Consider the following 72,089-nt stretch of genomic DNA (forward strand, 5'->3'; position numbering starts at 1 on the left):
GGGCGCCGTCCTGGGCTTGGCATGTCCGCCTCGACAAAAGGCGCCCAATCGAAGAGCGGGCGGTCGCTTTAACCGTGCCGCTCCCTGCTGGCCACCTGTTGTCACCCCACGTCCAGCTATAATTAAAAATTCGCCAACCATTGACATTGACCCGGTTCCTTTCGGGTCCTTTCCAGTGCCCGGACACGCCCGAACACGCTTTTACGGTGCGTTCGTCGCTTACGCCAGCGGTCAAGTCTTTCCTCGCGGCTGGCTCGAGCTTAAAAAAAATGCGTTCCACTGCTTTGGGGCTCACACTCCACCCTATTTGAAACACATTTTTGGCAGCACAACTTGCACCAAATTGACGAATAGGAAAAGACTAAAGAGAAAATCGAAAAGCACTTCCACCAACCCTGGCGAGCGGAGGGAAAAGAAGAGGTCAAAAAGCGTGTTTTACATGTGTCACCTGAGTAAATATGATCGATAAATCGCAGTCGAGCAAATTGATCGTTCGGGCGAGTGTTCGATTTTTTCGAATCCATAAAACGTTATCTCGGAATGTCGATCCTACGCCCTTCCTTGTAGTAATGAAAAGAAATTAATTCACGTCTCTACTTTTCTGGCAAGCAATTTGCGTTTGCTTGGAGATTGGAACACGTGAGTGTGTGTGCGGCACGCATAATACTCAGACACGGTGTGTTCGGTAGGAAACACGAACGGCGTTGAACAGCAGGTACACGACGGGCCAAAACAGCCAAAACTGACCTCGTCAATCCTTCGGTCAACTGCTGATCCTAGATCTAACAATCCAGCTGATGTAATAACGACTTCGGATTGAGGTTTCAGGCAATGGAATTCGGTACCCATTTGGGCAGTCCGATTAATTCGACTCGCGGTATATAAACTGTAACAACTGGTTCAAAAGCCATCATTCAGCAGCCGTCCTCCGTAGCTAAGAGTAGCAACACATTCGTTCGAAACACACCACCAACCCTTAGAACCATGTTCCGTTTCGTGCTCGCCTCCGCCGCGCTGCTCGTGGCCGCCGTCGCCGCCGCCCCGCAGTACCAGCACCAACAGCAGCACCAGCAGAACCCGGAGGCGCACGCCCAGATCGTGCGCTACGAGAACGTGCTGCAGGACGACGGCCACTACAACTACCAGTACGAGACGAGCAACGGCATCGCCGCCCACGAGGAGGGCCTTGGCGCTCACAGCGCCAACGGAGCCTTCTCCTACACCGGCCCCGACGGCGTGCAGTACCGCGTCGTGTACGTCGCCGACGAGAACGGCTTCCGCCCGGAGGGTGCCCATCTGCCGACGCCGCCGCCCACGCCCGAGCACGTGTTCAAGACGCTCGAGCAGATCCGCGCCAACCCGCCCAAGGACCAGAAGGACTTCAGCCTGGAGGCCCTTGACGCCACCCTGGCCCGTCTCCGACAGCACTAACTCGGCGGCGACGGACACCGATCCTCGAACCGGCATCAGGAAGCAGCATGAAAACTCTGCTCAACTCACTCCATGTCATCTCACTCTCATCAACACCGTCCAGGACACTTCATTCATCGATCATCATCGTCATCTTGCGCAATAGGATTAAGTAGACAAATGAAATTCGTTGTTAAACTGTTTGTTACCGATTGAAATAAAACGAAAATTGTGAATAATTGCTTTAGTGTTTAAAATTTGTCTTAAATATCCCTTCAAGGAGTATTCAATAGACAGGATTTTCGATCATAAAAATTTGACATCTATATCCCGAGAAATCTGTTTCCGTATGACTGAAAAATAATGCAACAATCTATGTTTGTTCATCAATGATGTTGGCCATTTGATACTAATTAGATATTTTCTTCACCTAGTCTCAATTACTGAATTAATATTTAAATAATTACAGTACACCTCCAAAAATCTGCGGTAACGAGTGGCACGGCTAAAACGGATAGGCTGAGCTCGGAAAATAGTAATGGAAATCATTAAAACGAAACTATTAAAAGCATACTTTGATTTGTTTTGGTACAAGTACCACATTACATAGCTATCGATTGATTTTAATATTTGAAAACCAAATTGATCACTAGCTTTTGGGTTTTTTATTACAAATAATCCATAAAATTGACTAGAGCCAATAAACCGGTGCATTGCCTTGGGTATTCTAAATTGTAAAATATAAACGTAATTAGCAAGAAACCTTGCTCATGGTGCAACAATAAATTGTATTAACACGCCCCGTACGTTAGGTCAAAAGCTACTATAGTTAGCCATTAAAAGCCACCTTCACCCAATGACCGAATTATTCTCTCTTCGTTCGTTTTCCCTACTTTTCTGCCTTGCTTGGTTACAGTGGAGAATGCTGCAAATTTATCGTAAAAGTAAGACTAAAATACTTGCACCAAATACCTCCGCACCAGGTGACATAACTCATTCCGTGACCCAATTCTTTCCTTCCGCAGTCCCGGCGAGTTCATTTCACCGCCACTAACCGGTCGGTAATTGATCGGCTCAATTAAGCGAAACACACACGACACCAGTGTGTCCTCGTGCCACCCGCCGTGCGCGAATTCGGTGAGCAATTTCTTTTCTTTCATCTCTCCAGTTCATTTTTTTGTCTTTGCCAACTTCACACGGGATCTGAAGTGGTGGAGAAATTTTTGTTCATTTGTCCTCTGCACTTGCTCTGTAGGGCAGCATTCTAGCAAGATGCATACCAAGGGCAGGACGAAGCATTGAATTTTCTTTGTCTCCGAATGCACTATTAAATAAATTTGTTGCATTATAATCCCATTACTACAAAGAATATCATGGGGCAAAATGGTTTCATAACTCAACAAATTTTGTGCTAATTTTTCCCGTTTTTTATACTCGATGATTGAAGTGATGAAAATTTGCTATGTGAACGAGATTTAATAGTTCTTGCAATGACTCCATCAATACGGTAAGGTAATAAATAATAATGTATTCATCAAATTTGAGGGGTATTGATTAAATATATTTAACCGTAACCACAAAAAACAACAAATGCGGGTACACTCAGGCAAATAATTTGAAGGATTCAGTTTTGATAGAAAATGACACGACACATTTTATATAATATGCATCAGTGTACATTTTATTTATGGTTATATAAGGTACAGTTAAAATTTTAAAATTTTAAAACCCACATCCTATCCTAAACGTCTATGTGGATCCACCCTGTGCGTTGCATAAGCGAGAGCTTTAAAGCTCTTTGTGCGAGCTTCAAAGCTGCAGAAGCCCAATAAACGGAAAGGGTGCTCTACAAAACAAGACGAGGGGCACCTCAATGGTTTGTGAGAAAAATTAAAAAGAATAAGGACTTAAGGAGTTAAAATGTTTAATTTGCAGATTAAATTTAACTTTAACAACCTTATGAAGGTCAGATTGTTTTACATTGATATTTATTCCTAAGCCCCGTAAGCTCGAAGATGTAGTAAGGCTACTTTGGAAAAGGATGAAGCTATCATTTCAGGTACACATAACGTGGACCACCTTACAGTAACAGGACAGTTAAATATGTTTGAATTATTTTTAAATATTTCTAAAGAATGCCAACTCACTATTTGTCCAATTAAAAATAGCTACTGTCTCATACGTAATGCTACCATTCACCATTCCCTTGATTGGCCGAATGATTCACATTGCATGGGAAAAAGCAACCATCCCAAAAGATGAGCAAACATTCTGAAAGCTTGAAGGCAAATATTGGTACAATCTTCGACGGTTCACGTAGCGTACTGCCCCTCCCTATGTTGCCGATTCTTATCCGGCTTCAGCTCTCATCACCGGTGGGGGGTCGATATGCTTTCTATTAAATTATAACTCCGTATCCGGATCTGCCTTAATATTGACACATTGAATGAAATCAGACGATTATGGTCGAATCGGCATCCGTCCGACGAATGCAGAAGCGTCCTGCTGTGCTGGCGTCAAAATGGATGCATTCTTCAATGTATCGTGACATTGGACCGCTTCGGCGCCTTGATTTACCGCTTGTTTGACGTTTGGTGCACCCCTACCACCTTTTCGCCCCGGTTGGACAGGTGGACGCGGAAGACGAAATGTCACTGGGCGATGATTTATGCGAATCAGATAGTCGCATGGAGCAGGATGCGCCACCAGCTTGTTTGTCAACCGACTGTAAATATGGCAGAGAACGCAAATCGCCCTCACGGCGGAGCTGGCGATTCCGGTGGCGAACCTTGGGCGAACGAACCGGATTGTTGTTTTTTTTGCAAAAAACAAAAGCTCACTGCAGCGCGAAATGCAACACCCCCTTTGGTGTGCCGTCGCTTGGCGGGGTCTCTCGCCGCATGATCTAGTCTAAATTCATAATTGGACACAAAGTTTGCGGGTTGAGTTCGCAACAAAAGCGCACAAGGCCAGCGGGAAGACGAATCGAGGAAGACGTTCGGGAAAGGGGAAACCAACGTGGTGGAGGACGACGACTTAATTGGATCGTAAAGATATACTTTTTATAAACGTAACGATCGCGAATGGGAAGGGGCTAGCGGAACCTCTTGGAATTTGCGTTGGCAAATGGACTTAGGGTTCGGTTTGTTTAAGGTACGGATTTCCGAAAAGTATATCAATCTTCCACCGTTCAAGAAATTGATCGACTTCGATTTTGCTCGTCCCACATGAGACCTACTTGGAAGGTTTTCGGAAGTGCTTCGCTGCTGCTCGATCGATTGCTGATTATCTGTAACAGAGCATTTCGTGGGCAACAGCCAAAAAACGAAGCCGAAAAGATTATCCTACGTCCCTCGAAGCGATCGAATGCCGGATCGTTCGGTACCGGATGCTGAAAAAGTTCAAGGTTTCGACGAGGATGATCTGGCGGATCAATCTCCGTGCAGGTGGAAATGTGTGAAATAATTTCGAAAATAATCTACGCCGAATCCGTTGGACGAACGAGCAGAGTGTGTTCTTTTTATCACCAGCAGAAGACAACACTCTCGTTCCGGCCGTTTGTCGTCGGGTGAAAACCACCGATGCCTAAAATATTCGATGCCTAAAATGTTATCTTTATTACGGCTCGTAATCCGGTGGCTCACTAATAAGATGCAATTAGTGTCGCCTTAGTTTGCCATTAGTATTTCACAGATAATTTGATAAGCGATATGGGTTGCTGAAAACGATGCATTTCGAAAGGACAAAAGGACAACGAAGTGGAGAGTGTGTAATTTGTGTTAGTTTAAACTGATCTTCAAATTGCATAATCCTTCTTCGACTTCTTAAAAAAGAATGAAGATGCTTATTTGAGGAGAAAAAAGGAACATACTGAAACTTGATTACTTATACCATAGATAGGTAAACATTTCGAAAGAGAGAACAGATGATGAAAAAAGCCTGACGCCGCAAGCCAGATACCCTTTAAGATGATAAATCATGTAAAATAAAACCTCGCGAATATGATTTTCATCCTCCAATTATGTTACTTATTTTATTTTCATTATAATTTATACTTTTTTAACGTATAATTTTCTAGTCGCTTTACTTTAAAAGAATTTATTTATTTATTCATTTATTTATTCATTTATTAATTAATTTATTTATTTATTTGTTTATTTATTTATTTATTTATTTATTTATTTATTTATTTATTTATTTATTTATTTATTTATTTATTCATTTATTTATTCATTTATTAATTAATTTATTTATCACTCATTTGTGTCTTGCATCTATCATCATTGCAAATCTTTTTTTTGTCATTGCTTGCTAATTATACTTTTTTGCCGTACAAGTTTTAATGGGATAAACGATTTATACTGAAACAACGAGCGAAAAGGTTTAAGAAAAATATATAAGAACTACTGTTGACAAACACGTGCAACAGCTTCAACTTACAATTATTTTGTAAAATCGTGAGCAAGCCCTATAAACATTTAAAGGATTTTTTGTAAGCTACTCTGAAACTTTGCTTCAGGCGAGAAAAAATAATTGACCGGATGGATTTGGCTCGCTGGATGGATGTTGCCCACCTCTGGCTGGAACTATTATTAAAAAAAGAAAACCACACACGCAGTAACGTGAGTGATAAACATTCTTTTTTATTTACGTATCATACATTTAAAAAAATCCAAAATGTGATAAGCAATTTGTTAAAACACACTACGCCCGAATTGTCTTCTGTTAGAATTTAAAAAAATGATACTAAACATCTTGTTTTACGATCTAGATCGGGCTGTAATATTTTGGACTATAATAATAAATTTATTAGGTCATCAACGCAACCCAAAACCATCGCAAACCATCCCACTGAAAGCGGCCAGCGCTCGAGAGCCGTCGCCCTTGTGCGAAATGTTACTTTATTTATGAACTATTAAGACTTAATGAGTTCAAACGCAGGTCCCCGGGTAGCGTGATCCCTTCGATTCGATGGTCACCGAACGAATCTATCAAAGCGGTGTCCACCTTTTTTCGAATATGAGTCCCCCACAATACAATCGGGCGATAACTCAACCCCGCGGGTTCGGTAAATGGTTGCACGGTGGAAAATGCTTTAAACCAGATGATCACACGACGGTTTGTTTTATTTCACTATTTTTTTCCTTTTTTTTTTGTTACATCCACACCTTCTCCCGACGAAGATGGCCTGGCGTGAAAATGCGATCCGAACGGGGGATCGTTTTTCATGTCCCGCGCTAGCCCCGCATTGCCACCTTCAATAAAATAATGAGCCAATAAAGTCGAAGCTTTAATGACGAGCTGCTAATTTGCGACGCATTTATTCAAATGTAATGCTCGCGGCATTCGGCACGGGGTTTGGTTTTGGGTTTCGGGGTTGTGCTGTGGGATCAGAGAGATTGGAGCGGTTTGGGAAGCTTTTCGCTTTTTTTTGGTCTCACTGCCTTCAGTTGGTCCATCTTTTTCGTAACAAAATGACACATGGCGAGAAGAAACACGCGCAAAGCTGTGGTGATCGATCGCGAGAACGAGAGGGGGAAGGTAAAAAGCGCCCCACAGATAATCAAGAAGCACTCGTTTTGTTTGGTTGTAATCTGGGACCATAAATCAGGAGTGTCGTCAGGTGGTCGGGGTCCCGAAGTGGACGACGGGTCCACGCTCGGGACCACCCCGAGTATGTAAGTGTCCGAAGAAGCTGCGCGTTGCTTGATGGGTTGAACCTCGCACCCAGACAGTTTTGGTCCCCGAGGGGACAAACCACGATCTGTGAAGCTGCGTCCGTGTGATTTACCGCATCCGATGCTCGTTGACAAACAAGCAATTGAAAAACGGTGGAGTCCTCCACGTCCTGGCGAGAAAATATATCGACACTCGATTGATTAGGGTTCTGCGTGCCGAAACCAAAAATAGTTTTGAAATCTAAGAAAGCCGGTTTTAAACAGCTGGGATGCATCCATTTCACACCTTGTTTGGTGCGCTGGAACTCCTACACTCCACAGAAATGACCTTTGAAATCCAGCACCGACTTAAAACAACCGCCGCACACATCGTTCGGGGTGATTCTGAAATTAAATTTCATCGAGAGTGAAAACTTTTACGACCCCATCAGCTGAAGTGGCGGATCGCGTTGGCTTGATGCGTTTGCTTTAATTTGCCAACCCGTATTCCGAGATAGGCCGGTCGCTGGAGATGCTCGTGACCTTACGCGGGGCCGTTGGAAGTTTAAAATTCAAAACCCAACAAAACACACGGGCCCTCGTTTACGACCGAGCGAATGGCGGAAGGTCACCGGAATAAGGAGGTTTCCGATCGTGGAAAAGTTGCCCATTAACAGGCCCGCCCGAAGGGAGGGAGGAGGAGAAGAATGCACTGGGAAGACCGTCCGGGTCTTGAGATCCCCCTTGACGCAGGGGGCGTCAAAGGGGGCGGTCCGGGAAGAAGAAGGAAGTCAGACGCAATGAAAGGCACGAGGAGCTTTACGAGGGGAAGTGCAAAATGAAGCACAAATTGAACGGAAACGAGACGCAAAATCGATCGTTTGCCATTTTTTGTGTGTCATTGAATCATTAGCGCTGTATTGCCGGAAATATTTTATCCTGAATCGGGTAATTAATCCCACAACTGAGTAGAATGTGCAATCAGATGGCATCAGTTAGAATTTAACAATATTGAACTAAAATATTTGATTTTCGAAATGTAATAAAATGAAGGATGTTTGAATAACATAAAAAAATTATAAGCACAATATAAAAAATACATTGAATTGGCTCGAGGTTTGTAGAATATATTTTTCTTATAAGATGTTGTGAAGTATCGCTGATCATGAAAGATAAAAGTGCAAACCAATTCCGATCTGACCTTCTAAGAATCGATGAAAGGCCGCAATATGTCCTGAACTTTTAAAGATCATTCTTGTCTTCAAGTCCATAAAAAACAGTTATTTGAAAATAAAACAGTATGTTAAAGAGCTTTACAATATGTTCGATGCGAAAACACAGCCAACATTTTCATGACGAGAATGCAAAAAAAAAACAATCAGCATCCCGTGATTCATCAGCTTAGAAACAAGCTGGTTTAACCTTTTTGCATTTCGGTGGAACGAAAACGCAAAACAATCACACCCTCTTGTGAGCGATCACATTAACACCCACGAAGAAAACAGGAAGCTCCCGCGACGCAAGCCCACCCTTTCCGGTGAAAGGGGTAGCGGGATCCCAACGTCGGACGATGATAAAATGATGTCAGCTCAATATTTAACGTTTTCTCGGGGCAATAAAATTTTTAAGCGAACATTTCCCATCGCACGCATGGCATCCCTAGGCTCTGTCCATTCACGTACACATACACACACACATACACACACGCACTTACGCTAACGCTCATCCTACCAGATAGAGTGAAACATTATCATCAGCTCGAGCCTTTAATCGACCAATATCCGAACAACGATCTTTATGTCCGTCGTATCTCAGTTTTATGTCACACCTAATTCGATTAGGTTGTCGCCATAAAATAATATGCCGTAGCAAATCGAACGATGCCGACCGATCAGACAACTAGCCAGCCTACTTGGCGGGCGGTGGTTCGATTGGGTTTGGGAACACCTCAGTCGCTGGTGTTTATGTGTCGGAGTCGTCGGATAAATCATCTCTACGAAGCGCATGCTGTAAACGGTGCACTACTAAAGAGGCTTGAGGTTTGAAAGGGACTCTAAATGCTTTTAGCTGGAACGGTTGGGTTTTAGGATCAACCACTTAAACCCAATATATAACTCCTTCTTGCAATCCCATTTTCACAGGCATGTGTGCGTGTGTTTGGGTACATACAGATTTGAGTTGGTGGGGTTACACTCCAAAAGGGAAGTTGTGCAAGGCTCTGTTACGGCGACAGAAAACGGTTAACCTACTCCAGTCGGTGATATATATGAAACTCGGTGGGTCGTTAAAATAAAACCGAACAAAATAAATGCAGTATAAACTGAGCGTGGTGTTGTAAATCATCTTCTGTACATCAGCAAATGGGAAATCACCTTTTTTATTTATTCAAATATCAACCACAAAATATGCGAAGGAGCGAAGCAGAGGTTGGCAAACTGTTGTCAGTTTGGTTCGGGAGGGAATTGAATGAAACTAAACCATAGGGAACCTGAACCCAAGTATAGGAGAAAACCATGTGTTTATTAGAGTTAAGTAAAGAGAAAGTAATGCATTCGTTTTTATTTTCTCTGCAAACTGTTAAATTCAATTTTAAATTCAACCATTTAAATTATTTTTCTTGACTGATTCTGTTGTATGTTTCATACATTGGTGATGTTATTTAATCACATTTCATTTTAATTTAATGAATCAATCAATTAAGAAGGCTAATATTTAATATATTGTTTGATAAACGAAAATTTTCACCGTCAAAAATTTTAACAGTATTGTGTTGCCAAGCTCTGGAATATGGGAATGTGTTGTTACGACTTAACCTGTGTTCGTCTTGACTGGTTGGATCGAGATATCTGATTTTACGGATTTTAATAGCATCAACTTATGGTTGTTTAACCATGAGGTTTATGTTGAGGGATAGCGTCTTTTTCGATTTGAATTAAATGTGAAAAATACCTCAACATGAATGATCCTTTTACACAGGTTTTCATCGAGGATCTGCGCCCCGAAAAGGTAGAAGTAAAATACGTCTCATGATGTCATCGCCAACTGACTGTGGGTGTACGTTACGTGTGTTTGTGTGTGTGTGTGTGTGTGTGCTAGTGGGTTGTTTGTGTCCCCCAGCCCAGGGGGGGTTAATGAAAAATTATATTAGCCAACTTTATAAATCGAACGCGCACTGCCTTCTGACGTTTCTGCTGTCGAGGATTGGGGAAAGAAAAACTGCCCGGTCTCTTCGGTGGAGCTGGTGCTTTGGTTTTCGCCAACGGTGATCGATCGGGATTGCGTTGCGTTGATCAATTTGGGTTAATGAGAAGGATTCGCGCACACCGTGTGGGCCCCGCACACTAAAGGCCACCGACTAACTGTGTTTCTTCATGCGGTAGAGGACCTCCACTCCGTGCTAATTTTCGCCAATCAGTGCCGCCAATTTATTATCGACTCTTCGCTAGCCGTCACCATCTTCAGCCCTATGGAGAAAAGGAAGCATCTCGCAGGCAGAATCCTTTCCACGGTCAACTCCCACTACCCGACGCCCGCCACATCGCAACCGTGGCAAAGTTCAAGGCCAACGATTGCCAAACGGTTTCCCCCTTTCGGTCTCCTAAATGGCACATTTTTCACCGACTTTGGTGTGCGGTTGCGCACTTTGCGTTTTATCGAGTCACCCTAGGTCCCCCTCGCCGCCCCACCATCGCTCAGACATTCCTCAGAGGGTATTATGAGCAGCATATAAATATTTTTATAGCTCCCCGCAGGATCATAAAAGTTTTGAAGTTCAGAGGCGAGAAATTTGAATCATTATAAGTGATTGTAGGTCGACGAATTGGTTAATGATGATCCCCGATGGTCCTAGGTTTGTAGTTCCGTAACCGTAAATCAAACAAAATGGTGCCTTTTTAAGGCATTTCGATTTTAATCCTATCATTGGAACCTTATGAGAGATATTCAAAACCCATTTTTAAAAGGGCTAGAGCTATCATTTTGAAACATTTTCGTGTATTTTATTTTGAGACTTTAACCTTTACTTATTTTAAATATTTTTTCAGCTTTTTAGCTTTTCTTTTGAAAAAGGTTTTGAATTTTGTTTGTTCTATATTTTATGATGTTTTATTTTTCTGTTTGACAGATTGTTTAAACAGTCCAATATAGTAGTAAATTTTAAATATGAGCTTATTTTGATCCTATTTTATCATAACTTTTAGAAGTTTGTTTTTATCACATTTACAAAGGTGTCGAGAAGTTTTACAGCTGATAAAAAAAAAAGCGCCTATTAAAATCCTTTAAAAAGTTGAACCGTCTCTGAAAAGTGAGAATTTATTGTGAGAACCCAACGGTCGCCGTTGCGTACGTTTGCTGTCAACATTGTGTAGATATCTTATTGTTTACAAATACACCCTCCGAGCTGGCCCATTTGAACCCATTCCTAAGCTTCCCGTAGCAAAGATGCAAATACTTAATAGGTTGGGTGTTTTGCTTTTGGTGCTCGTAAACCGTTGGGATCTATCCAGTACCGAGTGACCGATGAAGGCGTGGGTTTAGAATGTTCTTCCTACGAGGAAGTGAAAACGGTTTCTCCAATATAGGATCCAGCGGAACGGAACCGATCGACCGCCCACCGACCTAATTAAGACCTTCTTAAGCTAGACTGGGGGTCGGAATGTTTCTCGAAGTGCACTTTAATTAAATCACCAGGAAGTAATTTTTCAAACTCTCATTGTTCGAGCCGGCCTGGCGTGGTTTATCATATTTCTTGCGTATGTTTTGTTGCCTCGCAAAGGGTCACTGGTGTGTTAAATTCGCCTCCTAATGGTTCGGCCAAAGACCGCCGCCGCCGACGCTCAATGTCGATCGTTGCCGGACGGTAGAGAGATAAAAGAAAATTTACGATGGGAAATCTAATAAAAATTGGCTACCCCACAATCTCCGGGAGCATTGTGTTTGTCAGGCTGTTTGTTTTGCTGGTTTTTCTTTTTGTTTGCCGCACGCGCGCTCGCTCCTTCCCCGGACGACCTTCAGCATAAGCATTGGAGCGGCCCAAATGGAACGAAGTCATCGATCGAAATGGAAAGGTGCTCTGTGATCGCGTTCGGTGCATCTTCCTCGATGCGGGCGCAAACATTTGCACGCCCTCCGCTCCTGCCCCATTGTGTGTGTCCGAAATGGCATCAGAAACCATCCCGCGTAGGACTGCTAATTGTGTCGTTAGTTTATGCTGCTGCGTATCGGCGGGCAAGCGGTTGAACCTTGGATGATAAAAGCAGGCGGTGCCTTTCGTGCACTTTCTGCGCCGGAATCACTCGATCACCTACACGACGACCTGAATTTTGGCGATTGGTTCGCATTAGGTTGCGTCATGCCGTAGGATTCCATTCGGTTTAAGCGCGCTTATATCGCACAGCTGGTGTGGTCGGATTAGCCAGTCGCTTAGGTTTATCCCGCGTTGCTGCGTGAAAGGACCCGATCAACCCTTTTTGGGCGCCAGCTCGATATCTTCGATTACAGATGTGCCTACGAGGTTATGCAGATGTTTCCTACTCCAGGGTTTACGATATGATTGGGGGTTTCAAATTTCGTTTTTTGATTAATTTATTTACTTCATTAAGTTGCTTATTTAAATACAACCCATTTGATATTATTTAATTATAGGTATGTCGTATTAAATGGTTCATTAAATTCAAGTTCGATTCAAGTCTCATTGTTTAAAGATGCAATACATTGCGAAAATTTTAAATTCTCATAGAAGAAAATGTAACCTCTTTTTTTCAATCCACCTAACTGTGAGAAACCGTTAAGTCTGATTGAAAAAGTTTGTACCACTTTTTCAGAATAAAGCATGTCTCAACTCTAAACAATTTGAAATAAAATGTGATGAACCAACCAAACATTTTTTAAATCAATAAATGTTATATGAAATGTATACATCATGCTTGTCTGATTCCATCCAAATATTTTTATCATGGTTTTCCAAAATTAAGTTTTGTTTATCAATATTTATTTGCTTGTTGTTTGCGGGTTACTCAAAACACATTTTTATGATTTAAAAAATATATTTAACGTTAACACCCCTGCTACTTGTTCAATAAATGTACTTGCTCCTGTCACCACTTTGTTCACATACAATTCATGTTATTCCATAAAATTATTGGTTTCTCAAGTTGTTTCATCATGTTTTTAAAATATTTGACAGTTTAAAGTCCATTGAGTAAAGTTCGAAACCAAAGAACCCGAAATTGGCGAATACAAGTTAGATTTAATATTGTTTTTTTAAATCATTTTTATGGTATCGTTTTGAAGCAACACTTTTGGTTGGAAACGAAGGTTCTATGCGTGTAAAAATTTAGTATTTAATTTTAACACAATATAAGAGGGACAGCAAGAAAAACTGTCTCAACATCAAACAACTTGAAATTAGAGTTCAAATCATTCAAATGACCTAGCCAATGCTGATCATGTAAAAAAAGTTTTCATCAATGATCAATATCGCTTTACTCTTTCGAACTGTTCAGATATCAACAAACAAACGGTGTTTGATTTTACGAACGACTGCTGACCGGGAACGATCATCACCATCATCATCATCATCATTATCATCAACAGCAGCAGCAGCATCACCACTGTGTGGATCGTAAACAATTTCAAGGGTGGGAAATTGGCAGCTCTGAAGCAGCGAACGTGCGCGCCGATGCGGATGAACACCTTCTCAAACGGATGCGCCAAACGGAATGAACGCCGCCTCGCGGTGACGATCGCGATCCAACCAAGGGCCATTCATGCGAAGTCGCGGACGACGTTTCTTAGTAGCTCATCCTCTTGCCGGTTTCGTGTTTCCCTCTCGCGGGTCGCTTTATCAGGCGGGTTTCGTCCAGATGAATCCTACCGTTTGTTGAACCCTCGGGGGTTGGGAAGTCGCCGATCGGCGATTGTTTTGTTAGCTTGCCGCACCAAGGGTGAGGCCGAGCTTGGGGTGGTTCTAGTAGCGGATGGTTCAGAGTTTTACATGTATTTTTTTTATTCCAACCACCATCTGCGTCCGTTTTAGTGGATCAACCGGGTATTCGAAATCTAGGGGGGTCGTTTGGTGATGGTTTTGCCTTTTTTTTGTTTTAGTTCATCCGATGGAGCATGGAGCTATCGTCACTGATGTATTTGTGTTTTTTTTTGGTTTGGATTTGTTTCTTCAATGGGGGGTTAGGGGATGATTTGAGATTTGCTGACGGGGATCTTCTAAGCCTGCGATATATAAAGATGTTGAGCGGGTCCGGCAAGTCAGTCTCAGCCAGTGTCGTCTCCAGTGCAGCACTCCAGAACAAGCGCGTGTTTTAAGTCTCGAAAGCGAAAGTTTGCAAACGGAAAGTGAACCATCGAGCAATTTTACTCATTTTATTGAAGCAAAGCGTTGAACAATAGTAGCAAAATGTTGAAATTGGTGAGTTATGTTGAAAATTAGTTATTAAGTTGTGGCTTATTGTGCTAGTGAAAAGTGTAGAAAAACCAACAAACGGACTTTAAATTATAAAAAAAATGAACTCAAGGATTTTAAGTGTGTTTTTCATAAACAATGAAAAATATGTTGCGCTGTATAAAAGTATGATGCACTATTTGCACACCAATGAATTGAGTCTACATAATGTGTTTGACTGTTAAGATACGGATTTTACCAACAAAGAAGGCATAGTTAAATTTATTTCGTATAAACAGAAATTTAAAAAATAGTGAACTTGTTTTGATAAAAGGAATAGTAAATAATACTCGTCTTCATAGCAGTTCCAATATAGATTTCAACCCCATTTGGAGCCCGTAAAAATGTTGAATTTAGATATCTTTACACAAATTGAAGTTTTACGATGGACTTTGTAGCACGTGACAAGCAGAAGTTGAACATTAACACATGGGGCTAAACATAATTCAATGTCGAGGAAGTAGAAGGCGTTGCTTGGTACCAGCCCAAAACTTTAGTTATCTTTCAAGTACATCGCGTGTACTAAATGTGGCAGTAACGAAACAGCATAGTGTGTACATCGTACTTATGCTCACTTTGGAGTAATTGAGTACCGCGTTCGTCCTTCGGTAGTGGCTCTTGACACCTCGAGCTAGTAACGTGACATCCAAAAAGGATCGAGGTCTTGCTTTTAACGACACGCGTAATCTTTACACGCATCTTCATTGCGCATTTACGTGGATTCGCATTAATCGCTTCCCTCTGTTGGCTCCGGTTTTCCCCTGCAGGTGATTACCCTGGCCGTGTGCGTTGTTGCCGTGGCTCTGGCTGCCCCCGCCGCCGACGACGCCTCGGCCAACATCCTGACGTACGACTCGCGCCTCGAACCGGACGGTGCCTACTCGTACAAGTACTCGACGAGCAACGGCATCCAGGCGGAGGAGAGCGGCATCGGCGGCCAGTCGGTGCAGGGTTCGGCCTCGTGGGTCGGCGACGACGGCGTTCCGATCGTGCTGACCTACACCGCCGACGAGAACGGCTTCCACCCGCAGGGCGTCCATCTGCCGACGCCGCCACCAATCCCGGACTACATCCTCCGGGCGCTCCGGTACATCGAGGCCAAGCAGGCGGAAAGGGCCGGAGGCAAGTGAGCGCGGCTCGCAACACTGCTCACTAGCTAGGTGACATTCCACCGGCGCATCCAAAGCTTTCTTCTTTCCCATCTTTGAGCCCACACCCCAACCCACAATCGCAGTTCGTCTCGAGTCCCGAGTCCGAAGAGGACGCCCATCAACGCACCATACTGGCCATCATTTTTAAACCTGATCATACTCCATGAACATATGTGTAAAAATATAAATACTCAAACATAAGTAGAAGTGCTTTTGATACCTACCGAAAGAAACCAGAAGTATGTAAACGAATTTTAAAATAGGGATGAAAACACATATTTTATAAATGGTTGAAGTAAAAACGCATTGAACTAAACAGAGAACAGAAGAACATTTACTGAAATATCTATAAGTGAAACAAAATGCTGAGTTTCAAATAAAAGCTATTGATCATAGCTTGGAATTCGGGAATTTCTAATCGTCTTCCATTAGTTTTACACAGAAATACCATCTTATCAATGTTTTCACATAAACCAAAACCGAATCAATTTTCCAAAAGATTGGTTTTCCTTCGATGTCGTAAAAGATAACACCTCACTCTGGTTGACCGCGTCGAGCTTCCTCATCGGTCAATTTGGTAGCATATTTTATTTCCCTTTCAAAAGACTTCCGCCCGCCACCAATCGAGACGACGGGACCGATCTTGTTACCACGTTTCACGTCGATATTGATTTGAATCGGTTCCATTGAGCAGGAGCCAACGATTGGTGAGAAAAACACAACCAATTCCAAACGTGCCACCGAAGCCAACCGAAGCGGCCAACCCCTTGCGGTATCGAAAAGCGTTCGGTTGAGGAGAGTTTATCGTGAAACTCGATACCCGATGCGGATGGACGGATTGGCAGTTGATCCACCGATCGGTTCGACATATGAACATAATTTACCCGGGGGCGACACGAGCTTTGGGGGCTTCGAAACGCGGCGGGGTATCGCTGCATGTCGGCGGCAGCATTGCTAAACGACACCCCAGTGCAAGTGCCACCGTGGGTTCGTCGTCGGTTTGATGGGGCGTTTGATTGATCGTTGAAGTCTTTTAATGTGCGGCCCAGGTGTGAGCATGAGGTGGAAATTTTGAAAACGAACCAATGACAATGAAATCACCTCAATGCGAGCGAGATCCATGTTTGTCCATAATGGCCATTATTAAATCAAAGAAGCAGTTCTGCAGTAAAGGTAATCTTGTTCAATCACCTTCGGTTGTATATAAATAAACTTAATCTCACATCGAATGGAAGCAAATGAGAAATACAGGTTGACAACTATCAATTAAACGCCTAATCGTAACCTGACAGAATAAATTGATTTTGTTGTTTGATATCTTGTGTGCAACTCTTGTTTTCTTTTTCTCTTTCCACTAACACTTTCCTTACCGTCAGGATAATTAATGGAATGCTCGTGGCAAATCAATGCTGCAGTTTATTATTTTATAATACCTTCCCCTTGTGGGGTACGGTCGGTGCCAAACTTGCAACAAAAGTGGAAACAAAAAACCGCATCTGAAATCCGTAGTGGCGAAATGTCATAATCGAGCCAAACACTCCAATCGCTATCGAGCGTGCCTGGTGGATTTCGATGGTTTTAACGTAAGCGTGCTAATGGATGGCGTTTGCGTTCGATGGGCACCGTAAGAATGACGTTATGCACAAGCCAGGGATGAGGGAATGGTAGAAAATGTTTCAACAATACTAATATCAAAAAGAAATCCCGTGAGAAGCACTTGCTTCGATGGTGGGCTGCCCCTTGATTTCGCTGTTCTCTTGTTCGTCACGAACGTTGCGATAACTCAATTAAAAGAGTAAACGGTGGCGTACGGTGCCTAGTGGTTAATCTTTGAAAAATTAACTTCTTGATAAACTGCGGTAAACAAATGGGCCTGATGGGCCAGCGGGAAGACATATTGGGTGGCTCCATTTATATCGGGGTATCCAAACTAAACGAGCTTGATGATAAAGTTGCTGTTTCAACGAGTGCTACCATTTTCCGTTTTGCTGCAGATCCAACATGACGTGGGATAAAACGCTGGAAGCAACAGTTTGACCTTTGCTAATGGTTGATAGCACCATTTCAATAGAGACGTTCAAAATTGTTCGCCACCGGAAACCGTTAAATGACTTTTGAAAAAAGGCTCGTTTGATCACGGAATTTTGAATACGAGGTGATCACATTTAGATTGACAACGGAAATAGGAAATTAATCGAAAGTAATTAAAATCGGTTCAGGTTTGAATTCTTAGAGCTGGGTGTAGGGAGTAATGAAAGGATGACTTAATTATTTGTTTCTTAGTTTTAAAAGTTCGCTTAGCAAACTTGAGGTTGCACTATAGTAGCTGCATCTACAATCTGTATGGGAATAAATTTACTTGATTGCATGCTTACTTATACATACATATGTTATATCAAGTGAGAGATATTGTTCAATAGTTGGAAAGCAAACAAATCAATTGAATTGAAGAAGAAGAAATGGTAGATACGATGAAACAGAGAATTCTTGGTAAAATAAAACAGGCGTAGAATGTATAGCTAAAACCTTAGTATTTCTCTACAAATAAAAGGTTTGTATCTACTGCGTAAGTAAAGTTACAGAAACCTCGGTCTGATTTTATCTTGCCCTTAAGAAAATGTTAGTGCTTAATACAAAACCCCACTTGAATTTTTATCGGATTTGTTCACGGTTATAGCTTTGTTTTTTCCAAAAATGAAGACTAAAATTGTTGAACGAGGTGTTCCTGTGATTCGTTGAAAACAACTCTAAATTTAAAAAAAATATGTATAAAAATGTTCAAAAAAGCTAAACAATAAAATAATAATAATTAAAAAATAATAAAAAGTTCATAAAATAAATCTATGAGTTTTAAAAACATGAAACCATTATTTTTAGGCATCCGGCTCTCACTTTTGGTTTCCTCCATCTGGCCCTTTTAGGAAATGTTAGCCAACCTTTGGTCTAAAGTTTTTAGGATATAAAATAAACTTTGATTAAATTAAAGATATAGTTTAAACCAGGTTTGAACTGCATGAATATTTAAGCTCCCACTGTGGAGTGTACTCCCGTACACACTTCTCACCACCACTCTCCCATCGTTCGTACCCCTCTTACCCATAAGCGACCAGCTCTTGCAATAACAGCCGAGTGCGTAGCGTACTCATGCATGTTTTCATTTCAGTAATTCCTCACTTTTTGTTGAAAAGTCTGCGCTAACCTGCGTTCGACCCTAACCCTGATGATCCGAACCCACAGAGTAGAATGCTCGATTTCTATCCGGAATATGGACTAAACCCCTTGACCCTTGGCCGCACTTAGAAACTCCTTTCGAACCTTTCGTGGAAAAGCCGTATCAAGGGAGGCTGGGTAGCCTTGCTGTTGAAGGTAGCTTGTCTGGGAATCTCAACGCTTCCACCCTCCTCCCCGTTTTCCTCTTCCTTATCGTGCTGTATCCCTATCAGTGACCGTGGTGATACCAGATGGTGTTATCCTTCGTCCGTTCCGTCGTCGGCTTGGTGGTGGTTTCGGTCGTTCTTCGTTTCATCTCCGCAGGAGCGATGATCCATGATCCTTCAAGCAGGAAGCCTAATGACCTCCCAGATCTTTCAAATGGCGCAAATCTCCTGGACAAGATTTTCTGCGCAGACCGGTTGCGAGCGAGCGCCCTGCCTCACATGACAAGTGTGGAAAAAACGAGGGCATGTGGATAGGACGTGTTGGGTCTCTTCGTCTTGGTCCAAGCAAACGGAATAGTTTGCTGTCCTTTTCACGGTTTCCCTGCCGACAGAAAACCGTACCCGGAAAGGACCTGAGTGACGAAGAAGTCCGTTACTTCATGCTAAAAGGTGAAAGCTTCAGGACTTTAAATAAGTTGACCACAGCCACATAAATACCAACCGTACTCGTCTTAAAAATTATGAACCATGAATTCGCCTTTGCACAAGTCAGTCGTGTGGTTGAATGGTACCGAAAATGGAGGTGCTCTCATGAATTCTAATCGTACAACTAATATTACGAAAATGATCAACGGTATCGCAAACGGTTAAACGGTTTATTCGTTTAAAACAGTCGACCGTTAATCGAGCAGTTAGTTACCGAGCGCCACCTACTTAAAAGCTTGTGTGATAAGCTTGCGCATTTGAATTTCAAAACAAAACGATTTCTTGTCCGGTAGCTACATCTAAATTGTTTTGATTTAGCAAAACTAATTGTTGAATTTCTAATTTGATTGCCCCAGATGCAACTTTCACACCAAAGAATGGATGGATGACTCCGTAAGTAAGTGAGTATTGCATGAGTTTGCTCGTGAACATTGCTGAAACGCTGGATTCACCCTTAAAATGACGGTTTCCTCCAAGAAAGGATCTGTTGATCTTCGGAATTTGTTGATTCATCCCAGCGCATATTTGGGACTATTTTGACGCGCAGAAGCATGTTTTTAAAATGTTCGTTTAAAGTGTTTTGATACCAATACACCTCGCTATTGGCGAATACAAGTAAAATTCAATATTTTTCTACAAATGATTGATATGTTAAAAAAGTCTGTTCCGAAAATTTTAGTTTTATATTAAATGAGTGTTGAAATTGGTGCACAAATATTAAAGTAACATTTATTTATGTGTTTTACACTCTTCCAACGTTTTGAAGCTACACTCACCGTTAAAAACGAAGGTGCTTTAGATGTATAAATACATGGGAGTCGCGGGTGACGTTTCTAAGTAGCTTATCCTCTTCCAGATGAATCCTACCGTTTGTTAAAATCTCGGGGAACGTCAATTGTTTTTTCAGCTTGTCGCACCAAGGGTGAGGCCGAACATGGTTCTAGTCGCGGATGGTTCAGAGTTTTACATGTATTTTTTTTATTCCAACCACCATTTGGATTTGTTTCTTCAATGGGGGGGGGGGGGGGGGTTTGGGGATGATTTGAGATTTTCGAGGATTTTTCTAAGCCTGCGATAAATAAAGATGTTGAGCGGGTCCAGCAAGTCAGTATCAGCCAGTGTCGTCTCCAGTGTAGCACTCCAGATTGTGTGTTGTTCTATTGTGTGTGTTGATCTATAGTAGCAAAATGTTCAAATTGGTGAGATAATGATGGTTATGTTGAAACTTGGTTATCAAGCAAATTATTATTTGGTTAATATCGGGTTCCACCTGCAGGTTATTGTCCTGTTCGTGTGCGCTGTTGCCGTTGCTGTGGCTGCCCCCGCCGCCGACGACGCCTCGACGCCGTACGAGTACTCGCCCATGTGGGGCGGCGAGAACGGCATCAAGCTGGTCTACATCGCCGACGAGAACGGCTTCAACCCGCAGGCCGATCATCTGCCGACGCCGCCACCAATCCCGGACTATGTGTTTAAGTCCGGATAAGTGATTCCGGCTCCCTTTAACAACCGCTGAAAGATAAGGAGGAGCTACTAGAGAAAGGAAAGCTGTTAAAATAGGTGCGGAAAGCGGGAGAAGAACCTTTTTGTTGCTAGCAAGGATCAAGAAACAAAAACTAAAATTTGGGTTTGTTTGCAAGATTTTCAAATTTACCGATCGCTCAGTAACATTGGACAAATAAAAAAATAAGTTGAAGTTCTTTGGAATACCTTCGGAAAGAAACCAAAAGTATATAAAACAAGCTGACCCAACGAGCTTCGCATCTTCCGATATCAATAATACGATAATATTGAAAAATAAAGCATTGGTACTCAAGGGAAACCCCATAGGGAAGGGTACATGAAGATTTCGACATAAAACTAAAACAGATAAATTTTTAAGTCGCGTTATATCAGGCAAATAAGTATAAAAATGTTTAAAAATTTTAACGATACAATTTCAAATATATTTTCTTTTACGAACTTTACTCCAGCAGTACATCTCTTATTTGATGATGTAGAGCTGGCATATGAATTTCAGTCAATAGATTGATACTCAAAAGCAAACACACATTTTAAAACGAACACCAATGCTTCATTGTAGATCATTCATTTTTCGATTGGAAATCTTCTTTTCAAAAGCTATGTGAAATATCTTCAACGATGCCATTTATATGCGTATCCCTTAATTGACGTGATTTGTTATGGCTGGCATATCGAAACGATCTTACTTTGAGTACGGATATATAGGTTCTTGCAGTTTGTTCTTCTAATCCAGTGGTCATCATGTTCCAGTAATTGTAACTGTAATGCTTCTCGAAAAGTTACACACACTCGCAGTGGATTGTGCAAATTTGTCCTAAGGCCAGATGAAAACACACCTGCATGCATGCAGGTCATAGACATGTCTATGTAGAAGACAGGTTTGCTTTTGCATAATCATTTCTCCGAAGATGCATTTAATGAATAATATCGAAGTAACTGCGAATAAAGCTAGGATATAGGAATCAAATCGCTAGTAGACAAAGTTCACCAATCTTGTTATTTGAGGTGTTTTTGCTTTCTATACTCCTGACTTAGAAGTTCTTGGTGCATTATTCAACCATTCGTCAAAGAAGCTGTGAACTGAAATAAAAAAAAAATAACCTTACACAATGTAGGAAAATATAATATGAAGTTAGTGTTTTCAAAAAAAACACATGGGGAGCTTTTTGTGAATTCATTATAAAACATACTAACGAAGCGGGATTGTAGACTACCCATACACGGGAAACATAGGCCGTTTGTTTTGACAACTGGCTAAACAATACCCCGGCGGCCAAATTGTACAGTTCTCTAACATGCACCATACATGTTATATGCTTTAGATAAGAATTTTGTACTGAACAAGTTTGCAACAATATTTTTATTGTTTATCACAACACCAAGCTGCTAGTCAAGTAGGCAAGCTCTATGCAGCTTCTTCGATGCATATACCCGGTGTGATGCACATATCGGGAAACATGGTCATATTTTGTAAAAGAACTTTATGCTAAAGAAGTTAGCAACAATATTTTATGTTGTGCATTACAACACACAGCTTCTTTGATACACACACTTGGTGTGATACAAAAATCTGCACGCGGAAAACATAGGTCTGTCCGACAGCTGACTAAATAATACAATTTGGCCTCCGGGGTACAGTTTATTTGGCCGCCGAGGTATTGTGTGTGTCGAAGAAGCTGCGTGATAAACAAAATAAAATATTGTTGCAATCTTGTTCAGTAGAAAGTTCTTATACAAAACATGTATGGGGCGTAACAATACGGCAACGTATTAACTGTTCATTCATTCTTTTCCGCAGTGCTACTTAGCAATAACTGTTGAGTGACTAACAGAAAAAAGTTAGAAAATGACCAATCGCCGAGAATACGTCACTCACGGCTACTTTAGAAAGAGAAAGATAGGACACTCAGTTATTTAGGGTAGAAAAATTGCGAACTCGCTTAAGTATGTATAAAAAGAGAGTGACTTAGAAGGACACACAACGTAAGAAACCACCAACCAGTGAACATCGTAATCCAGAGAAAGCAGAAAAATAAACACCAGTTCATTTCAGAACTTCCACCCAGGAATTATTTTGTCTTCTTTGCCATTCAGCGCATCCGCTTCACTGCGTTTCGACGGTCACCCAAAAATAACAATAAACGGAGACATTTCAAATCAACGCATACCAGAAGGCTGATCCCGTACAAGGTTAATCACGGCGAAACATCTTGTTAGGAAGCAGATAAAAAATGAGATCAAAAAAACTAAAAGTATGTCCAGGTATAAGCTTGTAATAAAATCACCGTGGTAAAAATACACAACTGTATATATCTTTATGAGTTGTATAATCCTAGAAAATAAAATAAAATAGAACGGATAGGGCATTTGTGGAGCTCTCAGCACCTTGTACGTCTTTTTATCAGGTGCCCTAACAGAACACCTTGTAATTGTTCTAAGCGGTGCACGTTTAACAATTTTGGGCAAGTCCTTGAAATTAACGGTTCGATCCGGGATTCTAAAAGCACAAGCATTGAGCTTTTAGTTATGCGGTTTGCATATCTATCAGGCGTTACGCTTGATACATACATTATACTCAAAGGTTATCTTGCTTGGTGGAAGGGAGTTCAGCATCCTAACGGTTTTCTAAATCTCTAAAGAACCTTAAAAAACGCAATATAAATTCAGGAGTGTGCGTCGAACGAACCTTTCTTGTAGTTTAAATCATGGCTCATATTTCAAACATTTTATCGTTGCTAGAAGTTGGCTTAAGGAGCGAGTAATATTACAAACCAAAGGCAGAACTAGTCGTTTACGCTACCACCGAGCCGTTTCCTGCAATCCGTTCCAAAAACCGACCGGTTTCGAGGTGTTGGGTTTCTCCAACGGGGTGCTCTTGCGTGGACGATAAAGATGCAACACCGTGTCGTAGGAAGAAGAACCGATTGCTACACGGCCAGCGATTGCATCGCAGATGTTCGGACAAAAATATGAAATAATTGCAGAAGAAAAAGAGAGAAAAAGAGGGAGGAACAGAATTCAACCACCACACCGTGACGATGGCGATGGCGACGGGGCTGATCCAGGTCATCGTGACGATGACGCTGGGGGCGCATCATCCCAAAGCCCGCCGTCGTTTTCGGGGCGTCCATTTCATTTGCGTTTCTTTTTCCACCGGGTGCGGCGTCGTTGCTCTTCTTGCTGCGAAGATATTAAATGTCCAGCCGGGGCCGCAATAGCCGGCACGCAGCGACACACGCGAGCCGATTGCGCCAAAGGAACGGACCACGCAACGGATCGAAAACGGTACACGCGAACCGGCCCGGATCGAATGATGAAACGAAGCGGCGAACGATGACGTAGTCGGCGGCGAGAGAAGGCAAATAAAGCGTGCCGGTGGGACAAACAAACGCAGTAAGGAGATGAGCAATGGCATTGGGGCAATCACTTTCGCTTTCTGTTAATCGGTAAAAAATGGTTACCGCTGACGATAAAAATAGGTAGAAGATAAATACATTAGAACACACACGGCAAGGTGGATGACATTGAATGCACTTCGCACCAGAAGTAGGTCACATATCGTTTTGCAAAACCACCCTTGGATGACCCCGAAATCTGCACGGAACCCCCTTCTGAACCGGGGTGGATGTGTTTGCCACCCAGGCGGGAAATTACAAATGACTCAGCAGATGATGTCCTGAACGGGCTGGTCCAAATTATTCATCGTCAAGCGTCTCTCATCGGAGAGACAGAACCTATGACCGCATGCTAATGTGACCGTGTCATACATTGTTGCGGCAGCCCAACGAGCCCGATTGGATTAAGCCGGTATCGTTTGATTTCATCCACATCCAATCGACAGGCCAAGCGTCCTTCGATGGGCGCGAGAAGAAGAAGCGCAAGGCATGGAAGGGATGAAACGTAATTTGTACGGAACCGGTCCGGAGGGAGGAAATCGACGGTGGCGACACACCGGTGGCAGGACAATATGGTGCCAGTGCGCGACGCGATGGTTCGTAATTTGCTGTAATATTTTTTCAAACGACATCCAACGAACGTTCATCAACGGTTTGTGCCAACCGTTGTGGCGGCGTAGGTTCGAGCTGACGATTCGAAGACGGACGACCGCACGGACAAGGCAACCCTTCGGGGTTGGTTTTACCTACCCTCACACGAACGAAACAATTTGACCCACGGTGAACCCTAGACGGTGAGCTTTGGACGACACGTAAATCTCGGGCGCCCACGTGCTCCAGCTCAGCGTTGGGTCAGCGTAATCGAGCGAAGGACGTGCGCTTCGCTGGGCGTCGCTGGACCTAACCCTCGCAATCGGGACAACGGATTGAAGCGCGTTTATAGATTAACAGGTTGATAATAGGAGCGTGTTTGAAAGCGCGCGCTGAGGCAACTTTAAATGGACTCGGAAGGCTGAACAGAAATAGCCATCGTCTGTCAAACGAGAGCGTCGGGGTTTTCGTGTGCTTTTCTTTGCTTCGCTTCCTCCCGCTTCGGTTCGCTCACGGTCGGAAGAGAAATTCTGATGTAACGTTTCTGCCCGTCGGTAGCTTCCGCGTTCCGTGCTGAAAATATGCTTCGGTGAAATCGGCAAGCGAGTTCTTTGGTGGATATTTATAGATGGTAAATGACGAGAACCGAGTGGTTTAACCTTGAGTGTCAATGTTCTGATAGATATTGGAGGTGTTTTCTAATAATTCACATTCAGAAGTTGAATCACATTTTCAATTTTTTGATCTATGAAAGTCACGAAGGCGCTGCATAATGTACAGATAAAGTTCATCATGATCTGAATTTTTATTCCCTGACGAAAGAGGCTTTTAAGGGTTGTTTGAAATGATGTACCTCATATGACATCAAAAGCAATGGCAGCAAATGCATTACGCAAACAAACAGCGAAGTGGAGTGAAATATCAACGAAGAAGGCAATTGTTCTAGTTGTGTAATTCAAGTGTTTCTGATTGGTTATCACTTTTGTAATTTTTTCCTATTTTTAAAGGTATTCTGATTGATTTTAAATTTTTTGAATATTTTTAATACCTCGCTTACATTCCAATTTTGCATTCCAGTTTTTGATTTAATTCAAAATGCATGGTTGTTCAGTTTATATTTTTTCCGGTTCATTTTTTTTCTAGAATATTTTTTTCTATTGCTATCAAGATCTTTGCCCATATAATTTTATATGAATTTCAAAGAATTGAAATTTCAGATTTTTATAGTTTTCCTGTTAAACGCCGACATGAACTGTAATTGGAAAACAATTGGTTAAGTTTTTGGTTTGGTTTCGCAACTTACATACGCACATCGGATCGTCAAGTGTGGTATTTAATTTATTACTACCAATACTTAAAAGGATTTATTTGAAACGCTTGCTTTATGCCAAAAACGAAAAAGAAACTAGGTTGTTGGTAATTTTGCATAGTAATTCACACCGTGGACCATAAACAGTCGCTATACAAGGGTCTTATGGGTCATGTTTTTGGTAACCTCATGCCACGCGGTGACACTTTCTTTCGTCGGCGATCTCCACTTAGAAAAAGGTGTAAATATTTAATTACTCAGCACTATAGCCTCCCCCTTTGCAGCACTTCATTTCCCGCGTCCTGCAGCACCTCCCGAGCTGCACCAGTATATTATACGTTAACAATTTTCTCATTTGCACCTAAGGGGATGCTCCGTGAGGTAGATGCCGGTGCTCAATTAGGCATAAATTAATACATCCATTTTCGGGTAAGCAGCAGAGTCCGGTACGGGTATGGCCGGTTGGGCAAACTGCAATCGCGCACGCACCCCGTAAACCCGCAGCCGACGGTAGCCAAAAGGTCAAACGAAATGATTTATGTTCCCGGGTGGGCGCAGGTTGTGTTTGACGCAACATCATTTCATAACGAGACATTTCATGAAGCACCGGACCTCGCCGGCTCCGGCTTTTCGGGTGCCCGCCAAAACGCGCCGATCGGATTGCGCGGATCAAACACGCATCATTCACCAATTTCCGCGTCGACCCTGAAACTGACAACAAATCATACGCGGAATTAGGTTGCCCGGGCAGCGTTCGGCCCTTTTGGAAGCAAGATTATTTTTTTCCGAGGGGTCGACGTTGTTGGACTGACACGCGAGGGATCATCGGCAAGCTGTGAGGTTTCGTCTTCAGCAACCCAGAGAAAAGAGAAGAAAGAAGAGTTTTCTCCGGTGTTTTTTCGGTCCCGCCGAATCTCGGTAGGTCAGTCGGATGTGGGGAATTATTCATGCGATGGTTCCAGTGTGCGAGAAAAAACAGCTCGAAATGGGCAGAGCGAAGTAAAACGGAGTCAAGTCTGAGCTCTGAGGTTTTTGCGTTTGCTTTTATTTGATATCCTCTTGTCAGACGCACAGTGGGCAGAACAGTGGACATAATGGTCTAGGTAGACAAATTTTCGATTATTATGAACCAACGATTATTATTGTGGTTAGACGAAATATAGGTAATATTATTCTAATGTAAATGAATTGTTTGTAATGTTAGTTTTCTTGTGGTATATGAAGCCATACATTATTAATTACATTATTTTCATTAAGCTATTTGTTATCTAAATTATTTAATTGAATTTTGAAAATTCAGCCATGTACGTAATTTTAATCGAAACAAAAATTGGTAAGTGATTTTGACCGATATCATGCCGAAGGGGTGTCGATGTTTAAAACCTGCCGAGTATCGCACCGTCCTCAGGCATGTCATTGGCCTCCTCCCAGCTGATGGATTTCAGCCCGAGCCCGGGAAATGGAGATGCCGAGGGATGGGACGATTGGCCAATATCGTCTCGCCCCGCGCTGAAGGGTTTCCAATGGCGTGTGGATTTTTTTTTTCGGTAGCAGCCAACCTCCAGCCAGACCGTAAGTTTGTGTGTTTATGTTCATTTGTTTCTCCATTGTCCGACGCCCGGTGACGCCCAGAAAACCGCCTGTCGTCCCGCGTGCTGAAGTCCGTACCAAAGGGTGCACCCTCGTTCGGTTTTGGTTTAGTGCCAAAATTTAATCCACAAACAATTCCAACCCCGAAACCCACTCGGCAAACGGACGGCCATGCACCGGAACGTGAGGCACAATGTTGGTAATGGCGCCCCGGCGTATGACGGCGAGCGTCTTCGGCCCGGGGGACGGTATTTAAATGTCAATTTTTGAAACCCCAAGGCCGGCCCGGCATGGCGTCAGTTGCGCCGGTTCTCCCGACCGGACAATGGCTGCGTGAGGTAAAATGGTCGGAGCGAATTGATTACGGACGCGATGCGCAATGTTACTGATGCTGCTGGTGCCTCCGAGGTTGATGTCCATCCCGACGGGAGCGAAAGGAGACAGTAGAACTCATAGTTGTGTAATTTTTCCACAAGTAAATGATTCTCCGAGTGAATTTTAAATTGCATTTTTTGGTGACCGAAAGAAAAGGAATCAATTCATATGAATTAAATATATACAAAAGTGTATAAAAAATGTGAAAAATATATTCTATCCTATTTTTTCTTAATTTTTATTTAACCAACGAAACTTACGCACCCCTGCTATCGTTATCTCACTATGCTGATGGTCTATCAACTTTAGACGGTAAGTGGTAAATCATTTAATTTGTTGGAGTATTTTGCCTCAAGACTAAACTAGATACTGACCAGTTTAAGGAATTTCATAAAAGTTTATCTACGGAGGAGAATATTGTCAACATTTAGCAAAATTTGAAGTTTCAACTGAATGCAACAACACCAACATTGTTTCAACAATATCAACTTGTCGAATTTGCGTTTGTAAAAAGTATCAAGACCTCTAAAAGTTCCTTCGCATTTAATATCTGTGCTAGTGATTCTGTCGTAAAAAGTTTATCACACCAATCTCTAGGTCACTGCGAAACCTTTTCCGACCGAGCTACAGCAAAACCCTCACGAAAAAGTGCGGGCCACCAAAAAGGAAACACAAAGAGATCCATCTTTCACTTGTCCATCTGCAAAATTTGAAGATCTCCACCCTGGACCGGAATAATAAGAGAAAGAAAGAGAGAGGGAGACCAGCAAAAACGCCTGCATCAATGCACGACCTGTTGCCCGTGCAGGGAAAATGTCAAAACGCTTCAGCGCACTCGAGATCCATCCAAAACGATCGATTTCGTCGATATCTTCGGCAGCGGCGTGACCTTTCCGACGCCAGCGATCCGAGACGGCCCCAAAACAGAAAACAGAACCCCCGAAATATTCATCAATTATCCTGCCCCGCACACCCGACCCCCCTTCTGCCTTTTCTCCTCCCTTGCTCCCACTCAACCATCCTTCACCCGGTCCGGTTTAAGTTGCATGATTGCATTGACCTCTTGACAGAAGCCAATTTTCGTTCGCGGTACGCGTCTTCACGATGCATGTGACACGATGCGTTGATCATGATGATGATGAAGGTTCCCTTTCAGCGACGGCGCGGGGTCACCTGCAGGAGTGTTGATTTTATTTAATTTTCGATGCAACGATTACAGCCATCTATTTATCGCAGATTACTTTCATGAACATGACGTGATCGACAAAAGCGAAGTTTGCAATGCTGCCTACCAACCGAGACGGCGTGGTTGATGTTTGCTGTCCGGATAACTTTATCGCTTTTCAATATCGATTTAAATCATACTTTTCCTACGGCAACCATTTTTACCGTCGAATACGAGCGTTGCTAATTGACAATAATTACGGATGACAGTGAGCTACTTCTTGCTGTGCGAAAAGCTCGAATTGGGTCGACCACTGTGGGTCGTTACTGCCTAGTGCGTCCGACTTAATAGACTCTCTTTCGGGTTGTTTACTTCTCCTTAAGCGAAGCGCCCATTCCACAGCCAAAACAAAACAAAAAGAAAGGTCCAGTTCACGTAGCAAAAGTAGGACGAGTTCAAAAAAGGGTTCGTCGCTTAATTTTAGGATAACCGGCGTCGAAGTCTTTCGTTGACCTTTCCGACGAGATGCGCGCATTTTTGGATGAGTCAAGTTCGAATGTTAAGCGTGCACCGGTCGGTCGTGTCGGTGTGTTCGCTTTTTTGTTTTCCCTTGAAATTTGCAACAGCCGTGAAAAAGGGAAAAGTTTTGCACCTGCGGCAAACGCTCGTTTACATAACACCGAGCTGTAGTTTCTTCCATTAGCCAGCGTTAGCATTAGCATTTTAGCACACCACGCCGACGGTCGGTCGGTCAGTCGGTGTATAAAAAGAAAACCCCAAACCATCGTGACCTTGGGGTGCAAAAAATCACTCCCCGATCGGCAGCAATAACTCAGCGATGTGTTTGATTTTTGATAGTTTGATGGACGCGAGCCACGCAACCTGACGCCGGGGTGACAATCGCAAGAGCCGTACGCGATGAACGCCCATTTGGCCATTTTGGTCGGTACGCGAATATCAAGGTCGGTCGCTCGGAGATGGCGTTAAAGCTGGGTTTGATTTAAATCGCAATTAATTAGCACTATTGTGTCCGGGAGAGGTGTAGGTCAATGTGAAAAAAATCGTACGAAACATAGAAAAACATCTTGGAAGATGGCCTATCGTTAGCTATGGCGAAATGATCGATAGGAACAATTTGATGGAAACGGACAAAAACATGATTAACTAATGTTGGATTAAGTTTTGATGGTTCCTCAATGGTATAAACATGGTAAGTTGACATGTCGAAAATAGAGCATACATGCAGAATAAAATAATAACACACGCTACATTTTCAATTTACGAATACATTACTTTACAAAAGTGTGGCAAGATGCGCCGTTGGAGTAAAGTGCATCATTTTGTCTAAATTTATATTATTTAAAGTATTTGTGTTATTTAAAAAACTATTAATTAATACAATATGTTCAAATGCATGCTGCATGATGTGTGGATTTCACGACACCGAATTATTAGTTTTTTACAGAGAATACAGAGCAAACTACGCTAGGAGTCAAGTAAAATTTTTCAACAATAGTTTAAGATATAATAAATATGAAAATTAATATACCAATCAAGCAAACACTCATGAAGTTCCGCTATATACTATTTTACGAATTGGATTTATAATTCCTTACATTTTGTTTTTTGACAAACATAAAAACATTTTCATTTAGAGGAAATATGTACCGACTGATTTGGGGCAGAATTTACTGCTGTAAACAGTAAGTAAACCATTCAAGATTTTCAAATTAATTCTTCATTTCACTATTTCAGGTAAATTTATTGAAGCTTTTTAATGATAAATTATCAATCTTTCACATTGAAATGTATGATGTAAAATTAATTCCAACAAAACCAATTATTAACTTGAATTGGAAATCCATGAAATAAGTTTTTTTGATACTGCCAATCTTGTGTGGACTTGGTATATCAGAAAAAAATATCCAGTGTCGACAAACATTTTTAATTCAAATACGAGTGGTAAGAATTTTTTTTGATAATTTTTTTTTTTTGTAGAACAGTGGGTAGAGAATCGATCTGTGAAAATCTAGATTATTTTCCAGAAAGGATAGCTAGAAATAAAAGATTTCCGCAAAGGAGAGGATTTTGCCTCACGTGTAATCACCTTAAAATTTAAGGTGTACTAGACCCTCTTTTCATAAAAACTATTCCTTGGCGTCAGTTTTGATTCGTTTGTGGTAAAGAATGCATCCATAGTTATGAGTTCTAGGGACACACATTAACACCCAGGAATATCGCACTGACTTTCAGTTTCCTAGTTGTTTCTGTTGTTCGTTTCAATTCCAGCTCTTATGCAATTCCCGGCACTTCTTTTACACCTACTGCTTCTGCTGTTGCTGATGCTGCTTCAAATATTTGCCCATCGCATTGACAGCCACATCGGCCGCGGTTACATACCGGCGTGTAGAAAATGGACCCACCTTCCTCTCCACCTCTCACCATTCAAATCAAACGTCTCACCGCGAGATGAACCTCAAACCCGGTGACGAAACGAAGGCCCCCGAAGGTGGTTGCAGTGGGTGTGCGTGTGTGTGTGTGTGCGTGAAGAAATATTAAAATTTATTCGAAAATTATGATAAACACCCGCTCGTTTCGTTCGGTGGCAGCGCTTCACACGGAGGACACACGTTGGGTGATTTTAAAGGTAAATTTTCGTTTGCTGATGATGAATCCACCGAATTTGCGGGTTTTGGTGTTTTCTTCTTTGCTTTATCATTGTGCTGTGTGTTTCACGCACGCTATCGCCCCTGTCTTGTAAAGCTACAAAATAGCCGTTACAGCCGGACGGGCCATTTTTACATGACGCCTGCCGTGAGTGTGAGATGATGATGATGGCTCCGTTTGCTTTTGCTCGCTCGTTGACCGACGGCATTTAGCCGGTGACCTTCGGCGTTACATCGCGCCGCGTGTTTGATGGTTTTTTTTTTATTTTTATACACTTTTTCGGTGCTCGTTTTTAATTTTTAGTCGCTTCATCAGACAGCCTCGGCTCATCTTCTCATCTCGATCGCTCGCGGGATGAGAAAAAAAGGCTTTACAATAAAACTCCCTTCCAACAACCTGAGCCAACGCCCGTCGAAGATGATGAATTTCGGAATAATTTGCGAAAGTGTAAATTACCATACACTATCAGCGCCAGCACCAGGAAGCTAGAATAAATACAAACCTACGTGGCCAGACATTTGGCTTGTGGGAAACAATATTACTACCATGCCGGTTCCATGTTCCCACCGCGAAGCGGCTCGGTTCCTAGCGCATCGATGAGATTTTTATCACCCGTTACCCTTGAAGCGTTTGCCTAGATCCTGGCCCCCGGGTTTCGGCTTTGGATCGGCATTCCTAAACCGAAGCGCGGCGGCAACACCCGGCGGGCGGCCGTCGCAGGGAAAAACCTATCATATTGCTCACCAACCCATGTGGCCCAGTGCCGAGGACATGTGGTTTAGCATGGTTAAAACCGGCAGCAACCACAACGAAAACAGGCTCTCGAGAGGAAGAAGAATACAGTGAACGGCAAAACAGCGACGAGGAAAATATTTTTTTTATTTATGAAATGATTAACCAGCTTGACGGATGGAAATAAGATGCTAAGTTTAGCCTCGCCGTGATTTTGAGAGTCGCGGTTTTTTTCCTCTTTCGTTTGTTGATTGTTTTTTTCTAAACATTGTTATTTTTAACCATGCGTTATTTTTAAACTTTGCTAGTGTCATCGGCTTGGTTTTCGCTTTCGTTCGGAAGACGGACTGGCTCATCTTGTCCAGCGGGCTACACGTTTTGGGTGCGTCCGAATCGGTTCGATAATGGTTCGCATTAATTATTCATAGCTTCATCAAAGCGATATGTTTTATTCTGGTTTGTTCAAAAACGGCGGTACGTTTCGATCATTTGAATCATCGACGATAGATGGTTGCCTATTTCTCTCAATTTTTTTTCCCCACTGTCTTTTCGATCCCATCAGAACCGGAAATCAGATGGATGGTTTTTAATCACGCAGTTTATAATAAATGGAATGAAAAACCTAACTGCCCAATTGCCTCATCACTCACAATTGAAACTGCCGTCAAATTGTACCGCACCGATCGAAGCCACCGTTGCGCTCTGTGTGTGCGGTCGGCCACCATATTACCGGCCTGACATTGATCTTGATCTTCCGAACGGCCGGGCTCATCGATGGAAGCCAATCGCGGAATGGATTGTGAAAGTAAAAGGGCACCATCGACGTCGACCGGTCGGCGGTGGAAGCAGCTTCCAACGCGCGCGGGAGGAAGAAGCAGAGGGGGGAGGTAAAACTGTGACCAATTGCCGAAAACATCCTCATTAACCCTCAAACCATGCGCTCAAACAGCACCATCATTAACACCAAAGGCACCGGACGCTTTGGCATATGAAAATAATCCTCCTATTTGAACACCTGTCGTTGTCTGCCCGCGTTAGGTGTTTGTATGCCGGTGGGCAATTTTCGCACCACCAAACAAGAGCATCTGGTGACGCTGGGAGGAGATGCCGGAGAGGGGGGGGGGGGGGGGAGAGGTTTGGACTGCGACGGCTACCACTTAGCGCCATCCCCGCCATCGTTCGGAATGTTCGAAACGGTTCGAAAAACGGTTCCACAATTAAAGATGCGTTAAGAGAGCGGAAGAAAAAAAAAACAAGCTGATCAAGAGAGTTAGAGGCCTGTAGCGAAAGGCTGCTAAAATTACCACCGAAAGTTGCAGTGGGGACATCGCATAGATCGTAACTGCAGCGCATCTTTTGATTGACGATCGATCGAACCGCGATCGCATCTATTGGTCCGTCAAGGGTCTCTCAAGTGTAGCGGGTTCTCCTGAGGAACTGTGGATAGGGAGGACGGGGGGTCCGCGCAGGGATGCGTCATGGACGGTGTCCGAGGTCCAGCTGCATCCATCTGGGGCGAGTGAAGGCGTACTGCGCGATTTGAGCAGGAAAGAACGCCGATGAAAAAGCGAGACACCTACACCGCGTGAGTGAGCGGATCAAAATATATGCATCCAGCTTGAACCTCAACCACCGGCCGACAAGTCTCGCCGAGGAATGCGTACGGCCCAGCAAGACGAGATGCGCAAGACGCAAATGCTCCTCCGCGAGTGTGACGCTGAAGGTGGGAGTTCGAACGCGAACGATGGATGAGTAGAGATGCTTCCCAAGAGCTCTAGTTGTTCGCTCGCCGGAGTAGGGGAAAGGGAATGGCAGGGGTCACCCAGGGTAAGTGAGAGGGCACACGCACACTCGTCCGCGAGCCGAGACTGGAAAGGTTGCGGCTGAAGATGGTACCGCCGCGGTGATGATCGGTTTACGGATCCGGACCGAACAGCTTGGCAACAGCATTCTTCGGGTGAACAGATATCCCCTTCCACTGGCGGGGTGGGGTGAAGTGTGGTGTGGGGTTTTAGGCCACCACCGCAACAGCCACGGCCGGGGGTTGGAGGGGATGAGAAGGGGTCGATCTCTCGGGGAGCTCGGTGACGACGCCAGGAATCAGTTCGCGCCACAACGGATCGTGCCGTCCGGGCCACTATATAAGCGAGCCGACGAGCGATAATTGATATCAGTTCTCGCAGCTCAGCCTTTATCGCAACACTCAGCTTCTTCTCTAGCAGGCTTACGCAACGCTACCTAAAGTCGCCAAAATGTACAAGCTGGTGAGTGGTGGTTCCTTTCTCCGCAATGGGACCCGAGTGGAGTTTTGCCAAGGATTAGGAAAGTTGCCTTGTACAGAGCAACGTGTAGTGTCAGCAGCGAGTTCTAAACTCCTCCCAAGGTGTCTACAGAGCAGTGAATCAGGCCAAAACAAAATTGCCATCAGTGCTTCCATATCCCAGTGAAATTTAAACGTGCCCTGTGTGTAACTCGGTTGTGATGGGATTATTGTAGGAAGTCTCGGAATGAGTTCCGTTTGTGTGTTTGGTGGCAATACCTACTCCACTAATGGCACGTGCTCTAAAATCTGCCAAAAGTTGGAATGTTCTGTTGCTGGTTGTGTGTCTCATCCACGAAAACTGTTTCTTGTCTTATTTCTGCCACCAGCCGTAGATGGAAACAATGGAAGATTTTCTTTTTGAGGCAAATCCCATAATTTTGGGTAGTTTTGGTCACAAGGTTCCTCGGATAGTTATGACCAACTGCAAAGGAAGATTTATGGCGCATTCACCATGTTCAGCAGACGAAACAAAAGGAGTAGAAACTGGGTGTTGAACATACCATGGGAACGAGAGGTCCAATTTAAATCTGTTTGTTGCGTAGTTTTCCCAAATCATCCAATTTCGCATGGTATAGCGCCGTGTTATGCCTTTCATTTCTCATCAGAGACATCTGTTTGGTATCTTCTTTTTGAGGGATTCACGTCAATCATGGTCCATGTTTTTGTTTGTACTAAGAAAATCGCGTTCTCCATCTCTTACCACAACAGTTCGTCATCGCCGCCCTGGTTGCCGTCGCAGCCGCACAGAAACGTGAGGACGTCGAGGCTCAGGTGCTCGCCCAGGAGTCCGTCGTCAACCCGGACGGCTCGTACAACTACCGCTACGAGACGAGCAACGGCATCCAGGCGCAGGAGTCCGGCGTCGGTGGCCAGTCGGCCCAGGGCAGCTACTCGTACACCGGCGATGACGGTGCCCAGTACCAGGTGACGTACGTTGCCGACGAGAACGGATTCCAGCCGCAGGGTGCTCATCTGCCCGTCGACGGTCCGGCTCCCGAGCACGTCCTGAAGACGCTCGAGCAGATCCGCGCCAACCCGCCGCGTGACGACCCGAACTTCAGCCTGGACGCCCTCAACGCTGCCATCGCCCGACTGAGCGGCAAGAAATAAATCCTCCCCCCATCCAGAATCCCCTTCCTATCCCTCCTCCGCCTCCCGCGGGGAGAAGAGTGAGATGTAACGTTCGCCACCAAGTCACCATGTGTTCCAAGCCGCACGTTCCGGTCCGCGGGCGTTTGTGCGGGAGAGGAGCTAAGTCATTGTCAAGTAAGCTACAGCCGCTTGCTTGAGGCGGAAGGAAGGACGTCGAGTACTCGCGATACACAATACCTGACACATACTCCCAATGCCGCTTCCGAGTCGGTTCGCGGCCAACAGCCAACATGTATCACAATCTCTTATTCCATGGTTCCTTTCGGGGAATCCTTTCTTCCAATCTATTCTCTACCAACACGCACACGAAACACTCTTTTTCTGACACACACACGAAGACACTACCGCCTTCTTTCGCCCTATTACTCCCACACCGTTTCATACCTTTCCCGATCGAAACTCTATGTAAATAGCCAGTTTGATAGTTTGTAAATAAAACAACCTACAAAAAATTTAATCACTTTCAGTTTTGCTTCGTTCAGTTGGTTCATCCATTGAAGCGCCGTGCTCAAGGCGTCATCGAAAGATCTGTTGATTACCTCCGAAAAACCATCTCGCTAATTGAGGGCTCCAAAGTCACAACCATGGTCGCTTACTGGTGGCTAGCATCAAAACGATGATCCTCTTGAAATGTGCGAGTGAAACCGTGTCGATTTTGGGAGACTGAAGATTGCACTACGAGCTACCTTACCTAGAAGCGGCAGCATCTCGTCAAGGCTTCTCAACCCTTGCTGGAGTGTGTAATAGCTCATGCTACGTGTGCTCGAACGGTGATTTTTACGACCATCCAACCTTGTGCCCCAGGTCCGTTGCTTGATTCGATTAAACGCCGTCAAATGCTAAACGACCGATTAAGAACCACTCCTAGGTAGGCACCACGGGTGTTAGCACGTTTTCGCGGGGGAGAGGGAAGGGGTTATTTTTGACATCTTCCATCACCAGCGAAAGGTCACCGATGGGTCTAAAATAGCGCCGAAGCAGCGATCTGTTGTCTGTTGTGGATTTGATGGTTGGCGGATGCTGCCAAGACGCCACCTAATTCGTCCGGTGGTATTTTTAGACTTCAATCTCGGCTTGATGGAGCCATTTAGTCTCCCCTTCCAGCTGGATACGATCATGTATCGAGTCGAGACATCTTACAATGAATATACGCGTGTTTCATCTGATCGCATATTTGATAGCCCGCTCTGCTGTGCACTTTGTTTATTTTTATTCCCATCTTCTTTAATCCTGAACAACAGATGAGTCCCGTATCTGTGCCAATCAAGGTCAAGGTTTTGCATGCATCTTTTACCGTACTGACGCAACCAATGGCTTGTAAAATGAGAAGAGGGGAATAAATAAAATCATCCCAACGAGTGATGTTTGACTTTCAAGATAACTTTCACTTTCATTTGAACTGAAGAAGCGCCGACCGTTTCTCCGGTCGAGCAGGAGTGGTTTGTTTTAAAGCGGCGTTTGTTGTACCATCGATAGACAATATCAAATGTAAAGCGTTTAAAGTATTTTACTTTACTATTTTAATTCAGTTTCAGCAGACACAGTTATGCAATCCATTTCTTTCTCTGTGATCCAATGACGAAGTAATTTGGCGGTTCGTCATCTGATATTGGCGATTTTCTCACTTCAGCTTTGAGCCCCTATTTGAACTTTTGGTTGGAGTAGGGGCCAGATGGTACATATTAAATCACATTCACTACCCATTGGAAGGTGGCCAACTTCCTCGGTGTGTTGTCTGGAACTGTATCCGAGCGTTTCAATGCAATCCACGAACGTTGATGTGAGTCGTGATATTTATTTTTAGTATTCCGGGGGTCAATACCATACACGACATATGCAGCTCTCCAAATCCTTATCTTATCTACTTGTAGGAGTGTTAGATCCTTCGGCGCAGCGTAAAATAACCTACCAACCTGGACTACAAATCGGTTGAAATACCAATATGAACGCATATAGTACACACCATCGGGTACTCAGTATCACTGAGTCCTCCTCGTAGGCGATTGGGCAACCAGAATCAGCCGATGATTGACGGTTAAAAGGCCAGATCCATGTGACATTCCTTCACAAACATTGGCCATCCGATGGATGATAAAGCCTGAATGATTATGGGCAATACATATCCTCCGATACAGAAGGCGTCAATAGAAGGTGAGTTCTGCTGACCCCAAAGGGTAAACTTTTTATCATCGGAGAAAGATAACGTCTAGGCACTAATAACCCTAACCACATCTCATCTTTTCTTTACTTTTTTATCTTCCTTCGTTATTAGACGATAGCCTGGACCAAATTCAATGTCGTATCTTAGAGAGCAGGGAATATATGGGTAGGGTCAAATAAAACTTTGTGACGTGCCGTACTGTGGTACCTAACACAATCTACTGTGCTGTGAATTTGAGGTAGCACACTCAGTCTGGAATAACATTTTAGATTTTACTCGAAAGTGATAGGAACCACTGAATGATGCTCGACTTCTCGCTTGGCGATTTCGAGCAGTTGTCCTAAACACGTCCTCGGCATCCTCAGCAAAAATGCAGAGTATTTGTTCCGCGCGGAGGATGTTTTTAGGACAACTGCTCGACATGCCTAGGTCATCGTTTATCAGCATAAGCCACATAACCGTCCCCCTCCGTTCACCTACATTTTCCCTTCTTTTTCAACCCACTTCATATCACCCCCAAGTGATCACGGTGGTACTTTGTACCGTAAAATATGCGCAATAAATAGCACGTACAATATTCCAGCGGGTATCGAATACGAAAAATCTTATTCAAAAACATTGCCGGAGGTGGTTTAGTCATAATGCCCACGGAGTCTGCCGGTTGCCCACAGTTCAACTGTACACTGTAGCGGGCGGATACTACTGAACAAATTGGGTGATACGGCGTGAAATAAATTGTAACCGAAACTTACCGGTCTCCATCGGGTGGAGACTGTTATGATGGCGACCAATGATCTCAGAAGAAGAAACGTGTGGGAAAAGATCATCGCGCGATTCCAATACAACCTCAACAGAACGGTGTATGAATTATCGTATAAAAGTTTGATAAATTTGTCTTGGTCTCTCGTGCTAGTGTTGTTCTGTTTAAAGTCATAATATTTCAACTAAAATGGTTGCTGTTGATTGGTTTAAGAACAACCAAAATTGGTTTCCAATAAATATAAACTAACAAAGTACTCAACTCAAATTAATGAAACAACTTGCATTAACAATTGAACCATGACGGGATTTTAGAGTCAGATTTAACGTTGCATTCACTGAACAGTACAGTTCACAACACTAGGCTCATAGCACAAGACAATTCACTGAATTGTCGGGGATTCAATAGAAGGGAAAATCAGTTAACAGTTTGATCGGTCAATCTAAGAAAGTAAGAAGTGAAAGTTATGCTCTAACTAGCCCGTGTATATCATTGAAAATGAAATAATAATAAGATCGCCCGGCATAGAACCATAGATACATTTTTTCAGATATAAGAATAATGTTGACTCTATAGAGTAAGAGTCGATTGATACGCCTGAATTATCTTTCATTGGGAACGAAGAACGCATTCAAAGTAGAATCTTTTTCCACTAAATGCTGCGGAAATTTTGTTTCTAATTATCAGAGTATGGAGAATTATATAGCTTACATTGCCTTCCGGATGTAAGCAACTTTGTCAGGAAACATCATAAACCGTACTCCAATTTTTTTAATACTTGGTTATAGTAAGTCATGCCCAAAGATAATCGGAGGAGTTGAACCGGTAAAACATCAGGTATTATTAGGTAGGATTATTAGAGGTGAGGTGGCGAAAAAAGATCACAGGGGAAGAAATTAATTAAATGTTTGATGGAGATGGGAATGCATAACTATCAGTCCCTTTTTTATGAAACAGTTTTATTTTCATTAATTCTAGTTACTATTGTTTTGTTTCACTGTTCAACACAACATTGCACAAATCGTCTTACTTGATACATTTGGAGTAGATTAGAACACGAAGCGAATGCGTCCTCCTTCTGCTCCGCTTACCGGCGAAAGTTGGCCGAGGTGCTGGTCGAGTGCATCCAGATCGACCGGCCCCTCTTCGAGTTCTCGTCCTTCGCGCAGGAACGTTTCATAACCGTCGCCTCCCTCGGCCAGGAAGCTCGCCACCACCACCCGGTACTCGCGGAAGGGATTGATCGGCTCGTACACCTCTCCGGTGCACTGCTGGCAAAGGACCTCGAGCGAAACCAGACGCCGACCGGGCGGGTTGGTGATGCGGTACGTGGCTCGCAGCCCGGACACTTGCAGCAGGTTGAACGCTTCCACCGTGCCGTTGACCACACGCGCCCCTCTCACACTCTGCTCCAACACCGACATGAGGTAGTCACCGCGGAGCAGCATCGAGAAGAGCTGATTCTCGAACGGAAGCACCTCGAACAGCTGCTTGAAGGTAACGGTTCCGGCCTGGAGGTCGGCCCGAATTCCACCACGGTTTTGCAGCGCGATGCCATTGTACACGGGGAAGAAGGCACGCACCATCGAGTCGGTGATGAGCGACCCCAAGGCACACTCGCCCGTCACGCAGTCGTTCCGCGACAGGTTCGTCTCGAGCACGGCCACCGTTCGGTTACCGAGCGTCTCCACGTCATCCCGGAACGGTTCGAGGGCCGTAAGGACGGCCGGATCCTCGGCGAAGTCGGTGGAAAGGAAGACCGGGTTGCCCTCGAAGCGCTGCACTTCACCCTCCTCGTCGAAGAAGAGCGTCAGGTTGCCAACGAGTCGACCGTAGGAGCCCGCCTGCACCACCAAAACTCGTCGTCCGTCGGGCTGGAACACCGACGTCGGATAGTCTCCTTCGACCTCGAGTGGGAACTGCTCGGCATCGCCGCTGAACAGCACCGTGTTGGACTGCGCCCCAATGACCAGATCCACGTGCGGGCCACCCTCTCGCGCCAGCGTCTGCTCGGCGTTGAAGCCGCTGTAGGACAGCACGATGATGATCTCGACGCCCTCCTCATCGAGTCGGGCCGCCTCTTCACGCACCGCCTCCACAGGGTCGGTGAAGACCAGGTTGCCCGCGTCACCGATCGAGTTCACATCCTGCCGGATCACCCCCAGGATACCGATGGAGCGGCCTTCCCGCTCCAGCACCAGACTTCTCTGGAAGTTGGTGAACGACGGCTCGGCGGAGTTGTCCACGTTGGTCAGCACGACCGGAGTGTCCGAGGCGGCCATGAACGGATTCAGTCCCTCGAGACCGTGGAAGAAATCGAATCGACCGAGGGCCTAAGGGAAGATATTGCCCGATTAGTCTAATGATCCCGCCGCGGAGACAGCAGTCCAGCACTCACCATCGCATCAGCGGGAAACACGTTGTACATGGCGGCAATGACCTCCCAGCGGTGGACCGTGTACCAGAGCGTACCCTTGAAGCTGCCACCCGAGTTCACGTACAGCGACGCACCGGCGCTCTCCTGCAACTGGCGGACGGCGGCCACCTGCCGGGCGTACCCTCCCTGGCAGCCCTCGCCCTGCAGGCAAACGAATCCCTCCAGGTTCACCGGGTTGAAGCGGGCGTACAGGTCGTTAAAGTGAAATATCGACAGCGGGAACAGCTCCGGGTCTTCCTCCTGGGCTGCAACCGACCCAACCGCCACCACCGCCACCAACAGCATCAACATCTTGCCTCGCACCATCATTTCTCCACTGCGCCGTACTAAACCGGTTGCTTTCAACTGCGACATCGGCTACCCCGAGTGGTCCCGTTTAAATAGTTTCCGCCCCCCCGTGAGGAGGTGGGTCAATGTTAACCCGGAGGTGCGATTTCGCAACCTCATGGAACTGATAAGACCCACCAGCTACCACGTGAGATTAGCCGATTATCCCTCACGGTACGCATTGGACGAATAGGGTCAATCGGTGAGGCAATAATACGATGGCCGATCGAATCGATAAGAGAGAGAGAGAGAGTTACTATATTTTATTACGGATCGGAAGTGACCAAAATTCTAGCGGGGGTCGAGCCTATCGTGCCGGTCGTCTTATCACACCTTGATAATCTCCGCCATAACATTGTAGAGCACGAACATGTCGTCACTAGACGAAACGTGCCCTACATGTGATTGCAGCATGCATACCGAACTGGAATGGCCTTTAGTTATTAAACCCCAACTTTTATGATAACGATTATCACTAAACAAACATCTCATGCATTCATGACTTATTTTTTCTGGAAGAAGAATTTGGAGGTCGGAGGAGAAGAAACTCGGCAGGTTTTACTGCGGGGTCCACCTTAACATTGCACCCAACAAATGATCAGTACTGGTTTATTGATTCTCCCAGCGTGAAACGAGCTATTTACTATTGGCCAAAGTACTCGGGAAAATTATTTCTTGTCGTAAAAGGATGTAAATTAACGTGCCCGATCGTGTACACCAAGAAGAAGGAAACTTTTATTACTCTTCGTTCTGTAAACTCGAACGTTTCGCTAGGACCCGCTGAAAGGAAGATTGAATTTAACAGAAGGATCATTTAAAATGTTTCCACCGTCGTCAATTTGTCTTTCCGGGGGTGTCTTGTTAGCTCATTAAGATGCTTTTTCATCGCGACAGCGAAGTTCCTGGGCGATGACCACCAACGAAGATGACCCCCGCCGAAGTTGTCGTCCCAAAATGGTGTCTCCTTGGGCAACGCCGTTAGCAAGCAACCTGTGTGCCGATCCGCGCTTTTCGGTATATTTAGTGTCGAACAAAATGAGAATGTGCGTCGATATTGAAGAATTATCCTTCAATACCTCCACGGGTCTTTCCACGGGAAAAGAAAACCGGCCAAGCGTAACCAGTTCCGTGAGATTCGATTGACTCTAGTCAATGCAGTGGTTTCGGAGTCGGTAACCATTGGGTGGTGGAGAAGAGCGAAAAGGTACAACGTGCTCACCCCGTTCCGAAAGCGACTCACCTTTGACCCCACCGTCACTTGGAACACCTTATGTTGCCCGACGCTGGTGAACCGACCGAGAGCGGGTTAGCCATAGCCACTCGAAGCTGCGATGGGCGCGATCTTAATGCTTAATAAGAGTAATCCGCGTTTCATGAGTCCTGTACTTCGTTTAACGATTATGAGAGGCAGTTAACTCCAATGCTGTCTATCCTCAGGTGAGACGAGCTATAGTTCGAAGCACTTTGGGCAGAAGTGTTGAAACTGAAACTGTACTAAATTGAACTTTAAATGTAAGACAAAAATGGGAGGGAATGGGACATTCAAATCAGTATTTGAGTCTATTTTGGTGGACCATACAGAGCATAAACAGTGTGCTTCTCTTTTAAATGATGTGTTTAAGTAGGAAAAGTAGTAAAATGATTATTAGCTAGGAATTGTCCTATAAGTACAGTTTCTTAACTTCAAAGATTGCAAGTGCAATATATTTTTGAGGTGTAAATTTTTGTTAGAACATTGAATTGAAGAATAAAAAGCACGTTTTAGGAAGTTAATGGAAACATAGATATACAACTTATTAAAAATGGTTGAACCGGAAATCGGATTTTTTGGTTATGTAGACAATTCACGATGACCGGGTCCAATTCGTGATATTTGTTCAAAGTTGTTTGTTGGCACAATAGTTATTGTGAGCTGTTGTTTGTGATATTTATTGAGTTGTTGTTGCTTATAGCATTTATTTCTGACATGATTAATATAAAAACTCTTCCCAAAGGCAAAAGGCTATTTCATTTAATTTTACTTAACTACTCTAATAACTTTCAAAACTTTCAAAGGGGGTCCGCGACAGCCGAGCGGTAGCGACGGTTAGAAAATCGGCCCATGAGCGCCGGGGCTCACCACCTCGACGGCGTGGGTTCGAATCCCAACCGAGACCGAACCCTCCCCTGTACGAGAGGACTGACTATCCACGTACAACAGTGAAACAAGTCTCGTAAGCCCTTAACGGGGCAGGCATGACCAAGTGGTCGTTACGCCAAGAAGAAGAAGAAGAAGAAGAACTTTCAAAACGTTAACATGACGAAAATAATACACATAAATCAAACTTGCAAGCATACTGTCCAAATCAGTTGTAGAAATATTAATTTAAATTGAACTATAACAATAAATTTAATTTTTTCAACTTATACCCCATTTAAAACTGAACTAGACAACAATGATCGAACATATTTCTTCTAGAAAAGTACTTTGAGGAAACACATTGAACATGATCAGCAGATGACGAACACACAAAGCGCCTACGATCGCGAAATCCAAAGGAAAGATAAAAATGTTGCTAAGCAAAGCTTAATGTTGAACGACCCGAGGCCATCGAGTTGGTGGCGATGCTTCACGCGGCGACCCGAGGAGCTTCCCTTGCGTAACGCTTAAAGATGATGATAGCAAGGGGGTCCTCGTCCGCTCCGGGGTTCCATCGTCCCTTCGTTTCATGTTTAAGTTATCTCTTCTAGCAGAAGAGTGCTACTGTTTGGTTAGGGTCTCAAATCGATAGCGTAGTGCGTTTTCAAGCACAAACAACCAGATGGCTAGCCAATTTGCATTCCAAATGGTCAGCATACAGCACTTGCAAGAAAGTAAGCCGGGTTATTTGCAAACTAGCCGGAGGCGATACGTTTGGTAAAGCTGCGGATAGACGGATGCAATATTTCACAGCAATGAAATAAAATTTGACATTATTGATTCGTTGAATTTAATTTACTTCCGCAGGAAAGTTACTTATTACCTGGAAAGTTTTGAACATTTCAATTGATCTAAATTTCGTTTCGTCAAATTTCGTCTCACTATTATGAAGCAATTTACCTTTTTGGTACGTATTGACCTTATGTTATGGGCCGTATTACTTCTTTGGTATGGTGCATTCAACCACAGCAAAGATACATTTGTATCCTGAACTAGATACAGATCGATCTAAAATTAAACGTTTTAGGAATTGAAAAATTCATGATATCCTACCACGTTACTAGTTTGAACCTTAATGAACTAAATGAGTTAGAATGATCAAATCTACACTCACTACCAAAGTTTTTTGAAAACTCAATAGTTTTCGTTAAAGATTGCATATTAACCCAGGAACCCTTACCCCTAGCATGTTGATTGGAGTTGTGTAATGCAGGTTCAGATTCATGAATTTGCGTTCAGAGATTCAAGAATCTTTTTTTATCGCATGATCCTAATGAAAGAATCATAGGGAATCCCTGTGAATGCATCGTAGGTTAAAGACTCATATTAATGAATCTCGCCAAAAGATTCATACGGCACAACACTAATGTTGATACATCGTCATACATTTACATTTACATTTATACAAGAATGGGTTCGTGTTTCACTCTGGGGAGAAAACATTTTTTAACTTATAAATAAAGATGGTAAAATACTACTATTATTGGTAACAATAATGGAGATATTACTCCTATAAATCAGCCAACGTAATCTTAGACAAATTCATGCTGGCCTTGAAAGTCACAGCCACTAGGGTGTGCCAAACAGACACGTTCTCTTGACCATCGACCAATGAACCTATGTCTTCGGATAGCAATACACGGCAAAACAAAAAGCGGGAGATTCCCACCAACGCCCAAAAGGTCACGGCAGGTCCCCAAAGCGAGTGGAGCGCTGATGACAAATTTCCGCCAACCATCTTCCTGGTGTCATGTTTCCCGCCGATGCCGCTGAAATCGATAAATCACACAAGGCCGAAGCGTGAGACCGCCGGTTTACCTTTTCAACACGGATCCTCTCCGGGCACGAAGAAGTATCGGGGCACTGGTCGGTAGAACGGTGAAGTACCTGGGGCTTCTTGTGCGCCTTTGGACCCCCGGAGCTACCCCTTTGGCGAACCGAGAACTGGCGACGAGGGGCAGATCTAATGAACTAAATGCAATGGAAAACGTATCAAAGCAGCACTTCGGATGTTTTCAAAAGGCTAGAACTCATTCTCGTGTCCCGGTAGATCGTGCACGGATTCTGGCAAGAAAAACAGATCCCCGCTAATACGCTGTCCAATGGATTCGTCGCCAGAGCGTCGTCGACACGACGGATTCCGGTTAGGCGATGGAACGGTCACGGTCTGACATTTGTCGTGAAAGAAATAATCCATCTAGCACCTCGAAATACTCTCCCTTCCCAACCTCCACCATCCACTGATCGATTTTGTAGTGGAAAATTACGAGAAACCCTTTGCCAAGGACGTTCATTGCCTACTCAGATCGAAGTTTTCCCTGCGCCAAACGTTCACCAATTGGTCTTAAGAGCCGAAAGTTCTCATTTTTGCGCGAATAATCGCTGAAGAAAATATCATTCTATTTGCTTGGGGTCAACCGAGGCCTGGGTCTTACCGAGACGCATTCGATTGAACTTTTCCGCTTGGCATCTTCAATTATGGCCAACGACAACGAGCAGTGCCCCCTCCCCCATTCACTTCCCAGATGGTTTACAGTAATGCAATGTGTGTTACTCGTTTCGTTACGGCAATGCAGCAGCGTTAAATATCACCGAGAGGTTGTGGGTGAAGGTAGACTTCCTGCCCGCACGTTCCTCACCAGTCTGCTACCGGCCGGCTTGAGCGGCTTGTGCGGCGTAGGTGCAGCTGCACCGATTGACACCGTGAGTGATGAGTGAGGCAGACTTTTCGAATCTCTTGCACATCTTTTTTATTGCTATTATTTGCCCGACGGCTTGCAGATCCCCCGCCGATAATCAGGTGACAAACGACAAACCGAACGTACGCAGTTCCAATCACGCAGCGGAGTAATCGAGCGGAGCTTATGACAACATAATCTGCGACAAACACCGGGAGAATCCCGGCCATTGGTGGCATGTGGAGTGGTCGACCCCCAAAGAGCAGCGGGAGAAAACAAACGCAACAACAAACCGGCACAGCTAAACAGCCGCACGCGGAGCAAAGATCACCCGGAGTACTCGATCGTGATGACTCGCTGGAAATTGGAGATGCCACTAGTACTGCTAGCCTTCTTGCTGCAACTGTGACGCCTAACGCCGCACTTTGGAGGACACACACTTGGGGCACTTGGGGGGCTTTTTTTGCTGTTGCCTTGTGGGTAAATTACGCCGGGTGACATTTCGGTACAATTGAGGTCGACCCCTCGCTGCGGTAGAGCAGCACGCAACCCCGGGTCCCCGGGTGGTGTTCGGAAGCTCTGGAACCAGCTGGCCTAGGTTCGAGGGTAGCGATGAGCGAATTGCGAGCCGCAAGCTCACCGCAGTTTGGGGAAGCGTCGCATTTCCGGAGTGCCTTAAAAAACCTCCCGCGAGGTCGCAACAGGTGGCAGAGGTATAGGTCTTTTTTTGGGGATCGCATGAGGAGAGGCGTACCACGCTACTTGTGAGAAGATGTCAAGGCAAAGCTCAGTTTCGTACATGGCGTGAACCGCGCGCCGTGGTATCGATTGCGATCCCAATTCGTGACCGCATGTGTTCCAGTGGAGGAACTTCCTTGTTCGAAAATTACAAACCAATAGCACCTTACAGTTTGCGGAACATCAAACGTCCATTACGGAACGCTCGTGTTGGGGCCACCGCGGACTGTTTGGATAATCCCTTCAGGCACACACTTCTCACAGGTCCAGCAGGGTGACCTTGCCATTTTCAAACATCAAACCCTATTCGGTGTTGGTAGAATTTGCTCGTCCGATCGATCGTCCGATCGATACCGCTCCAGCACCAAGCCAAGTTGTCCCCCCGGAGCCTTCGCGGCACGGGTTTGTTCATGTAAAATTCATAAACCGGACACCGGACCTCCGTTCGAGCCGGAGCCGGCAGACAATGTTGCTGCATACCGCACGGTCGGATTTGGCTACGGGTGGCGTGTTCCGCCAGTGCACTGGCAGCCCTCCCTCGATGCTGACGATGAAGAATTTGACGACCCTTGAGTGGCTTGTGTGAGCGTTGGGTGAACAAATGAAGATACAAAGTGTTACCTCCGCCACGCTGGGATCTTATCTACCCCTTGCCTGACAATCGCCAGTGGGGGAAGAGGGTGGCCGACGGTGTAACACACCACCGATGCGACATCTCTTGGGCCGCTGTTTATGGGCCCGAACGGTTTGAAGTGGATTTTTATCGTGCCGTAATGTCGTTGTTTTCGATCCCTTCGGCGTTTGTATTCGATTTTCCCTCGCCCGTTTAGCCCCATACCGTTTTATCGCCGTCCGTTCTTTATGAGTGCCATTTCTAGGTTGCATACATCACCGCATGGGGTCGCGAGGAGCCAATGGAGGATGTACATCTGATGACCGAGGCAGCATGCGAGTCAATCGCACCCCGTTTGAAAGGGTGCACTTAGCCGGACGCTTTATGTGCTTAAACGAGGATAATGAGCATAAATTCGATGGCATCGGCTATCGGGACCAGGTATTGCACGCTATTGGCAGCGACGCAGCGGGCAGTATTCAATCGCAACAGATTAGCGATCGCTTCATTCCCAACAGGTATAAGTCATGACAGAAATGTCGAATTTATGTTGGATGTTACCTGCCCAGTTTAAGTTTAAGGCATGGTTATGTTCAATTTCCGTTTCCATAAATGCAAATGTACATCTGGTGGATATAATTGAATTGTTGAAACTTAAAAAAATATTTACTAGGTTCGCAACATTCATGGATTCAATTTTAACGTTGTTTTTAGAAATTTATTAAATTTCATTCTCCATTTTTCACCGTATGATCAATATGTATTTGTTTTAAGTTTAAGTTTAATATTATGAGGTTTGGAAAATTCATTTATTCAATTTTGTTTTTCAAAAATCATTAAATTTATTTTTCGTTTTCACATCTGTCGGTTTTTTTTCAAAAAGCTTAACTCGATCCAGTATGTTTCAAAAATCTTTTAATCCACAGAATATCTTTACACGCAGACCAGATAAGGGTAAAGAAATTTTGGGAATCACTTAAAAATATTTGGCTATATTTTTAATTAAAATACAAAAAATAAAACTAATACAAAAAGACGAAGCTCATATTTTACTTTTGACAGGTAGAAATGCAAATTTATGTTTAGGTTGTATTAGGTATAGAAAAAAAAACTTTAACAAACAAAAAAAAAATCATAACAAAAATGATAAGATTAAAAGTAATATTAATTGAAAATTTGAAACGTTTTAAAAAATCATTAAAAAATCATCAAATACATTATAATATCACAAAAGAATCGGGTTAAATTTAGTTTTAACGAATTGCACTGTTATCGTTTACAAGAAAATACTATGAGATTTTATGTTAGACACGACATTTACGCTGGTTCTTTTTTATTCGATTTGCTTTTCTCATCCGTTTCTTGATCTTTTCCCCCAATGCAGTCGTCCACCCTTCGTTCGCCAGAGAAGGTAAGCTTCTTTTTTGCACCACGACGAGTCCTCCGCGTATCTCCGCGTAGATTGCAGATGGAACGGCACCGGCGCATAACGGCGCGGATTTATGGGTACGTGTGGAAAAGAAGAAGCGCTCGGGCAAACTGCTCCGGAGCCGATACATTGCGGTGAATCATTTTTCAACGGCGACGAGGGCGGCGGGTGGTGTTCTCCTCGAGGTCTTAGGCTTGCGATGGCTGGCGAGCGGGGCAACGGGCAACGAAAGGATTGGCGTGCGCGTATGGCACATTTTGCCGGCGGGTGCTAAATGTCAACTTCATTAAATACCACGCGCCTCCATTCACCGGAACGGCGCGAAGGAATGCACGTAACGCTTGATTTGATTGTTTCATTCAGCTCAACCGATGCCAAAGTCGGCGATGATGAGCGCAAACCGGAGTGAACCGGAGAAGGAAATGGGGGAAGGTTTGATCGGGGAAGAGTGATCTGTTGGCACGGAATTGGATCTGATAGAGCTGATGGATGGAGAGCCCCTATGCACCCGATGCACTTTGGGAAGGCGCATCCGTGCGCTCTTCATAATTTTTCTCCGTATGGTAATTGAGTTCCACGGTCAGTGGCGAGGGTGTTGTTAATAAAATACATATGATGGAATTTTCAGATTACATCGAATGGATCATAAAAGTCTGAGTGAACGCATTGAAAGATCTCATTATAAACACCCTTGTTTTCTTATACGAATTAACACCTTCACATTATGTTCTTCTATCAGTGACTTTGGAATCATTGTGACTTATGCAATATATGTTTGATTTGATTAATTCTTATTTTTCATAAATAACTAATGCTCCCCCGTAATGTTTGTTAGATTTATCGCCACCCTACCGAAGGTCCACTCGGTTAGAAATGTGCCACCGAGTGGACGATGCGCTGACGCTTAAGGTAAAGGTACGCTCCGGCGGGTGACTGGTGGGGAAAGGTCAAGGTTGCCTGCATCCGGTGCGAAAGCGTTGTCCTAGCACCGGGTCCTCACAACGTCCGAGGGCTACCGCGAATGCCACGAATTAGTGAAGGGCCAGGATGGGACCACCAACACGAACGTAATTAGCAAACGAGCGGTGGCTTAAGGTGTGCTCAAGTTCACGCCATCACCACCGATCGGACGGTCCGGCAGCGCCACAACGCCCGGTGACTTCCTTGGAATGTCCGTTCCGGTCCCATGCGGTCGTTGTCGGTCGGAAGGGGAATAAATTAGCCATGTGCAGGACGAGCGGGCCGGTTGGGGTGGATCATCATCTACTAATTCAAATCACCCTGCTCATGCTCACTTCCAACACGGTGGTAAGGAGGCGCTCGTCATGATGGATACGCATCGGTTCGGAGTATGCTACTGGTCGTGACTGAAAACTGACAAATCCTTCGAGAACTGAGCCGACCGTTGAGTCCGTCAGCAATTGAGAAATCGGAAAATAATCCCATCGATCTTAATGAATAGAGTAAATTACGAACTAGACGTCAGGTAACCGTCTTTGTCGCAAATTTAGCAAGCAAGACACATTATTAGACTGTTCTTCTGTTGATTTTCTCTTACGAAATTTAGCAATAACAGGAGGAAACAATTATTTTTATCACTTGTTGAATCGTGAATCGTAATACATAACATTTAAACATAATTTTTACTAGTTTCTATCGAAATTTCCCTTAATTGGGAAAAAAAATTAAATATGGATAAAGCGAACAGTTATCTTATCAATGAAATAGTGAAAGAGAAACTTTTACCACTAAAAATATTTTTCACACTTTGATGCGAACTTTTTTTACTCATACAACATATTACATAACGGACGATTTCTTTGCTACAGGGTAAATTAGAAAAAAAAAGTTCTCATATTTGGATTAGAACATAAAGAATATAAAGGAATATTCATTTAATTTCATAAATGAATAAGAACTGGTTTTTTATAAAAAGGGTAAACCTAAAGGTAATTCGTTATCCTTTAACTTAAAAAACAAGTAGTTATCCTCATTAGCGATACGAAAAAAATATTGTTTGTTTTAGACTTGTATACATCACCTGCACCTATAAAAATTAAAACAAATCGGGTTCAGTTTTATAATTTGTTAATGAAGTTCAAAAACACTCTATCGGGGTTTATCGTTTAACACAAAGGTTTGAAAATGCCCTTATCAGGTATAACAGTTTTTCAGAAGTTTAACGGTACACTCAACTTGTTAAACTTGTAAACTAATTTTTCAAGCTGATTGAAATCCTTTACACTTTTTCCGGTGCGACATTAAATGGTGGTGGCCAACTCATCGCTCGTTTGATTCGCGTATTATTGTATTTGGTAATTCTCGGGGTTTTTTTTCTGATACCTTACAAAATATCCTTACCAAAAAAATTTCTGAATATTTAACGTAAATATGAGAAACAATTTGTTGAAATTTACCCCTTGTAGTATAAAATGAGGATCATATTGCCTCTTTAGAACCACAGATACATTCCGCATTATAAATAAATTCTTCCACGCTTGTGTCAGCCCACTGACATTCAATTCAGCAAACAGATCAACACCATGGTGCCAAGCGCAGGACGTGTGGTGCATTTCAGTTCAGAGTTTGACAACCCGCTCATGCTCATGTAATGAACCCGTAATCCCGTGTGAGAACATTTATCATGCACCACGCGTTACGATGGCCACTGCACGCCCTGCTCAAATTCGCTCAATAAATAAGATGAATTATGATTGATCTTCCTTCGTCCAGCGTTTTTTTTTTTCTCTCACAAAACCACCGCGCGCGCGGAGTGCAATCGTGGAGAAAAGAATTCAGCGAACGAACAACAAAGTGCCGCGTCCGCCGGCAACGGGGAAATCGGGTGAATTATGCAAAAATGAAAGTAACATTCCGATGCGATCTTTTCTGGACGGGCGGTGGCAAAACGGGTCGAAGAAGGTTCATGTGAATTCCACGCTTCACGGAATGAAAGGAATAGAAACGAGATGAAAGAAAAGCATAAACCGAAGCAAAGCTGGGAAGGGGAAAAACGAAAACACATCCCATAGAGACGGGGGAAATGCCAAAATAGAAAAAACTAGTAGGGAAACTATCACCATGCTTGAGAAATTATGCAATATGTTTGGGTAAAATCATTTTCAGAATGCAAAAGTGATGTGTCAGAAAATATGTTCGAGGAAACACTCTTCTCATCGTCTTCTCTCGATCATTTCCCATGCTCTGTCACAATTCGCTTGCCAAAAGCAGAAGACAACGAAACAAATCATTCGGGAATTAATCGATCACAAAGAATCAATTCGCTACGTGTTCGACGAACATTCAATTACCCTCCAGTCCGGCCAGTGCATGGCTAGACCGTTTTGGGGAGGGGATTAGTCGGCGAATTTTTCCCATCGACCCTCGGCCAACACATTTCACTTTGTATGGCGCAGCCACAATTCGACAATCGGTGGAGGATTAAAAAGAGTCGATCGAAGCAACGGGCGCAATTGAAACACAACATTTCGCTACTGAAGATGGTTGCGATGGATTTTCCCGCTGTCGTAGTTTTCTTCTTTGATTGCATTCTGATTGCCCATCCCCCGGCGGGTCGATCACGATCGTCGTGTCCCCATCGATCGGAGGCTGCGCGCCGATTATGGACGCCGCTCGGAATGTCACTCAGCGATCTTGACAAAAGTGCCCGCTGTTGTTCTTCGTGCAACTTTTCTGTTTACCCCCCTCCTTCCCTCTCTCTCGCTCTCTTTCGCTAGTTTTTCGTGTCGAGATCAACTTTGAGGTCCAGCGTGGCGTATAATGTTGGCAAAAGTTCGCATGCACCGTTTCGAGGCCGTGCCACCCCGTGGCTGCTGGCGTCACCGTTGTTGTTGTAGTCGCGGTCGTCGTCGTCGTTTGCGATGGTTTATTTTCTGGCCATCGAGTAGGAGTGCCCTAGGTCTAGGTGCCAAGCACACTTGTCTCGAATCGGTTGCACTCGATCGAGCTATAATTCGGTCGTGCTCATCCGATCGGAGGGGAAAACCCATGCGTTCCCCTCATTGCCACCGAAAAACCCGCGCCCAAGATGGCCTTTGGGATGGGGACACCGTGAAGACGCCCCGTCCCAAAGTGCTGCTGGCTGTCCTTGGTCGATGGTTATGGCTCATTCGGCTAGGACGTCTTCACCTCCCGCGTGACAAAGACGTCGATGCGGATCCTCCCGAGCATCGGCGCGGCATATGACCACACACACACACACACACTCACCTTGAATTAATTGTAGGGTCCACCGAAAAAGATCGGACCTCTTCGGTTCGGGAAGGAGGTTTCGGATGAGGCTAAGCTCCCCACCGGGCACCTGGCTTCCCTTTGGCGGGTGGGACGACCTTTCCCACCCGCCGTGAGCGGACCACCCCAAGCATGATCGATTAATCGTACCTTCGCCGATGACAACCGAGCTGAATTACAACGGACCCGGGCACGCCATCGAAAATACGGATACGGACGAGGCTCGAGAATGTTCAATCGGTGAACGGGTTTGGACACATGTGCACTTACGTTATGCGAAGCGTTAGCGTGCCGTCGACTCGGCCAAGATCCGGTATAGTCGCCGCGTGTCAAATTTTGTACATGTCCCCGTGACTTTGTGTGTGTGCGTGTGTCCGTGTAATTTAGTACCATGGCGACTAAATTGCCGTGCCGTGAAGATGGGACGAGATGGAAAATGGATACGGTCGACCTTGCCGGGCAACCTGCTGGGTTGGGGTCCCCTTAATCGATGGCAGGATTACCTTCAGTAGGGTTCTGTTTCGATTTATTATTTCTTCACCCCTCGCGGGGGCTTTTGTTTCATTTGCTAAGTTGTTTAATTACGGAAAACTCCAACAAAAACCAGCACGCCACGCTGGGAGAGGTTAAATCTGTTGACTTTTATTGATTTGTTTGTTTGTTCTGCTAGTTATGATTCTAATACAATAGGTAACGTATCCCAACAAGATTCGTATTATCTTTAATCCATGGCTTCGTGTGTTGTAGATTAGAATTTAGAGGTAGGTCAATTTTCACAACATTAATTGGTGCTGAATTCAAACTTTTTAAATTCATTTTACAATCTCTTATGGCTATTTTGAAAAAAAAACTGCAATATAGTGTACATCGAAACATATTTGTATGATACATCTATTTTCTGATTTGTTTTTCTAAAAACATTTTTTCCAATCCGTCAATCATAACCAATTTAGTAAACTGGCTAATAGTTTTGGAACTATTCGGTAATTATTAACTACGCATTACATCTTTATATTTCTATAATTTTATTATGATTTAGATACAGTTTTGTTTAAAAGGTATATTCATTTTCGAGTACTTTTATGGTATACTTCATCAATCTTCTCAACATCAAATCTACAATAGAAGTAATGGATGTTATATATGTTTGGAATAGTTATTTTCAAACAGTGAAGCAACAGCGTGAATCGTATTGGTGATATGAAATTGCATAAAAATATTCAAAAGTCCTAAGACAATAGAAATATATGAGGACATCTCATCTCTATTGTTTTAATTTAATCATATTAAATTTCACTCCTTTCTGCATTGCTCAACACTCCCAACGAAGTTATTTGAAAAATGCTGTTAAACCCTGACACAACGTGTTAAACTGCCACCAATAAGTGCACTTAATTTGACTGTCGATTAAACGCCTCCTCAGCTGGCGCACTGCAGACAATTTTTCTTGTTGCGCATCCCTCACCTCCTCCACCCAGCCGGCACTCTCCCCACATGGAAGGCCGCTCAAACAGTAGAAATAAAATAGCTGCGAATGACTTAACGAGCGCCAACGGTGGCGCGCGAGATGCAAGAGACATTTAGCCTGGCTTAAGCAAACAGTACGGCGGGGTACCACGAAATGCGATCGAGAATGTAAAAACCAAACCGTCAGTTTTCCTTTGCTGCAATGTGAATGTTTGTGCCGAGTGAGGCAGAAAACGAAAAACATATGTCTAAGTGTGTTTCCAGTTGCAGTTGCGCTTGCGGTTATTTTTCTTCACCCAGCTCGTTGAATGTAACGCTCTTCTATCGGGGTGTTTTTATGTTTGCAAAGGTTTTATTAATGATTTGCAAGACTTTTGAACTTTCAAGTCCAAAGGCCGAGGGCACTGGCAGGCGGTGGTAGTTCATCCTAGGCAGAGGGGTGTGGGAAAGTGTTGTGTGTGTGTGTGTATGAATGTTCCATGCATTAGTGCAACAAATCCCTTCCTCATCTTCGTCTGTGGGTTGTTGGTGCATGGATTTAGATCCGCATTCGAGTCAATGCCGTCAAACCCAGACGCAACTGACGATGGATTTTATTTTATTCGCCAGCCTTGCGCGTGGGAGAAGTGCGACTGTACCGTATGGCTTCTTGCGCCGTCATAAAAATACCGTCAGAGCATAATTGTTAAGGTCGTCTGCCGAACGAGCTTCCCTTTCCCAACGTAAGCCATATTACAAACGCCCACCAACGCCCGGCAGCTCTCGATCCCTCGAGAACAGTCAAACCGAGTCTGATTGTCTGGAGTCTAAAGGGTTAAAGAAGGTGGGTGATCATTTTACGAACGCTTCTGCCACCAATTTCTGGCGATCAGACGCTCTTACGTTCGAGTTTCCGACCATTTTCTACAGACAATCAATCGTTCATCATTTTCCATCTTGTCTCAAGTTTGGAAGTTTCCATTTGCAAATTTTGTATGCATCCCCCTCGGGAAAAAAGAGGACGACGATTGCCAGCGGGGACCATTTTGGGCGCTTACCAGTTTATGGTGATTGCGGGAGTTGGCATCGTAAATGTAACTATCGCCAAAATTGAGGACAACGCCGAAAAGCTTTACCCAAGAGTTCGCAAATAATTGAGCCACCTCCAGTTTTACGATTATTGCTTCGGGGTGTATTTTTCCTCCCCCGAGGGTTGCTTTTGTTTTGCAAGTAATTTGAACACACTTTCCATTATATTTTTTTGTTACTTACAAAAGATAAAAAAATAGGAAGGCAGCCGAATTGCCCGATTCGCAGTGAACCACTTTCGACAAGAGTACAACGAAGTGGATTGAGTAATGGTGAAAAGAAAAATTGCAGTCTATCAGCAAGTTGAGCAAATTTAAAAAGTTGATTTCAGGATAAATTTCTTATCAAAATAAAACCGTAATGCGTAGTTTACACGAGGCGAAAAAGAATGAAAAACCACACGTAAATAGAAATTTAGCTATCACTTTTTTTCGTTTCGTATAGACGTTTTTATTCGTGAACCGATGCAAATGAAAGCGCATTCAATGTTATGTGTTGACCGAGAGGTTATGTGTTCACCGAAATATTATCAACACACATTTTACATCATCACAAACAACTATTTTTCATGCTCTCGCACTCTATATAAGGAAGGCAAATTTTTGCAAATTTATTTTTCAATCGCCGACCGAAAATCACATTTATGCACATTTTGACAGTTTAATGACTAACTTTACTGTTTGGAATAATTGCTTTCTGTGTCATGTGAACTAAACAGAAGGATACGTATATACATACGTTTATACGTGAACATTCTTCCGTTTGTCACTGTGTGACGCACTAAGAAGCCGCAGAAGGAGATTCTCAGGCTGATAAATTTCCTAGAAGGGACAGCAGGAGGAATGTTCCCCTCCTTTACACCCGCTGTCTACTCGCTAAAGCAGTTCCTTCCCTTGAGACGCCACAGCAAAGCACCAACGTCATACCACAAGTATGTGTTCAACTCCATTCCCATCGCATTCTAAACGCCCTCGCCTTCAAAATTGGAGGATGCTGTCCGTGGCTGCACACATTCCAGTACATTCCACCCACCACTGTCCAAAAAGCTGCGTGACAATGGCCACCGAAAAGACGCCCAAACCCTCGCACCCGCACGATGGGATGGGAAAAAGAAGTGGTTCACGTTGCTTTGTCTTTTGCCGCTGGAATTTTGCCACAAACATAAACCGAAACCACTTTTTCGGGGCTCCTACGCATTTCTGACGTGTTTGGAGAAGGGATGGAAAATTTTGTTAGCGTGCGGCGGTAGACAATCGAGCAGAAATAACACGGTTATAGCTACCTTGCGCTTTGATCTTTTCGGCTGGGTATTTTGCATTGTTTCTAAATTTAGATAGGCATGACAGGCTGTTTTAGTGTTCTTGAAATTTCATTCCATGTTTAAAACCTTTTTGATAACCGTTACAAATAATTTCCGATAATGGTTTAAAATTCTTGAAAACATGAAAGTTATATTCAACCCGTACTCTTTAGAGCTGTCGCCGCTTGTTTGTAAAGACACGTTGTCATCCCATTCTTCCCCGGCGGAGATTGAGTTGGGAGGAATTAAAAATGCATCTTATGCAAATGTTGATCTTTACGACGTGCGAATGCTCGCCGGTGTTCACGTGTGCCGCGCACCAGGCGCTTATGCCGGCTGATGTCTGCTGGCGTTCCATTGCCATCACTTTACCGCAGCGACACGCCGGCGATAGGGCCGGTATTTGAATTTTGTCGCGAATACAATTTTACTACTTTTATTAATAGCAAATTTCAAAGCCGGTCCCGGTCCGGCCGGCTCGGACATAAAACCCGTCCGCGCTGATGATGATAAATTTAATACGCGGCGCGATTATAACACACCACATCGCTGGCGATTGAACGGAGCGTTCGCAGAGTTACTGGTTCTCTGTTCATTTATTATTTCCAAATGGCCATTTTCTAGCCGGTTGCAGATCACTCTCACTTCAAACCCAGCGCGCAACCCGATCGGCCCAATCGCTAACCTGGACGGCCCGGTGTGCATCCTGAACGGTCGACTCCGGTGTCGACCGGCGAACGCATGTTTCGAAACATGTCGGTGCGTTGAATCGTCGACAGTTTGAAAACCGATTTGAAAAAGCGATGTGCGCCAAACGATGGTCCAGAGGTTCGTCGCTTGCGCGCGCGCGTCTATTCCGAAGTCTTTTGTCCGATGCTGGAATGTCTGCAATGCTTGGCCGGTGTTGTGACACCCCAGTTTTGCCCAACACTCCGGTCTCGATTGGGTGTGGTTTCGAGGGCCTCCCGACGGGACGCAAAGCAAAGGGCACCGCGTGTCATCTCCTTTCTAACAATCTATTTAGGATGGTATCATTTTTCTTCGTGGCACGTAATCCGAGCGGGTCGGAGTGCAGGCAGTTCGAAAATATGAAACCAAACTGACCGGCCAGACATCCTCTCGCAGTTGTTGCATTATCATCTAACCATTCGACGACCTATTGACACTCACCTACATAGATCGCACCGAAAACTGCACACACTCGTCCCGATCTCGTGAACAGTGACCATCTAAAGTGGCCGGCCGGGCTACGCACTCACACCAATCGCCCCCAGGGCAAGGATGCCGACGTGACTTGATTGGGACTAATGGCCACTCAATGTCTTCGCGGCGATAAAAATTGAAGGTGTTATGATATTTGGTGATTGGTTTCCGATCTGGACACCCAAGATGGGACCGCCCGGGGGTAGGGAACATTCCATGCGGCAGTTTTTACGCAATTTTCTAATGGGGGCCAATTTTCGGTGGGAATCCGAATGGATGACTCCCGTAGAATGCGCAAGCATAAAAACTAGCTCTCAAGGTTACGATCACGGTTCGATCGAGCGTGCCTAGGAGGGTCTATTAGAAAACTGTTTTATAATTTTCCAAAATGGTTAAAGACAATAGCTTTGCTACTGGTTTCTAAAAACCAAAACAAATATTCAAGTGAAGAATCCAAATATGACAGGAAAAACTAATAAATTAGGGTCGGCGAGATCAAATGTTGGGAAATAGCTCAGAGTAGTTCAATGTGAAACATTTTTCTGCTACACATTATTGGATTCTTACACATTTATATGCCTTATACATTTTTTTATCGACTTTATGATGGTATAACGTTTGCATTAAAAAAACACAAATTTCATCGGTGATAAGAATAAAGGTAACCAAACTAATTGAATGAAGTAAATTATATTGTTAAGTTTCATATTGAGAGACATAAGAAGGGTTAGCAGTGTGGGGTATTTCAATTATATTTTTCCCGTTCAACTCCTCCGATTCTCTTTTCGCATGATTTACTGTGGCCAGGTAAGTCCAAACCACTGAAACGTACGCTTTATGATGTTTTTTGATAAAGTTGCTTAATTCCGGAAGTACTGCAAACTATACATAGCAATTTTTTTTTTTTGTAAAATATAAACTATTTATTTTATAAATAGATAAGGTGTACAAACAAAACTTTCTTATACTCTATAATCACAAATACAGTGCACACTTAAGGACATTTACATCGATCGCAGCATCATTGTTTCCAATGATGTGGATGATGTAGTTTGCAAACAAACGAAGGACAACCTTCCGCTGCGCAATGCTTATATTCCCAAGCACTGGGAATCGGAGACACTCGAAGGACGACTGACACCCTGGAGCTTCATTCCTGATGCACTGCTGCAGCAGGTCCCAGGCGGCAATAACGCGAGTGCAGGAGGTGAACATGTGTTCCAGGGTGTCACACTCAACACAGAACATGCAGGAAGCCGAAGGCGTGCGTCCCATACGCATAAGCAGCTCTCCGTGCGGGATCTTGCCATTCGCAAGCAAATATAAGGTGGATCTTTGCTCCGCTGTTAGTTTGCTTCGGTGGATGTTGTTCCACACCTTTTTCCAGGTTGCCTTCGGATGGGACTGAATCTTGGCTGGGGGTAGTCTGTTCACTTGCAACCTACGGAGGGCCTTGGTGGATAGCTGTGTTTTTACCGTACATGGAGTGTACGCCAGTTGCTGGACAACACTGCGAAGGCACGGATACGTAGACGGTATCAATGTAATATCTGGGGGGTTTCCCGCACACAAGATGTGTTGGGCTCCAAATGAGAGACTCTGATGTTCTGCAACATAGCGGTTTGTGAGTAGGGCTGCTGTCATCACGGCTGGGATGTGTAGGTTTAAGCCACCACGGTCTCGTGGCAGGGCCAGCTGCTGGAGCGAGACACGTATACCCCCAGATCCGTTCCAGAGGAGAGACCCAATCAAACTTGTCACCTTGGCTATGTCCATTGCGCGAGGGCCACAGACTGACGCAACAAACCATAGCTTAGGGAGCAAGAATGAGTTGAGCAGCGTTACCTTTTGCAGCAGGTTTAGATCTCTCACCCTGTGCAGCCATACCAACTGACGAAAGTGATTGATAACAGTATCCCAATTGTGGCCCGCTGTTTCCCGGATACTGTTAGAGAACAGAATTCCAAGTAAACGGAGCCGTTCTACGGTGTGCAGCCATGGCAGGTTGATTCTGTTCTCGGTTGTCACCATTCCGATGTCCAGAGCCGTGGTTTTAAGGACGTTTAACCTCGCTCCAGAAGTGACTCCAAAGGCCTCAATTGCTGCTCTCACCCCCTCGATTGTGGAAGGGGAAGTACTCACCACGGAGACGTCGTCAGCATACGCGTTGATCAGGTCGTCCTGATCGCAGCATATATCTTCGAGTCTCTTGATGAGGGGGTGAAGGTAGAGGATGAACAGGTGCATTGACAAGGGATCTCCTTGTCGCACGGAACGTTGGATGGGAAAGGCAGGTGATAGGGATCCATTTACAATGACACGGGACGAAGATTGCTCACCAATTTTCCTCAAAAGCCGCACTAGTGCGGGATTAAACCCTAATGAATCCATCGTTCCAAACAGGAAGCCCCTGTCAACACGGTCAAACGCCTGCGAGAGATCGAAAGAGACGAGTTTTGCACTCTTCTTCTTCCGTTTGAGTTCGAATATTCTCTCCTTAACAGAGAGCACAGCTTGGAAGATATTGCAGGGTTTATTGCTACACTTCTGCGACGGTGAAATGATTTGCCACCTAGCAATAATCTTCTCGAGCCGCTGCTTCAGAATTCTGGAAAGCAGCTTGTAGTCAGTGTTAAGCAGAGAGATCGGACGGTACGAAGATAGTGTGCACCCATCTCCCCTTTTCCTCGCAAGCACTATGACCCCATCGACAAAGGCCGCCGGGAAACGACCGTTGAGAGCATCGTTGAGAATCAATATGATTTCTCTCCAAATTATCCCAAACGTTCGCTGATAAAATTCAATCGGAATTCCATCCGGCCCAGGAGACTTTCGAGGTTTCGATTTTTCAATTGCATGAAGGACATCACCGTAGGTGATCTCATCCATGCAATCGTTGTTGATTTCGCAATCTTCGGGGATTACACGATGACAGGCAAAAGTATCGTCAACGTTTGTTGTCTCGTCGGTGTATAACTCCCTGTAGTACGTATGTATATAGTCTGCCAGTTGTTTTGGAGAGTCCAAAACAACGTTGTTGTCACACGTAAGTCTGGTGATCACGGTGCGCTCCCGCCTTCGTTTCTCAAGCTGAAAGGTGGAGAGGTTTTCCCCACACACCCTTGTTTCGTTAATCCTTGTAAAGTCCTCGGAGAAACGCCTCTGAAGGAGTAGCATTTCTCCTTTTATACGGTTGATATTGACCAACTCGATCGGATTGGAAAGATACCGACCGTATGAGGACTCTAACTTCGCATAGAGAATGTTATGCTGCAAGCGGAACATGGAGTATTTTTCATTCGTTTTCCATCGGAAGAACGATTTTATTTTTGGTTTGGCGAAATGAATCCACCATTCCATCCAGGAGCCAAAGCTCCTTCGCTGTTTTGTCCAATAGTTCCACTTACATCTAAACTCCTCCATGTTTTCGGCTGTCAAGATATGTGGCCGAAGTTGCCAGTATCCATTTTGCCGCATGCGAGGTATGTTTGGAAGGCAGATGCGCACCGTGAGCGCCTTATGGTCCGAGAAAGACAATACGTGCATGTCTGTTGCACGCAGTTGATCCTTCATGTCCTTAGAGACGTAGCAGCGATCGATGCGAGAGCCCGAACCACGTGTGATGTGAGAGAACTCTACAAAGTTTCCTTTGAGAGCCTCCCAGCTGTCACACAACTGCATACTGTCAACAAAGTTTTGCAAAGTGAGACTCGTATTCCCCATACCCGTGGCGTCCTTGGACTTCAGCACGCAGTTGAAATCCCCTGCAAGGATGACCGGTCCCGGTACATTCCGCAGGTAGTACGCCAACGAGCGGTTGAAAAAGAGTTCCCGCTCAGCTCTGTTTTGACTTCCCGAAGGAGCGTAAATGTTGCATAGCGTGGAAGAATTCTCAAGCCGGACGCAGATTAGTCGTGAGTCCAAGCTACGCTCGACGTGAGAAAATTTTAGGTTCACCCGCAAGGCGATCGCTGTACCTCTCCTTGTGTGGTCAATGTTTGTTACAACATTGTACCCAGGGAGCACTAAGTCTTTGACAGAAACTTCTTGTAGGAAGATTATGTCTATGTCAAGAGTGCGTATGAAAGTTCGTAGTGCATCTAGTTTGGTGGAATTGGATATCGCATTGATGTTTATCGATGCGATCGTCACTGATGTCATCAACTCATCCATTTCCACCAAACTACTGTGCGTCCACTTCCATTACCCCAGTCGGTTTCGCTGCCGTGGCATTGGTCTTTTTGGGAGGACGACCTGGCTTACGCTTGATCGGTTCCTCCCCAGACTTGCACGACACGTCGCTGTCCGTCTGTTCGTCCGTCTTTCTCTTACCTGCCACTGTTTGCCAGGAAAGGGATGAAGGTGTAGCGGAAGGTGAAGGGACACGAGGGGCTTTGAACGTCGATGAGGCATCGGCGTCCACCTGAAGTCCGGCGTTGTCCATCTTGGTGCTGGTCGATGCTGCCGGTACGGTCAACGCACTTGCCCGGATGAAGGATGCTACTGCCGGGACGGTCCGTGTACTAGCCGCAACGCTAGTGGCCTGCATCGGGATGATCGTTGCTGGTGCGCCTATTGTCAGGCTCGAAGCACCGGCCGGTGCGCTCGCCGCGACGGTCGATGTGCTCGCCGCGACGGTCGATGTGCTCGTCGGGACTGTCGGTGCGCGGACGGCCGGAGCGCTCTCCGGGACGGTCGATGCGGGCGCCGGGATGATCGGTGTGCTCGATGGGATGAGCATTGTGCTTGCCGGAACGGTCGGTGTGCTCACCGGGTCGGTCGGTGCACGGACGGTTTGTGTGCTCGCCCGGGGGACTGTTGCTGGAGCAGGGTTTTCGGTGCCATTCTGCACCGCTGAGGCATACGACAACCTCTCGTTGACGCTCGTCTTCTGAGCCACCAGTTTCCTGCCTTGGGTGCAGGTCATCCCATGGTGTGCAGCAAGACGGCATGTTCGACACGTTTGCTGCTGTCCCCGGTATGTTATCAGCGTCTCTTCCCCTCCAATCGAGACGTATGACGGCACCGGCTTAGACAAGACCGCTGTGACGTAGCGGTATCCGTCAGGGATTCCGGCACACGGGTATGGCTTCGCCCATACTCCGGCTCGGATTGACCGGACTTCTCCGTAACGAGCAAAGAAATCCGTAATGCATCTGTCCGTGATGTCCTCGGACAGGTCGTGGATTTTGATGACCACGGAATTGTCGACCATTACGATCGGGATCGGGAATTTCTTCCCGTCGCATTCGAGAGAATGCTTGCCGTCGTTCTCCTCGACGGTTCTTAGAGCAAGGCTCTGGTCCTTCACTCGGATGTGAAGGAAGTGGGATGCCGGCTTCGTCCGGATTGAAACGATTGAAGAGCTGCTTAGACCCAGCTTGGTCATGGCGAGGGTTGTGGCCTCCATCAAGGACGGCCTTTTGGGGAGCTTCGAGAAATCCACCCGCAGGGTGCTTCTCGAAGCAGCCATGATGTGGCTTGCTTTTGCACTTTTTTTTTAACGCTCTGTTTTGGTAAAAGTGCGTCCGATCGCAACGAGTCTCGGAGAGGAACTATCAATAACCGCGACTTTGTGCAAATTCTTCTCGCTGGTTTTCAGCTACGATATGGCGTAATATGGCAGTTAAGGGACCCCAAAACATTTAAAATATATTGTAACATGCTTCAAAAGCAACATAAAGTACCAAGGTTTTTTGCCACTTTTCGCCGTCTGGCTGGATAAAGCTGGATGTTTTAGCATACAATTCAACGCAGATGGTTCAATGTTTTAGTGACGTCTCAGTTTAAAGATTCGGGTTCCGTTTAAATGATACAATTGTCAAACTTGTTCTAAATTTAATAGAAATGCTACTCTTTATTTTGGTTTTGACACAAATTTGCTAGCGTTTTCCATTTTTGCAGGAAAAGTCGTTGAAATTTGTTTTTTTTCGTTTTGTTAATGCAAATGCAAATGGGTCATTTAAGCCTAATTATTTAATAGACTTATCATTTAAGTGAGAGTGGACTCAATTTGACAAAAAACCACTTTATTAATTAAAACAAACAGCCTATGCATTTTGTTTAGGGAGCGTCGATCCATTCTATTTTAAATTGGAAGCATTTTAATAACTAGACTTGACAAAAACTGTTACAAAATCAGTGCCACTCAAATGTAAACCATTTGTTTACTTTGAATCATCGAAGAACAATAAGAACCGGTTTTCAAGTACAAATTCCCAAACCCAATGAGAGTGAAATGTGTTTAAATAAGAGGCACTTAAAAGTTAACACCAAACTTCATCGAGACAAAAATGTCAGTAACGAATTAACACTTCAACCCGACGAAACAAACCACGCTCGATCAAAGCATGTTGGAATTAACTACCGAAGGGTAAATATTTGTAAATTCACGCTCCCTGTTAACGTGCGTAATCGTAAATGGTGTTCTTGGCATTCAAACGTCGCTAACAATCTTGCACTTGACAATGTGTTCGAAAGAGACAAATTATCTGTTTATTTTACTTTAATCATACACAGAACACGTTGGTCGGCGGACGTTATATCACTTTGTCAGAAGCAATCACACTCATTACGGAGGTTAATGCGACGAGTAAATTACCTTCCGTGGAGAATTACCCTCCTGTTGGAGGCAGACATGAACGTGTTTCAGTTTGGCGGTCTCGTCTCCAGATGGATCCTAGAAATTATTGATGGATTTCTATACTACCAAACGAACAGCAACCCTTCGCTCACGACGATGCAGCGCGGATAACGGAGTCAAAACGCCATTAGAAAATGCCACACACGCGGGCGCCGATCGTACGTGCCCATGGGGCATCATCGCCTCTACTCCATACTCATCCCTTCGTCACCTCATTAACACGACCAGCACCATACCGTCCCCTGAATCGCAGCCCCCGCGGAATCGATCGCGGAAGAGAACATGTTTGCTATCGTGTGCCATTTACTAATTGAACTCCAATCGAGACTGCGAGTGGCGAAAAAGGCAGGTTATTAGCAATTATTTTTGTGCAAATACAAGTCCTGACCTTTCGCGTGGTAAAGAAGATAAAACCATACGATGGCCGGTTGTGGATTGCGTGAAAAATTTGGGTAAATATCATCAAAGACATTTGCTTGTGAATCTGTTCTGATCTCATCCTTTCAAAGGTTGTTCAATTTATTTTCTGAAAAGCAGTTGCAATCGTTAAAGATCAGTAAAACCAAAATTCATCGAAGATCGACCTCAACCTTAACAACACCTAAAAGCAAGCATTCCGTAAAAATTGAAGGTTATTATGCCGAGGGTAGTAGCTTCATCGTCAAAAAAGGATTTTGAATCGTTACATGAATGTATCAGATTAAAAATGGAAGATCACAATAAATTTCAGGAGTTTTGCATGAAATTTAAAACCGTCTACTTCGTTAATTTGGATGGGTTTTCCATCAATCTTTCCGTATTTGTTTACCATTTCCGTGTTAAGATTTTCATCCACCCATATTTTAGCATCAACAGAAGAAAGTGAAACGATCATCAGAAATGATAGTTTTGTTGAAAGGTTTCCTCCTCGCGAAATGGAGGGCACCACCGACTGTGAAATATTGTTGCCAAGTTTGACATTCCACGACTCGGGGCGATCCGGAAACCGTCCGTCCGTGGTCCACGATCTGCGCTTCTATTTTATTACTCCCATTTCGCTTTCCTTCTCGGTGTGCTTTTTTTCCTGTTGCCAACATTTTATTCATCGCCCTGCACGATGCCGGAAAGATTGAATAATATTGTATCACCGAAAACGGGGAAAGGTTAAGCGCCGCCCGATCGAAGCGGGCCAAGATTGATGGAAGAATGGGATTATGTTCACTGCGTTCGATTTGCCATTCGGTTCGGGAGGAAAATGATCGTTTCCCCAAAATTTTGCGAATGATTTGTCGTGCTCGCACGTGCGCAAACTTCGACTTCGCAAGCGAAAGTTCCCGATCGAAGTTCCAGACAGAGCGAGATAGCACCCGCTTAAGAAAGGCGTTTTCGGTTCGCGTAATGGAAGGGCCTGTGGACGAGTAAATCTACTCGCAAAGTACTAGATCGGAGGAGTTTTGCGAGCCTTAGGGCAAGCGAATGGCGCAAACGGAAGGGAACTTTCTGCTGGGGTGTGTCTGTATACGCATTACGTAAGAGGTCAGATGTGAGTTTGATTTATGATTACCCTGTGCCGCGTTGCGTTGCGTTGCGGTCCAGTTAACCAGCAGCTTCCGTTCCATATCGAGCGTTCGAATTAAAGGGCAGTCGTGTTTCTTAATTTTTGTGCTTGCTTTTGTCCATGGGGAAAATTACTACCACACGCTACCGAATTTCGCATTCATTTCTTCCCCTTCCCCAATCGAGCTAAAGGTGTCATAAATATCGATTCGAATGGTTTGTTGTGTGCGATTTATTTTTCACGTCTACCTGTTCAATGCAAGAGGTCAGCAGAACCGGGTGGGGGGAGAATTTATCTTCTCTAATAGCCCCTGCAGCACAAGAAGCTGAAGGTGGAGAGATTTTCTCATCCCACCCCACACACCAACCGATCGATGATTAAGTGCATCCGAAAAAAAACGCGTCCGATTACATCGCTAAAACATCGCCACACCGGTCGGACGATTAATCGTCCTGACAAGCTTGACCTCGACCGGAGTTTTCGGAGCCCGAGGCCCGAAGACGACGAAGAGAGGCACGACACACAAACCAAAAAATCAAGACATACCGATGAACCCCATTTTCACCCGGTTCACCTCTGACTTTTGTGATCGTTTCGCCAAAAATTTGCACTATCCAGCACATTTGCACGCACACAGGCGTGGGGTGTAAGCAAGGAACACTCGCAAAAATAAACGAACGTCGAACAGCAGAACTGTGTCCTCCCTAAGGCTAGCGATGGAAGATGCAAGGTAACAACAGATAAAAATAACAAAACAACACTCGAACCCATCGAGGCCCAATTTTCGAGGACGAAACCGGCCCCAGGACATCGTTAAAAAAGATGTGCCGTAATTTTTACTCTCACACCCCACCAAAGTCATCACCATCGTAGTCCAGACCGTGTGGTTTTTGCGGCCGCCCCGTTTGGTTTCGCGGTTTCGAACCCCTTTAACGGCCGATTGCGTTATGGGTAACTAGAGACACCTTAAAACCGACCGACCGTCTGACCGGGTGACCCAGAGGCACACGAGGGCAAATGCGAAGAAAAAGAAACCGCGAACCTGCCGCAAACCGGCGGAGGAATATCATCTTCGAAGTGGAATTTGTCAACGTTTGCAAATTTCTCCTCCATCGATTTTTGTTTCCCTCTTGAGTGTTTTCTTTCATTTCACTTTCCTCTGCTCCTTCATATGCCTTTCGCTAAAACAAAATCAAAAACAAAGTTATGCCCCGACGTACGACGATTGGCCACCGAAACGGAACGCTCGTTCATTCAAAAGACTTCAACGAGCGCAATATGTATGGTAAGCGACGAACCCCATCTGGTTGGTGTTACGCCTTGGAAGCGCGGCGTCTGCCAGCGTCGTTTCATTCACCATTAAGCAAGGGAGCATGCAATGGACTGGGATTGCTCTATTCTTCTTCTTCCTCCTTTGGGTCCCCGCCCGGCGTTCGGCGCCCAATCGGTTGGAATGTTTCATGCAACAACGAAATCCAATGCACTGTTTTTGAGGCTCATTACCCTGGACGTTCGGTTTTTGCTTCCTACGCTACTTAAACGATTAATCTAAACCGATGGGTTGGATTGTGGTTATGGGTTTTTTTTTCTCATTTTTTTAACACGGATCGACTCTAAACGCGTCATAACGGCGGTCAAACTCGAAAGGGAGAAGGTCCAGAGCTTCTTGTTTCGTTTGTTTCACTCCCCTTGGTGGAGTGTTGCTGTTGCGGTGCTGTCTCGAGTATTGCGCAGCGTTCCGTCATGATCACCATGATCTTCGCCACCAGCTACCGCCAATACCGGCTCTACCAACCCCACCCCATCCCCTCGCTCGTGGGGCTTGCCCTGCCAAAAAGGTCGAGATGTTAACGCCTTGCACTAAAGTGTGCTGTGGCGCGCCGATTCGGAGGCGCACAGTTTTGCCTACATTTACTCATGTTACACACGCCTCCCCATGCACCATCATCACCTCCATGCGTCCTAACGCTTCTAACGTTCCTTGTTTTGGGGCCGCGTACTCTCGTCCCAAACGGCTGCGCTGGCGAGTGCTTGTTCTTTTTATTATATTTTCGTACACCTTTATGTACAACATACACCATTTGGACCAACCACTACTAGGGTAGGATCGTAGTTGATCCTCAGCCTAGTCGTCCCAGGCGGCAGCAGCAACAACACCACCCTTTGCGAAGGAGGGAGAGTTAAACAATTTCCCTCCCGCACAAACCATCTACTACTAGTGGTTATTTTTATTTCGTACACCTCTATTGCCGTTTTTCCACACATTTATATATACTTATCTCTTTTTCTTTAGTGCCACCGCCGCGCTCCCGACTTGATCGTCCACTCTCGGGCGTCGTTTCGGTGGCGGTTTCGATTTGCGATCGCGCACGAATGCCACCGCGGTGCCGCATCCCTTCTTAAAACGTCCGTCTCGGCGTGTCATGATGAGGATGACGACTTGTGCCCGCTTCTGGTTGCCCCCGCTTCCCTCCCTCCCCCAGCGCCCCTTGCGATCACGATCCACAGCCGTTGCCTCTGTAGGACCATCCGTTCATCCCTTTCGCACCGCATCACTGTTCTCTTCCCTCACACTCTCGGTCACTCTCGGGTACTCCCTTCTAGAAGCTCGCCTTACACATACCGGCGTGTACTGCAGCAGCAGCATCTTCTCATCCGATCGCATCTCATCGTAAACCTACGGCGCCTCCTTCCCGAAACCCCAACCGGCGAACCATTCCCACCGCTGCTCTCCCCCCCTTCGCTCGTTCTACACTCGTCGCATCGTTTTTCCGCGCACGTTCACAGATTCGGTGCCCTCTCCCACCCACCCTTCCAGCGAGCCGGCTTCCCTTCGTGCGGTACGTTCCGTACGTTTGTTTTGTTTGGTTCTTTTTTCTGCACGTTTCGCTCTCCCCTTCAACTCGCTTGCAATCTTCCCGTACTACCAAGGGCGAGGGGGAGGGAGGGGGAGCGTCTCGTCCTCCCTCTCGGGCAGGTTGGTTCTTTTGTCGTGACTTTCTTCAACGGGCCAATATAAAAACGCGGTAAATTTCCAACGAACGATCAGTCTCAACCGTTCTCTGCCCACACACGGTGGTCGAATCATAAGCCCATTTGCGCATCGGATCTGCAACAGTGAACTTTTCTTTTGTTTTAGTTACCGCTACCACATTTTCCTAGCAACATGTTCCGAGTGGTGAGTTTTCCAGCGAAGGGAAACCGTAGACCTGTGGCCGATCGGGTCAGGCAGTGGGAAGGGAAGGGACGAGGATTGCGCAAGGATTTGATCGAAAAAAGGACATTTGGGAGCGATATGTGGCACAATTGGTTATTCTGGGAAGTGGTTTGAAGTGTTGTTTGATTGCTTAATTTAAAGCTCGTGTAAGAAAGTGAAGCTGTATTGTTGAAGTTGAAGTGCTGAACCGTTCCTTTGAGTTTATAGTAATTTGCAGATTATGTTTATTAATCAAGGCGGCTATGACGTAAAATTTGTGGAAATTTAACACTTGACTATCGTTTATTCAAACATTCCAGTTCATGGTTTCAGCCTTAGCAACTTAGCCTATCATGAACGGTGTGGAAATGTTATAAAAATTAAATTTTAATTTAATTTGTTTAAACAAACTATGTGTGAAACATAAAACATGTCACACATCTTATACTTTACACCAATAGTTTGTGTCAGTATTCAAACTCACAATGTATGTTGCTTGAAATAGTTTTTAATCCGTACCTTTGATGTATAAGTTATATAAAAAGGGCAATTTTTTACCAACAATGAGAAAATGAAGCACGCGAAAAAGTATTTTTTTAAATATTAATTTGTAGCACAAACTACCCTTGCCGATCGAAAAATCTTTCCAAATTTGTTTAAATTACTCATAAAGCAAGCACGTATGATTAGCATATAATTCAAGGTTTATATTTTAATCCTGATGCTTAACACCTATTTCCTAGAGCTCCAGTATTTATGCAATGTTACATTTTGTTCTATGGAATGGAATGGAGTACGCTTATTATTACCATTTCTGGTTTTGCTCACTTGTATCCTACATTGTCTTTTTTTTTTTTTTTTTGGAAAATGTCACATAACATTTTCAATACGTCATGGCAAGTACATCAGTTTCATCTTATTTATTTACACTTTTTATTTTGATTTTTGATGATTATCTTTTTCAAGCTCGTTGAAAACCAATTGCACAAGAAAAAGTCACCTTCCCTTTTTCATTGAGTAACTTTTATTAGTATTTATACAATGCACTTTAACAAGCATGATGTGGTGTACCATCCAGTTTGGTGAAGGGTTCCATACAAAAATGTGGATGGATTAATTTTTGCAAGCTTCCTTTTCTCCCAAAAGCTTGCGCATGCTTGTCACCGGGTGCACCATCGTTTCAGCAAATAACCCACCCTAAAAGGCGTTCCCAGCGCAAACCAAGGGCAATTTTGTCGCCGCGGAAGCAAAACGATTAGCTCTTGCTTACATAAACGCATACAAAACGCGCATTAGCGCGCAGGGCTGGTCCGAAATGACAACACACCGGCGAAACATAATCGCGCTCGTGGGAGACTAAACGGTGCAAGCAGTTCAAAGCGCCACCTTCGCAAGTAGCAACACGTCAAGGGTTGATTATGTGACGGAAATTAAGAAGGAAAAGAGAAAAATAAAGGGTAATCTGAGGGCCTTAAGACCAAAGTTCCCATGCGAGCGGAGCGTGATGGGAGCATGATTTGTTGAAGGGGAAGCAGCTGTGCAGTTGTTCATGTGCACTTTGGCTAATGTTTTTTCGTTTTGTCGACTTTTTATTTCGGTGCATGCCACCAGAAAACTGTGCCACTGACCTTCCCACGAGATGGCGTGTTGGCGCTTTAATGGTATCTTTTGAATTCCCAAACTGCTTTCAAGTGCCACCAGTTAGGATGGGGTAATTTTTCTTTAATTGTTTTGCTGCGCCA

General features: G+C 44.5%; 6 protein-coding genes across 6 annotated transcripts in view; 4 read left to right on the plus strand and 2 right to left on the minus strand.

Moving 5' to 3' along the window:
- The first annotated feature begins 984 nt into the window (after window positions 1–984).
- On the plus strand, window positions 985–1,431 carry LOC131266628 (cuticle protein CP14.6-like). The gene has a single exon (XM_058269226.1). The coding sequence runs from the start codon at window positions 985–987 to the stop codon at window positions 1,429–1,431; it is 447 nt and encodes a 148-aa protein (XP_058125209.1).
- A 13,047-nt stretch (window positions 1,432–14,478) lies between these two features.
- Window positions 14,479–15,653, plus strand: LOC131266637 (endocuticle structural glycoprotein SgAbd-2-like). Its single transcript, XM_058269234.1, has 2 exons — window positions 14,479–14,490; window positions 15,291–15,653. The coding sequence occupies exons 1-2, from the start codon at window positions 14,479–14,481 to the stop codon at window positions 15,651–15,653; spliced, it is 375 nt and encodes a 124-aa protein (XP_058125217.1).
- A 19,460-nt stretch (window positions 15,654–35,113) lies between these two features.
- On the plus strand, window positions 35,114–36,318 carry LOC131266633 (cuticle protein CP14.6-like). Its single transcript, XM_058269231.1, has 2 exons — window positions 35,114–35,149; window positions 35,917–36,318. Exons 1-2 carry the CDS (start codon window positions 35,138–35,140, stop codon window positions 36,316–36,318), a joined length of 414 nt encoding a protein of 137 aa, XP_058125214.1. The 5' UTR covers window positions 35,114–35,137.
- A 4,012-nt stretch (window positions 36,319–40,330) lies between these two features.
- Window positions 40,331–42,024, minus strand: LOC131266615 (apyrase-like). Its single transcript, XM_058269209.1, has 2 exons — window positions 41,680–42,024; window positions 40,331–41,614 (listed from the first exon to the last, which is right to left on the minus strand). The coding sequence occupies exons 1-2, from the start codon at window positions 42,022–42,024 to the stop codon at window positions 40,331–40,333; spliced, it is 1,629 nt and encodes a 542-aa protein (XP_058125192.1).
- A 21,130-nt stretch (window positions 42,025–63,154) lies between these two features.
- LOC131264749 (mucin-2-like) lies at window positions 63,155–64,444 on the minus strand. The gene has a single exon (XM_058267017.1). It carries the CDS (start codon window positions 64,442–64,444, stop codon window positions 63,155–63,157), a length of 1,290 nt encoding a protein of 429 aa, XP_058123000.1.
- Window positions 64,445–70,205: 5,761 nt separating this feature from the next.
- The window catches only part of LOC131266634 (cuticle protein CP14.6-like), a 3,967-nt gene continuing 2,083 nt past the window's right edge, over window positions 70,206–72,089 (plus strand). Inside the window, exon 1 of the mRNA XM_058269232.1 lies at window positions 70,206–70,329. Within this exon, the coding sequence (XP_058125215.1) occupies window positions 70,318–70,329 (12 nt within the window). The 5' untranslated portion in view covers window positions 70,206–70,317. The remainder of the gene's footprint in view (window positions 70,330–72,089) is intronic.

Source organism: Anopheles coustani, chromosome 2, assembly GCF_943734705.1.
Source record: "Anopheles coustani chromosome 2, idAnoCousDA_361_x.2, whole genome shotgun sequence".
In the NCBI taxonomy this organism is placed as follows: Eukaryota; Metazoa; Arthropoda; class Insecta; order Diptera; family Culicidae; genus Anopheles; species Anopheles coustani.

Bases quoted from the DNA above. Each gene is read 5' to 3' on its own strand.
- LOC131266615 (XM_058269209.1), bottom strand. From the start codon at position 42,024: ATGGTGCGAGGCAAGATGTTGATGCTGTTGGTGGCGGTGGTGGCGGTT. The intron at 41,615-41,679 runs GTGAGTGCTGGA...ATCTTCCCTTAG, and splicing joins TGTTTCCCGCTGATGCGATG to GCCCTCGGTCGATTCGATTT.
- LOC131266628 (XM_058269226.1), top strand. From the start codon at position 985: ATGTTCCGTTTCGTGCTCGCCTCCGCCGCGCTGCTCGTGGCCGCCGTC.
- LOC131264749 (XM_058267017.1), bottom strand. From the start codon at position 64,444: ATGGCTGCTTCGAGAAGCACCCTGCGGGTGGATTTCTCGAAGCTCCCC.